Below are 65,551 nucleotides of genomic sequence, written 5' to 3'. Positions count from 1 at the left end.
TATGAAGGTAAAGTGTACTCTACCTTTCTCGATTTTGGCTCAGGAAAACTTAATTTGATAAAGAATTTTTTTTTTTCTAAAAAAATGTAGCTGGAACTGCTTGGGGGAGTTTGTTTGTTTGTTTCCAGCTAAATTTACAGTGAAATGTCAAAGCGAAATCTTCTTCCATGAAGTAAAATCCACAGCTCATCTTGAGGAAAAGATTAAAAATGACAGTGTAAAACTCACTGACAACTTTGACTCAAGACTCAGTAATGATTGACTGTGAAATTTTTCCTCTTCTGATGTTATTGAATCACCAAGGTGTAAGCTGAATGTTTATGAATAAAAGGTTTCACTTCTTTCTCTTGTTAAGATGAACATTAAAAGTACAGGGACGTTTAAATGCACTTGGTGATGGGTGCTGAGCTGGTGCAGTTTAAAACAAGCAACCTGTAGGCTACACATTGCCAAGGGGACTTTTCAGTCTGCTAGTCATTTTGAGTAACCTGACATGAATGTTCTCATCCTGACCTCTCGCACAGGTAAAGAGAAGGAAGTGCTCACAACAGGGTATACCGGTAGGGCTGCATCGAAGCACCCCGTACCTTAGTATGAGGACAAGGTGGTACACAAATTGGTTGTCCTTCTCCTGCAGGGCACCCATAGGGGCCTGCCTGTCTGCCACTGCTTGGCTCCATTGAAATCAAGGGAAGTTTGGCCACCAAGATCAATGCAGCCACAGTTTCAGCCCTCAAAACTTCAGTGCTTGTGGTAGAAAAATGCCTTGCAAGCACAGCTATTGCTCACAGAATGCCTACTGATGATGGTCTGTGAGCAATTCCTCAGAGGGAACAAAACTGATAAACCCAGCAGTGAATCTGTCACTGCAAAACAGAATGAATATTTTCTCTAATATATTGTCTTATTTAGAGTTATTTTCTCACTTCTGATAAAGCATATAGAGTTCCCGCAGTCATTTGGCAGCAATTTTTTATTTTATTCCACTTCTCTATGACACGCTTTGATCAGCCTAAAACATGTTTAAGGGTTACCTTTGTTTAAATATTTTATCCAGCCATTGCAGGCAGCATCCAGACCACTAACTCCTCTGTAAAGACTGCTCAGCTGTATGCCAGCCACCACACTGCACTCAAAACAGGGAACAGTGGAATGTTTTATGTTTTCTACTGAAATCCTTGCTGTATTCTCCTCCCTCTTCTAAAGATGTTGTTTCAGATCAATGAGAGTGATGTTCGTGTGGTGAAGCCCTGCTCCCAAGCTCCAGCACCTACCCGCCTGCATCCCAGTGCTGCCCACATTGGCTCTGGTGCCCAGCACAGCAGCAGCACACCCTGTTCTTTGCTGCTTCCAGAGGTGGCTATTCAGCTAGTGATGTATGAGCTTTGAAATCCTCACACAGCTTGAAATACCGGTTTTTGTCTTTAGAGCTGCACATTTTATTTGCTGTCATCTCAGTTCTTTTAGTTCACTAGAGTACTGCAGTACCATGATTAACTTGCATTTCAGAAAATAAATAAATAAGTAACAAAGGGAAAAAAAAATCTTTACTAAATTAGGAGAGAAGTGGCCCTAGACTGTCTGTATGGGCAGTGGAGAGGCAGACATCTCTCAAGCAAATTTGATTATCAAACCTAAAATCTTTCAGAGTTTGACTAGAAAAGCACTATGAGACTGCTCTCCTAGATTAAATGATGAAAGTCAGGGTAGGCAGTGCTGGGCAGTGGTGAAACAAGTTTTCAAACATTATGCTATCAACCCAGAAAGAAAGGCTGAAAAGATAAACAAAGCACAATTTCTACATCATAATAATAATGATTTTTTTAATATTACTTTTTAAGTTATACCAAGTTTGGCCTAGATTCAGGCTAGAAAAGTCAGCCTTATAAGTTTTTGAGCTTTCTTTCACCCCAGCCCATTATTTTTACTGGTCTGGGCTCCAGCCAAGCTCCCTGTGTTTCAACAATGATGAAGAAGTGTGGGAGCATATGACCACATTTCTACTGGGCTGCCAGAGCACACAGTGCAGGCTTCATGCTCTTCTTGCCAGCTGTAAACATGCAGACAACACTCAATCCATCAAAAATATGGTCAGGACAAAGACACTCTTTAGCAAACATCCAGATGCAGTGTATGGCAGAATTAGCACTTTGCGTAGTACACACAACAGTGCTTTTCATCCCACAGCAGGTGTGCTAAGGTCTGTGTGGTCAAGTCACTGTCTGACATCAGCAACACGCACCAGCTTACCAGTTGGCACACATCAGCAGAGCCCCACAGACTTTAGTACACTGGTATAACTTCCATCTGCAGACAATCATCAGACCAATGCATTGTCTCTGAGTCTGAGAGACATCTGAACACAGTGTATAATATCACCTTGGTTATCCTGTGCACCATATGGGGAAGGAAACCAGAGCTTTGCTGACAAGGTGGGAACGCTGCCTGGTCAGAAGGGTCTGCTGCCCAGTGCCAGGAGCACACCAGAGACCCTTACTTAGAAGGCAGCTGATGAGCAAGGTGTGGGCCTGGAGAGCCGCATGCAGGGTGGGTAAATATCTGGGAGGAAAAGAAAAAAGAAAAAAAAAAAAAACACTTCACTAATGTTCACTTGTGATGTCGTGTTTCATGGAGAATTTTGTCACATGTCATGCTAGAGGAAGCATGTACTTGCAGTTGTAGCTGCCCCTCCAGCAGCCCTGCCTATAATTTTCCCCTACATCATCTGTAAATATATGTAAATGAGGGACTTGGCAGGAGTCCCTCACACAGAAATGCCTGAAACAGGAATTTTTAAAACTTTCATACTGCCTGCAAAAGACAGCCCGAAAGGTTCTCCCAGAACAGAACTCATTTTACAAATATCTCACCACTCCATCAGCTACATGAAAGAAAGGCAGGTGGGAAACATAACACCGGTTTCCAGAAGTCCAAACACAAAGGCTCTGCGTTGTCTCCCTCTGGATATGCAGCTGCACATACCTGCAAGCAGTCTGATCCCACACAGATTAACCTTCAGCCAAATTGTTTCTGCATTTCTGATATGACTGTGCAGTTAGAAAAGCACCAGCAGTCACACCGGTGCTGTTGGATGGCACTCACCTGACACAGAAAACAGCCAGGCTCCCATTCTGCGCACGTTCTGGCTAGATTAGATGGAAAGATACACTGGGGATACCATATACTGAGGGCTGACTTCTCCATTTTTTCTTGGAGCTGGAGCAAGAACACACATAAAACTTTACTTTGTAATAGAAATATAAATAGGGTCGCTGACATTTAAAGTAATAGAGGGTTATTTTATTTGCTTTTTTTTTTTTTTTAAATCATCCTTAGGATAACCTGATAAACTAACTTCTGTAAAGCGATTTGATAAGACATAAAATCCTGGAAATGGCAGGATATTCTTTAGCTGAACAACTACATAAAATAGTAAAAACCTGGTGCATTCTCCAGAAAATAAATAAATAAATAAAGCTGATTTGCTGGGTTTTTTCTTTCATTTTTCTTTTTCCCTTCTCCATACTCACAAAAAAAAAAAAAAAAAGATAAATTCAATTGCTTCTAATTCTCTTTGTATATAGAAATATAAGAACCCTATGAAGAACCCTATGAATAACAGTGGTCTTGTTCTAGTTTCACATACTTACTGTGCCTTCTGAGTTACAGCAGTACGTGTATTTTACTGTGTCTGTTGCATTATTTTGCCCCAAATGTTTAGCAAAGTCTCTTCCCAGGAGTAAGCTTACCTTTTAATTTGTTATTTAATTGCTTTGATTTCAAGAAGTGAGACAGAAACAAAGGCAGAAATGTTGTTTCTTTTTTGTTTTCTTAATAGATATTACATATTATTTTGAGGGAGTCCAAAGACACATATGAAGACCCAAATAACAATTAACTTTTGTGAACTGAAAGCTCTCGGTTTCAGATTCTTTGTCTGAATTTAGCTTTTGCCTCCCTTGGAACAAATGCTGATAATTCATTCCTACAGCTGAAAAAGATATGTATGAATCCAACCTTTGTAGCACGTATTTCTGCTGAGCTCATTAATATGGCTCTGGGACTCTCACATGCACATTTTATCTTCCTGGGTATTTTGATTTTAAAGAAACTATTCACCTGAGAGTGGCTGTATTTTCTTCCCTGTTTACATTCCACGTCTAATGCCTAGATATAGCATCAGTGAAGGAAGATTAAGGACCACTTACACTGTCCTTTAAATCCCAGGTCCTTCAAAAGCAGGAAGACGCCGACATTTTTATTCCCTTGTCACATTTGCTCCCATTTTTAGATGCATAACTCATGGCTGTTTTTTGAGACACTAGTTCAGATATTCTCACACAAGTTTAAAGCCAAATAATTTAAGGTGGGGTTTTTTGGGTGTTTTTTCTTTTTTTTTTTTTTTTTCTGAGCTGCTGCATATTACACTGAATTGAGGTAAAAATCAAACACTCCTCTACAGAGGTCTAATTAAGCTCATTTTAAAATCTACATAATGCAGCAGCTACTGCTCCCATATGGAGAAATGATACTCCCCAGTTGTGTCACTTTATTATAGTTACTGTGTAATAATAGCTTCCTTACATACCATAAGCACAAAAGACTTTATGCATCAGCTAAATCTTTTTATGTCAATGACATAATGTGGGTAGAGTGTTGCTCCATCTGTTCAAGACAAAACATACATACACTGAGTATATCCACATTTATTTGTGTCTATGAAACAACCACTTTCAATTAAGCCCAATACTCAAAAGAACAACAAAATGCAAAGGTAATAGATACTGGAACAACATTCAAAATGCAAAGGTAATAGATACTTTACACGCTGTCTACATTTTGGATTACAAAGGATGTTTTCAGGTCTGAAATTTTGTTTTAAGATGTAAGGAATACCTCAACTTTCAGTTTGGATGCTGATGTCAGAATTCAGCAGGGACTCACTCTGGTGAGATTCAGGAAGCTCTGCTGGATTCAGAGGAACCTTTTTCCATGAGACACCGATAGATCTTTAAATTGGGAGGGGAGGAGGGGGAATTAATGCTAGAAACAATGTTTGAGATCAATTTCTTATAATTATCTTCAGAAAAAATTTATCATCCTAACCCCTACACTTGAGCAATTTAATCCTGCTTTACTAGAAGCATAGAAATTTAAGGATGCTTTGATTGTATAGGAGTTCCATAACCCTCAAACTCATAGATAGAGACTTTTTTTAATTAATTAATTAAATAAATAATAAAGATAAATCTTTGGGAATGCAGATCTGCAAATAAAGAATGAACGATTTGGGTGGCAAAGGATAAGCTGGTTCAGCCTAGAAAAGAGAAGGGGAAGGGGAGAAAATGCTCTTTTCAATTTTCTGATGGTAGATTACAAAGAGGCTGGAGGTGCATGAATGCACAACAAAAAGCAACAGACAGCTGAGACACAGGAAACTCCACTAGATAAATGAGAAAAAACATTTTTAGCACAAGAGTTGTCAAACAATGGAGCAGCTTATCCAGAGGGGCTTGGAATTGCCACCCCTGGATATGCAGAACTCAACTGGGCATAGTCCTGAGCACTCCCTCTGGATCTGGATCTGGTTTTAGACAGCTTCCAGGGGTCCTTACCAAATACTGCTATTCCTTCTTTCTGTGACTCAACATGTTCTGTGATTCACTTAACAATATTTCAATTTGCAAATAAATCCTGTTTTTGGTCCATGTCTGGAGACTGTCACCAGTACCTGCTGACTCCTATACAATAGTCGGTAACCTGATGCTTTCAAGGCATTCTGCAGTAAGACTAAAGATGTGTCCCAAACATAAATACCCTTAACAAGAGAGAACCAAGTTATTCATGGTCTGCTGTTATTGCCATAAAAGCTGTCTCTAGCTGATCCTCTATAACTGAAGGAAGTTTTAGAAATAAAAAACATCATCAGAGTAGTACCAACATGTATAGATCTTCATAGTGAAGGTCATGAAGGGAAATTTCTATGTAATTATTGGCAATGAAAAATATATATTTTTTTTTTTCTTTCTGGAAATTGTTAAGTGCTGGAAAATAAGACTTTCTCAGATAATTTGTGAGCCATCTCAGGAGGTGTTTTCACAAGAGGTTACCTTCCAAAAGGGGAGGTGTTTTTGGAAACATATTTTCCATGGTGTAGTGTGCAGGATAGTTGCATAAACGTATGACCTAAGAATAGATCAGGAAGGACAGACAGGATATGGGAAGAAGGATTTATTAGATATTCTTCTCTGTAGAAACTGGTCTCTCGAAGCTTCAACTGAGCTTCAAGCTAGACTTCTGACTATTGCTTTGCACAAAGTGTTTCTGGTTTGCTGGTGGAGAATCCTGGTTGAAAGTTTTTATTTGTTTGGTGTTTTTTTTTCACTATTTCTTATTGTCATTGTTTGCTGAGTTACATGGTTAACATTCTCCTGAGGTGGTTTTAAGCTTCCGCTAGGCTTTCTTAATCCACGCAGAGCTTGTACGGTGTACGGTGTCCTTTTGGTCAGAGTTTCATAAGTGCTTGTTGGTGTTCACCAGTAAAGGGAGGTTTCACTTCCTCTCCCCAGCTGCTCTTAGCTGAGCAGTCTGCCTGCTCTTTTCCACCAGTTTTGGTGTTCATCAGACTGTTCACTGAAACATTTCAGATCACTGACTGGCAGGAAATGATTATCTACCAAATTTTATTGGCTGTTCATTCGCGTTAGTGAGTAGGCTCACCAGGGGACCACAGGCTCCAGTGGGTAAGCTGCTAGATCCACTCCAGCCATCTTGCGTGTGTCCATCCTTTAAAAAGACTGGTTAACAAATGCTGTCCGCGACTACCCTGGCTTCATGCTTTTTGCCAACACTTACATGTTTGTTGTTTGCACTCACCACTTGTTTTAATACAGGCACTCCGGTTTACTTGATTTAACCATCCTGCTGAGTCTGTTACAAGGCCTTTAGTGATCGCTCCTGTTCAACATTGACAAGGCTGTCAGGAAACATGAACTGATTGGAAGGAGATGCAGGCTGACAGAAGCAATGGTTCGCAGTGCTTTTTGAGCCAGAGTAAACATTTCTCACCTCCTGACTATTCTTTCCTGGCTCAGCAAAAACACCAGTGCAGTATCATTCTGTCAATCTTTTTGCACCCAGCTGTGATATGTCCAGATAAGCTGCTGGTAATAAAATGAAGTGAGCAAGATGAAGACCAGTGGCTGAAGGTATAGACAGGAGATGTTCCGTGTGACCCTAATGATGAAAGACTGACAGACTGCATTTAGGAATATAAGGTGCTCCTTATCCTGAAACACAGTTTTCAACAGGTAACATGTACAGTACATCATTTCATTCATCATCGTTTGGTACAAAACTGTGTGTGAAACACAAAGATTCACTTCTTTAAGTCAATTTTTAAAAACTAAAATTCATAATATCATCCCAGTATTTTCTACTTCAGGGATCACCTTTTTCTTGAAAAGGGGGATCCACTTTGGGGATCAACTTTTTCTTGGGTCCTCCCCAAGCAAGGAAATTTTAATAAGCCATTTCCCAGCAGTGAGATACAACCAGTAGGATTTTCTTATATCACATCTAAGTACAGAACCATCAGCCATTCAGGTTTTGCTGTGTACGACCAGCTTATTCCACACGTTTCCATTGACACAAGCATGGCTATTCCAAATTTACACAGAGTTGAGGTTAACGCCATGCAGTCATCCTGAGGTTGGCTTGTTATCAGCGTTCTCACCACGGAAAGGTTGCCATGGCTATAAGGAAATTTCACAGCTGGAATTGAAATGGAAAGGAGAGAGAGCACTCGTGGCAGAAGCTACTCAAAGCTGCGGTTTCATAGTCATTAATATTGGATCAGCACAACTGTGGGGATTTCAGCAATACAAATTTAATCCAGGTCAGGCATGAATACGAAACTGCTTTTCTGACAAATTAGCTAGAGGATGCAGTGCGGAGTTTCTTCAGGATACAACAGAACAGACGAGAGCTGATCTGGCAGAAAGCCTTTGGGAATATAGATAACTAGCTTTCTGTTGCTCTTGTTGCTTTTCTTTGGGTGCTGGGGCTTTTTTCTTGGCTTCAGAGGGGGCAAGGGGGATGAAGAAAAGAGAAGGAGTGAAAATAAATCTGTATCAGTTTGTGCTATGTCAGCCTTTGTTACTGTGTGTTTCATGTGTTTTTGGCATCCTAAAGCTGGATTTGCTGAAAGATCAACCCAGGACTTCAGAGCACGAAGATCATCTGGTGGAAAAGGGACTGTGCCTTCTGGACATTGAAGAATTCCCTGTGGACCACTTCACAGACCATCATGCAAGGGGAATGACAGCATAAGCATTTATAAAAATGCTGGTCTCCATATTGCCAGATTAGGAATTGCCTGTATCGAGGCCTAATTTTTAAAATGTCCTGTGTTATTGCTGCATCCCATGCCCTGATTCTGCACCCTGTGAGGGAGTAGGCAAAGCTTCATCTACCCTAGGCAGAAACAACTCTAGCCTCCCAATTCTTTGTAAGGAAGATATGCAATTTCCCTTTGCAGTGTGATTCACACAATCACTCACTAAAAGACCATAAAACTTTGTTCCTATATCACACTGTAAACATTGTAAACATAAACAAAGAACAAATTACAAGGAGGCACATTCTGCAACAGTCTTCAGAGCCACAATCCACCTCCACAAACACTATATCCCAAAGACAAAGACAAAGGCAAAGCTGCCCACTTGAGTATCCCAATCAAACATCACACAATTATTGGTCTCTCAAAACTTGTCAGTGTTCTAAGAGGAGGTACAGGCACCGTGCCCCTCACTGGCAGCAAAGGCAGGTAACTGGAAAAGAAGCAAAGGTTTTCCATGCGGGAGAATTTAAGGTTACAAAAATTGTCTTAAATGTAGTCTGATTCAGACAAGTAGAAGTGCTTGGAAAGATGTTTTAAATTCACATCTCCAAGAGACAGTTGTGTAGTCTCTAAACCACAAGCTGGGTCCCTATGTTAAGAGGGAATGAGAAAAAAAAGAAAAAAGAAAAAACAGAAAAGCAGTAGCAGATAACAGAGAAACTCTGATGTCAATGTAAAAAGAGATAAAGATGAAAGAAAATTCTGTGAAGCTTAACATATAATATATGCTTTAGAAAATTCTGCTGGGGATAAGCAGCAGCATCCAGGGTCACAGTGAAAAAAGTATTACTGTTTATTTGGATTTTAGCTTTGTACGCTAATTAAGGCCCTGAATGGTAAAAATTTCCCTTTCCTGGTAAGATAGATTTACATAACTTTAACATACTACCACAGCAATTCTGAAGCACAGACTCTGAATGAAAATGTTTTTTTCCCCTTCTTACACAAATCTATTTTGATTTTACCTTCCAACCCATCGGCCACTATGAATCTGTGTTGCAACCTTGAACATTCACATAAGGAAACCCAAATTTCTTTCCTGATAAAAACTTCATCCACCCATGCATATGAAGGTAGACTGAAGATTCCTTCAAAGTAAACAGGAATTTTGAAGGTAAAAAGGTAAGTCCCTTCAGCAAGTATCTGATGCTTGCCTGCATTACTTCAATGACAGTTTGAAAGAAGTGCACATAGTTACAGAGACTTACCAGTAAAGGAAGAGATTAGCAAAGGATTTTTAAAGTGGATGGTGAATCTGAGTGCCTACACATTATAATTTCATAAACTTCCTGTAAAATATTTAGTTCCAATCATTAGCAGAGACAGACTATCAAACTAAAATAAATCTGTTATGAATATGAGGATTTATTCCAGGACATAAGAATCACAAAACTGCTGGAAACAACATGTTCATTCTGTTTTCCATGTTATAGTTTGTTTGATTTCATCTACCATTGCATTTCCAAGCTTCTGCTGAAACTCTAAGAAGAGATTTTTAAATGTTATCAGAATTAAAAAGGAAAATAAATGTGTGTTCACAAAAGACACAGCTTAGTATTTATCTTGAGGGGTTCTGTAAGGCTTCAGTCAGCAGCTAAAACTATTGTTTTGAACTAGCTTTTTGTATCTGAACAAGAGGTTGAAAAACACCCACAATAAAGACCATCGCACATTAGCAGTTTATCATCCAAAAATGCAGAAAGCTCAACTGGAGAGAGTATGAAAAAATGTCTTTCATAAATGGCTGCCTAAATTTAGTTCTCTAAGCACGTGCAGAAATATCTAATTAACTGCTGTATTTTCAAAGTTGCTGAGCAACAATCAGGTGCTCTTAACTTCTGTGTAAATTATTCAGGCAAGCAATGAAAACCTAACAACTTAATCTCTGCCTGTTCCTCCAAAGGTCTCATTGTGTTTTTTTCTTGTATGTATGTTTTGAGATAGTTTTTGTAGAAACTTAAAAAAATGCAGCAATAAACACCACTAGCTGATTTGTTTTTTGGATTGTACAGAGAACAAAGGAGTCCTGCATACAGAGACTTCATTAATCCAGACCAACCCAGCCAACCAAACCGTGACTTGCAGCTGCCATTGCAAGAATTGTTGTGATCAAAATATTCGCTTTAAAAAGTTTTTCTTCTTTTGCTTCTGGCCCAAATAATGAGTTTTGAAGGAAAAAAAAAAAAAAAAAAACCACATTCTGCTCGACTTCTTTCTAGTATCGATAGAAACAGAATACCCACTCAACAAGTATCTTCACAGATGTATATCTGATTGGATAAATTTCTTGGGCCTTAAAATTAGCTCTTGTGGCTCTTCAGGATCTGAAAATCCCCTGTACCCACTGTCAAGATTTACAACTAGAAAATGTAGTGGTATTACTGTGTAAATTTGCAGCTAAGTCTGCTAACGACAAAAACAGCCCAGGGAAGGATGATATTTTGCTTTAACACAATCTCATAATTTCTGCCTGGCTTGTTTTTTAATTATTATTCACACAGACATTATGGGATATTATTTAACAAGAATGCATTTAAGGACTAATATTCACAAAATTTATACCTCACTTTGCAGAAGACAGTCTTCTTCAGGTGCTCTGTGTCTGACAGCTGGCCAATGCTGATGTGAACATGGAGCAGAACACACACCATGGAAGGAGAACATCACAGCATTAGGCCTGGTACCTTAGACAGGAAACTTCATCAGTTAACTACGACCCCCTTTTAAATGGTTTGCATGCATTTGTCCTTCGCAGCATAAATTCCATTGTACATTCCCAACTATCTAGTCAATGTAAGTATAAGCAACCTAGGAAAAGACATTCATTAAGAAAAAAAAAAAAAGTAAGAAGAAGAAGACAGTAAAAGAACAGTGGAAAATGGAAGATGATTGCAAGTAAAGAGGAAATTCAGCAGAAAACTTCCTACAATTTATTTTTCTAAATGAACACACTTGGGGATTTTTGTTTGGTTTAAAAGAACATTATTTCCTACAGAACTAGTAAAGCCTTTGGGGAGAATGCATTTCTGACGGTGGAACTAGAAACTCAGGGAAAATGAAGAGAAAGGAACCAGAATAATGGAACGGAGAGACCTGCAGCAGTGTCTGTCAATGACTTTACTTATAGTCCATAGAGAAGACCAGAGATTAACTATAATTTTCTCAAGGCTCCATCTTTAGTCTGCAGCCCAATTCTTAGTAAAAACGTTGTGCTTGTAGGTCAGTCTCCTATATTGTTTTCATTTTCTTCTATCTAGATTTCTCAATTTTTTAGAAGTCATTTTCATAAAGTCATTAATAGTAGCACATTTGCCACCAAAGTGCCCACAGGAGATTTACATTTTGCCAGAGCAGAAGGTTACAGTTGGATGGATTTGCAGAAGAAGCTGTGGCTTAAATATGTGTCCTACAATTTCTTTTCCACATGTATACCAGTAATTGAAATGAGTCTGCAAATAACAGTTAGCTAGCAATTAAAAATTACAGAAGTTCCATGTATTGTTCAATTATTTGGTGAGTTCCCAATGCTCAGATACAGTAAAGCAGCCAGCCGTTCAACGCAGCTGTGTAAGCTGAAGCTGGAAAAGCTTTTGGTTATTAGCATCCAAATGGTTATGACAGATCCATTTTGCTTCTGAAATTCTTTTATCCTGCACTGCTCCAATGAGCAGATATTTTATTGATTTATTTATTTATAACCACATAAATAATTTAACTAATAATTGTAAGTCTCCATTTTCCCTTTCTCAGCTTCAAATACAAGTGCTGTGGCTAATTCTCAGAAAATTCATCAGTCCCAGAGAATGTAAATACTATTCTTACTATTATTCCTATTACTTAATCAGATTCTAAACATCTCAAAAAGAAATTAAAAATGAGAGAGCAAATAAAACTTCAAATTAATATAATAGTATAGTTAACACCAAAATTATATTGCTATAGAGGGAAATCTATTTGTACATCACTGACTGCAATCAATTTCTCTAGTATCTCTATTTAGAAAAAGAGAAAGGATTTACACATTAAAAAAATATTCAAGGATGTTCAAAATTCATTAATAATTTTTTCTGTATGTTATTAATCAGACTACACAAAAGAGTGTGAAAAAGTTGAAGTAAACAAAGAAAAAAAAAGGAGAAAAAAAAAAAACATTCTGTTATGGGCTCCCTAGTATGAGAGAGACAAGAAAGAGGCCTGCACAGGGCTACTCGGTTGTTTAGGGGACCAGAACATCTGTCATATGACAACAGGCTGAGAACAGGGCCTGTTTAGCTTGCAGAAGAGAAGACTGAGAGATGTTATAGATGTATATAAATATCTGAAGGGAGGGTGTCAAGAGGATGGGCCCAGTCAGAGGTGCCAGGTGAGAGGACAAGAGGCAACAGGCACATACTGAAATACACAAGTTCCAGCAGAATATGAGAGGGCACTTCTTTACTGTGAGGGTGACAGAGCACTGAACAGGCTGCCCAGGGAGGCTGTGGAGTCTCCTTCACTGAAAATACTCAAAACCCGCATGGATGCGATCATGTGCAATGTGCTCTGGGTGACCAGTCCCTTCCAGCCTCGACCACTCTGTTACTCTGTGATTCTAAAGGTCTCCCTGGAAGCCTAGACAACCCCTTGTGTTGGGCTTACTTGGCAAGGTTTTGATAACAGGGGGACTGCCAGGGTGGCCTCTGTGAGAAGGGTCCAGAACCTACCCCATGTCAGAGCAGAGCCAGCTCCAGCCGGCTCCAAAAGGGACCCAACGCTGGCCAGCACTGAGCTAATAAGCAATGCCGCCTGTGCATCTGTGAAAGCAGATTTAAGAAATGGGGGGAAAAAAAACTGGTGGGCCACAGCAGTTGAGAGAGAGGGGTGAGAGCCAGCCCTGCAGCCCCCAAGGGCAGTGCAGCAGGAGGGCAGGAGGTGCTCCAGGCATGCAGCACAAGTTCCCCTGAGGCCTGTGGAGAGGCCCCTGGTGGAGCAGGCTGTCCCCCTGCACCCATGGGTCCCACACGGAGCAGATCTCCACGCTGCAGCCCGTGGAGGAGCCCCCGGTGGAGCAGGTGGATGTGGCCTGGAGGAGGCTGCGGCCCATGGAGAGCCCCCGCAGGAGCAGGCCCCGGGCCGGAGCTGCAGCCCGTGGAGAGGAGCCCACGCAGGAGCAGGGGGTCTGGGGGGAGCTGCCGCCCGTGGGGGACCCGTGCTGGAGCAGTTTGCTCCTGGGGGATGGATGGACCCCGTGGTACGGAGCCATGTGGGAGCAGTTCTTGAAGAGCTGCTGCCTGTGGGCAGCCCCCGCAGGCTCAGTTCTGGCAGGACAGCATCCCATGGGAGGGACCCCACGTGGAGCAGGGGCAGAGAGATGATAAGACAGCCTTCTGGAGTAGCAACCATTCCTTTCATTTCTAAGTTGCTGCTAGCTATTGGCCTCCCAAGAGATGTCCTGTGCCTGATCCCCACTCTCTTAGCATGCTTGTTCAACCAAGTTGCAACCCACTTAATGATAAATCAAGGTGAAAAAAATTAAAGAAAAAACACACATCAAAACACCAACACAACCCAACAGTATTTGTAATATGTGGGGCAAAGTGCTACAGGCCCTGTTGGGGCAGATGGCCCATGGTGACATCACTGAGCGATGGGCTGTGACCTCGCAGCCCTCGCTGCTTATCTTGGGGCGCCAGCAGAGGCCACGTCAGCCTAGCTCGTGGCTTGACTCCTGCTGAGCGTGTGTGCGAGGCTTGGAGCACCGAGCGAGGATTTGGTAGAGCCGTGCTGTGGGGCCGCCGGCAGCTGTTTCAGTGCCCGTCCCCACAGTCATTGCCTGTGTTTCCCCGGCCCTGCCTGGCTCAGGCAGCCGGGGCCCCGCGGGACGCGCTCGCAGCAGCGCAGGTGAGCTGTGCGGGGACACGTGCCCTGGGGCAGCCCACAGGGGGCACGGGACGGCCCAGCCGTGGGGCTGGGGGATTTCTGCTGAGGTGCCAGGGGGGCATTGCCTCTGCTCACCCTGGCACAATGAGTGACCTTGGCCTCTCTCCCTTGTGCAGATTCAGACAGCCTCTGGCAGCTGCAGCGCCGGGGCAGGGGAGCAGCTTCTTCACCTCAGCTCTCCCCAGCCCACTGTAGAGCCCGGTGGCCATGGATGTGCCATCGGACTGGATCTGCCCAGCCTGTGGGGACAGTTGGGATGATGTCGCCTACATGACCCCCTGTCTCCACCGGCTGTGCTATGGCTGTGCCCTGCGGTGGGCAATGAAGGATCCATCGTGCCCCTTCTGCAGGGAGACAATCAACACCATAAAGTACTCGGTGAGATCAGACGACGATTATCTGGAGTGTGCTGTCCCAGAGCCTGCAGAGCACTTGGCTGAGGACCAGCAGGATGAGCAGGAGGCTGTGGAGCCAGTGCCCAGGGCTCCTGACCTCAGCTTCCCACCCGACGTCTGGGCAGCCTTCTTCCGCGAGCACCCAGAAAACGTCGAGCCCCTGCTTGCGTGGCTGCAGCAGGAGCTGGAGACCATCTCTGGCTCCGAGTGGTGGGAGGTGGCTGCGGGCCTGAGCACGGTGATCGGCTACCTGTGCGTCTACGGTCTCGACGAGGAGGGCTTGGTGCGGGCGCTGCAGCCTTGCCTCAAAAACCAGACGCTGCCTTTCGTGGTGCGGCTCATCACTGCTGCTGTGGAGCTGTGCAGCACAGAGATCCGCCGGCAGCGTGACCGCCAGGACGCCCACGCTGCAGGGAGCCAGGAGGACAGCCCCGCGGTCGCCCACAGCCACGCCACCTCTCCAGGGGGGACTCGTGCCCCTGCCACCACAGAAGAGGAGGAGGCACCTGAGGAGCCAGGGCAGGCGGCAGCAGGTCCCTCTGCCCAGGGCAGGGACTGCTTGCCTGGGGGGCGCCGGCGCGCCCCGAAGAGGAGGGCCAGCAGCAGCCTGCAGGACTCTCCCCAGCCCCGCAAGAGGCCGCCCCGACGGCGGCACTAGGCGGGCACCCCACGCCTGGCAGCATAACTTCTGAAAATAAAGAAATGTTATTGAAAGAATCTCTCCCTTATTGACAGTGCAGACATTGCTGCTGTCCATGCCCATGTTGGTTTCACAGAATGACAGAATCACAGATTTGTAGGGATTGTAAGGGACCTCAAGATGTCATCGGGTCCAAACCCCCTGCCAAAGCAAGTTCCATATAGCAGGTTGCACAGCTAGGCGTCGAGATGGGTCTTGAATATCTCCAGAGAAGGAGACTCCACAACCTCCCTGGGCAGCCTGCTCCAGTGCTCCGTCACCTTCACTGTGAAGAAATTCTTTCACATGTTGGTGCGGAACTTCCTGTGCTCCATTTTGTGGCCATTGCCCCTTGTCCTGTCCCCACCAACCACTCAAAAGAGGTTGGCCATATCCCATTGTCTCCCACACTTCATGTATTTATAAACATTGATAAGATCCCCCCTCAGTCTTCTTTTCTCAAGGCTGAACAGGCCTAGGTCTCTCAGCCTTTCCTCATAGGGGAGATGCTCCAGGCCGCATATCATCTCTGTGGCCCTCCACTGGAGTTTTTCCAGGTGATCCCTGTCTTTTTTGTAGTGGGGAGCCCAGAACTGGACGCAGTACTCCAGGTGAGGCCTGACCAGGGCAGAGTAGAGGGGGAGGATCACCTCCCTTGACCTGCTGGCCACTCTCCTTTTAATGAACACCAGGATCCCATTGGCCTTCTTGGCAACCAGGAGCTGCAGCCCATGGAGAGGAGCCCACGCATGAGCAGGGAGTCTGGGGGTAGCTGCTGCCCATGGGGGACCCGTGCTGGAGCAGTTTGCTCCTGGGTATGTATCCTGTGATATGGAGCCATGTGGGAGCAGTTCTTGAAGAGCTGCAGCCTGTGGGCAGCCCCCTCAGGATCAGTTTGGAAAAGACAGCATCCTATGGGACGGAGTCCAAGTGCAGCAGGGGCAGAGAGTGACTGTGAAGGAGCAGTGGATACGAAGCGTCATGGGCTGACCACAGCCCTTATTCCCCGTTATTCTGTACTGCCTTGGGAAGCGTGGATGGTGAGAAGAAGTTGGATGGGGGGAAGGTGTTTGTACTTTGTTTTTAGTTTCTCACTGCACTAGCTTGCTAGTAATAGGTAATAAATTATATTATTCTCCCTATGCTGAGTCTGGTTTGCCCATGACAATAATTGTTGAGTGATCTCCCTGTCCTTATCTCAACCTTTGAGCCCTTTCCATTGTATTTTCTCCCCCTTTCCCCTTGAGGTGGGGGAGTGAGAGAGCGGTTGTGGTGGAGCTCAGCTGCCCAGCTGGGTAAAACTATCACACCCATTTACAAGATTATTGTGTTTTCAGCAAGTGCTAGTAACCGGCATGAAACCATTTCCATTTTCTTTAACTCCACATGTTCAGAACTCCCCGATGAAACATCAACTTTCTTTGGGGAATTTTCCCCAGCTTGGCCTTCCCCCCAAAACAAATCTTTAAAAATACACAGACATACAGGATACTGTGGAGTAGCTCTCATTTTAAGAGGCTATGGAAAAATTCACTTATCAATTCAGAACTTATGAATCTATAAACACAAGATTTCAAACAAGGTTCTTGAACATTATAAATGCCATGCTGTTTTATGTCCAAAGCGAGGACAAACTTTCACAATCACATAGAATCATGTGTCATGGGAGTGGCAGGCCCCCAAAATACAACTTTTTGTGACAAGTAAGTCTTGTGCTAACAACTGATATGGCAACTAAAGTCATAACAACTGGCAATGGCTAGGAACCATTAATTGTAGAAATTAAGAAACTGTGGATTCATGCTTTATACTCAAGCTTTAGAGCTAAAAGTATCCTTCTCTTATAAAAACACTGAGAATCACAGAATTCAACATATATCAAAATCCTTGTTCATGTGAACCACAGTTGTACGATTTCCCAATCTGGTCATCTGCCTAAAATGCAAGGAAATATCAAGCAGCAAAAAGAAAAGAATATAACTGAAAATAAACTGTTAATAAATAAATAAAAAAGAAACATAAAATTCAGAACAGTAGAGTACATGGAGATTTCTCCCCTTATGAGAAGAACCGAGTCAAGATACCATTGGAGCAAAGAAATGTAAAACAGTGTGTTACATGAGGAAAAATGAAGAGTGTTTACAGCTGCTGTGACTCAAACTGCCGCAGTCACTCTGGACACCAACAGAGGCAGAGCAAGCATTAGATAAGCCAAAAGACCCAGCCAAAAGACTGGGTAGAAAGTGTGGTGACAAGAGGAATCCTCATGCTGAGCTTAAGCAGTATCAGATAAAGGAGAAGATAAGTATAAGCAAGCAGAAAATTCAATGAGTCAATGGAAGAAGAGATAAATAGAGTTACACTGGAAATACCAATTGAAGTGAACATGACTACGATAGGAAAGCACAGTGTTGTCGGAAGAGTGAAACTGCACGTGTTAACAGCAGAAGAGAAATGTACTGATCAAAAGCAGTGGAGGAAAATTGTTTACAAATGGATACAACCAAAAAACCTCTCGGCATCAGATTCTGGGGAAATAAGAGACTACCAGTCCAATTAACATAAGGATAACCTAAAGGGGAAGAACAGGGAAGAAATCAGAAGTACAGACTGCAAATGAACCACTGAAAACAGAAAAGACATAGGAAGCAATAAATCAACAGCAGGTATAGCAAAAAACAGTTTCTGTACTACCTTGTTAGCCTTTAAAGAGCTGCCCAGAGAAGAAAGGGAAGAGAAATCCCTCCCAGCTGCTATCAGCTTTGGATCATTATCAGAATATTCCAACAGGGACTGTGCAGCTACTGCAAACACTGCAAAGGTGTCTCTGTCTTGTGGGGGAAAAGTCTTCTGTAATGCAATACTATACAGAATGGCGAACAAGGTAAATGAGAGAGGAAAAGTCTAGACTGAGGACACAGAGATGATAGGTAGGCCAGTTATTCACACCAAAAAGCACTTCAGAACTGCAGAATACAGCTGTGTCTTCTCATTCTCAAGTGTAATGACCTCCAAAATGCATCTGACAACCTTCCACAAATCTCCTTTTTGGAAAATTAAATATTGCAAAAACAGAAAATCACCAAAGTTAAACATTGCAATTATTGTATGGATCACACCTATTGCGTATATTTGCAATGCACAAGAAAGCAACCGCAGGAAGTTTAAAACTGTAATGTGTATAACATAAAAAGGCATATGAAAAGTACCTTTCTAACTTCTCTGAAAGGCTTTTACCAGGCCTCAGAATGTCTTTCCCTACTTTCTGTATAATGAACATGCTAAAACACCAGCAAAAAAATTTCTTAAGCAGCACAGAACTACGGCAGAAGGGTGCAAATGAGAAGTTGCTCCCAGTTTTCCTAAGTCATTATAGGTTCAATTGTCCATCTTACACCCAATTTGTCACAACAGTCATTCCTACCCTGCAAACTAAACTAGTATTTTGTTAGTGTGTAATTACCTTCTTTACCAGCAAGGGAAAGAAAAAGAAAATAAACGAATAAATAAATATCATATAAAGTGATTATGCAAAGTTTGGATATTGTGTGAATTAAGGTTAATAGTAAAACTCTAAAGATTCATCCGTTATATGACCATGACCTTTAACAACTTCTACCAGGGTGTTCTGGTTTAACCTGGCAGGAAGCTAAGCACCACACAGCTGTTTACTCACTACCCCCTGCCACCCTACAGTGGGATGGGGAAGAGAATCAGGAAAAAAAGGTAAAACTTGCGGGTTGAGATAAGTCAGTTTAATAGGACAGAAAAGGAAGGGAAAATATTAATACTCAAAATGATCAAAGACTATACAAAACAAGTGACGTACAATGAAATTGCTCACCACCTGCCAACTGACACCTAGCCACATCCCAAGCAGCATCAACCCAGCCCTGGCCAACTTCCCCAGCCTTTATTTGTGACCATGACACCACATGGTACAGGACATCCCTGTGGTCCATTTGGGTCAGCTGTCCTGGCTGTGTCCCCTCCCAGCTCCTGGTGCACCCCCAGCCTCCTCACTGGTGGGGCAGCACGAGAAGCAGTAAAGTCCTTGGTTCTGTGTGAGCACTGCTCTGCAAAAACTAAAACATTGGTGCATTATCAACGTTATTCTCATCCTAAATCCAAAACATAGCACCATACCATCTACTAGGAAGAAAATTAACTCTGTCCCAGCCAAAACCAGAACACAGGCTCTATTAGGATTATGATGAGCCTTAAAGATGAATAGGCTGCAACATATAGAAAACTGGTAAGTTTTATTCCACTAATATCCAGTTGAAAAACATTTAGTGGATTTTTACATTTTCGAAAGACAGAGAATGACAAAAGAAGACAAGTAAATTATTTTGGCTGAAAGCTGTGTTGTTGATGACATCTGGGCCAGAGCTAAATTACCAAAGAATTCCCACCAGCGTCCAAACTGTTTACATTACCCTTTATTTGTATTCATTATTAAGGGAAAGTGGTAAATAAAAACTGATGTAAAACAACCTGGTGCCATCTTGTCAAGAACATGGGCATCTGTCCTGAGTTTGCCAAGTCGATGCTGTTAAAAGGTCTTAGAAACCGATGTCCTCTCTTCCTTATGTAATTATAATAACTACATGAGTAATTTCTTCCTGATCAGGGAAAACTCTCATCTAGACACAATAGGGTGCTCACAATGTGTATTACAGTGACTTGGACCAGAAATGAACACTGAATCCTTTTCAAGAAAGGAAGCTTTAATATCAATGAGCCATAAGTCAAGAACTGAAGCAAAGATATATGAAATAGCTTTCCCCCAGTTGACTCAAGTAGGCATGACACAATAAGGAGCCACATCCATCTCCTTCAAGTACAAAACTAACAGCCTAACTTTTGACTCCCCAAGTTTTCCCTTTGTCTGAGGCACCTGCCAGGAAATTGCTGGCTACTGCCAGTTGTTCTGCTGTTCTCTGCAACCCTGACATCTGCGTCAAAAACTTAATTAAGGCCAGCTCAATTCACAGAGACCACATAAATGGCCAATGGCTGCCAATAGTTCTCTGCCAGTACCAAAGAGGGATAGATTTGAAACAATGTTGGACAATGGCAAGTCCCTATATTAGGTTAGTAGTTTCCTTAATTGGCTATTACTTTCACCAAAGTATCACAATTTTCAACACTGCTGCACATCTATCCCTAACTGCATTACTCCTTCATGTAAACATACCTAGAAACTTATTTTGTCCAGTATTCAAAAGCATTAAAACACTTTGAAAGACCATAGATAGGAACATTTCTAATTAGCAGCATGCTTTGCATACACTCATATATTTAAATAAGGTGCAGCAAATTGTAGATGGATTAAAGCTCAGGATAATTTTTCCCACTTTGTATTCATTTGGTACAGTAGCTATTCTGGTTTAATTATCCTTTCTGGTGTTCTTAATTTGAATCTGACAGGGCTGTGAATTTTTGCCTCTGTAAGTGCATGAATTTTGTCTATGATAATCCTTTGTTTTGTTCCTAAAACTGGGAGGTTGAATTAATATTTATTAGAAAGTAACTGTAACAAATGGCACAAAGTATTTTGGGATGATTATTTAATGCACAGTTTCATATATGCTAGAAGTTGTAGCCAATAGCTGGTCCTTTGTTTTCAATTTCCAGAGACTTTGGAATAAAAAAGCAAAGTTCCACAAAAGTAGTAACATTCACTTTGCCTATTGCAAGATCTTAATTAGAATGTGCAATCCAGTCAGCATGGGGCCTGTTGAAAGACATACAACAACAGTAAACTTTGAGGGAAGCTCAGAAGGGACTGTGCTGTTATCTGTCAGGGTAAAAAGAGCAAATGTACCATAATGTCTGGGTTTTGTTATTATTACTAATGTTATTCATATTGGTTCTTATGATAAATATACCATCTTTTCAAAGGCAGTGAATTTTCTTGGAACTTCATGCGTTATATGAATTAAGATTCAGCAGGGGATTCCTAGCTTAGATAAAAAGGAGTGGGGGAAAAAAAAAAAGCAAAAAAAAAAAAAGCAAAGTGGCTTTATTCTGTAGTAACACACACGCACATGAAAATCAGTTTCATGACTTGTTTTTATTTTCCTAAAAAACACTTGCCAGGCATCATAACAGAAAGAAAATAAAAACAGTAGCAGCCCAAGGCTTTTCTTTCAAGACAGAAAGCCAGAACTCAAAACAGCTGCAGTTTATAGCCCTTTTTTCTTTATTATTTTATAAGAAACTGATGCTTGAATTAACATTTTTAGTGTTTAGCTGGAAAACACAGCCGTGCACAGTGATCAGAGCCAAGAAAGCTTTGACTGGGCACAAGCATCCTTGGTGTTATTTTGGTGCATATCAGGGAGAAATGAGCTAGGAATGCCATCTGCTGGAGGAAGGGTTTGCCAGGCCAAGGAGCAATGCCTCACAGCAGCATTGGTCTGGGTCCCAAACATCCCAGGCAGCAAGATCTTACCTGTCCTAACAATTTTTCCCATGACTTACCAGAAGGCAATAGTGGGACCGTGCTCATTTTGAGGGTAGAGGTTCATTCCCCTTCATGATCCTGCTTTGTCTTTGAGTCCAGTACTGCCCAATAAAGGTACAACATCTCTGCTGCCATATGATGGGAATGGAACTGGAGTAACAGAAGGGAAAAGAAAAATATACGGAAGTTAAATATATTTCATTGATTGTGGTTAGGAGACAAAAACAAGAACAGCTCCTCACTTCATGACAGCAACTTTCTGGTGATGTAGGTCAGCTATCACACCCACGCATTTAACCCTGCCAACCAGACTGTCTGGATTTACTCAATTACAGTTTGTCCAGGATGTGATGGGTTGTGAAGGTTGCCAGTAAAGCCTAATCTGGTAAAGGCCACACTAAGACTTGTTTTCTTTAGAAGCTGAACCACAGTGGCTGGAAATTTCCAAGAGTTATGAACTAGTTTGATCTACTCAGCTAAGGTCCTTCTAACTCAGCACAGAAATCATGCCTTTACAGAGAAAGAAATTCAAACAATCATGGCTAGGACAAACAGCCTTGTACAGTATTGACACAAGGCAGCAGGTGTAAGCTACACAAGCTGTTTAATTGATTTCAGCTATCTAGTTAGCACTCTATGACAAATCCCACCCTAGCGATCTTTCTCCCTTTCAAATCAACTGGACAGTCTGGGAGCCAACTGTAAGACAAAAAATATCGTTTGATTACTGTAAGAGCCGCTGTGAATCAATTGTTAGCGACTAAATGTCTTGGTTAATTTCACCCTTGGAAAGGTGCTTTGCTGCCTCAGAGGATGAGGATAAGGGTCTCATGAGCCAATGCCCCATGAGGTAGTTGCATTAGTGGGAATTTCAGGTTGCTGTTGATCCTAACCACCATAGTCCTAGGCCAGTAGATCTGGGGATTGATCCATTCTGTAGCAATAAATCCATACTCATTCGGTGAGGTGAAAGAGAGATGGAATCCAAGCACTCTGCTGCGTTAAGAAAGATTCAGGCCTAAAGCCCATCCCTGAACTTGGCAGACCTGAAGCTTGATAATTATTCTCTTACCACTGCATGGGAGCTCACCCTCACTTCGTGCTTGCCTGTATTTCACCTCTCCCCTCCCAAGCCCTCCAAGTTCCTCCCCAAAACTCCAGTCTTGATTATTTAAGTCTTCCCTAAGAACTAAGGACCGAAGCAACATTATTCAGCTAAAAAGTTGCTGAAATATTCCTCTTTACCTGTTTGTAGCTAAAGACAAGATGCTAACTATCACAGAACAGTGAAGCTTCAGCAATTCCAGCATAGGTCCAGTAGCTCCTGTGCAGAGCTTTCAACACAACATCAAAGGACTCTGGAGGTCTGAGCACAAAATGAGAGAAGAGAGGAAGGACTGATCTGTACCGTTCAGCCATTTTCTTCAGAGCAGCAGAGGGGCCAAACCTCCTCCCAATGCACTGTGGTGATTACCTGCTCAGGAGGGGTTCCCAAGAGCTGTTTAGATACCACTGAAGCCTCCAAGTACAGGTGAAATTTAGCCTCTGTTAAATTAAATGTGGAAAAATAGTGGGCTACAACAGCTCTACCGATCAAGAAAAAAAGAAAGAAACACACACAAATGTACCAAAACAAAAAACAACAAGCTCTAATGGATTAAGAAAATGGATGAAAAATTAGAGAAAAGAAGTGACTATCTGTTCTGGGAATATGGAGCAGTATATTAATCTTACCTTTACTAAGCACAGACAACTTGTTCAGCCTACAAACTAGCCTCAGGTTTGGTCTGATGATTGATGCAGCTCTGCTGCTAGCCCAATCAACCATCCAACACCTGCCCCTCAGCTCCCACTTGGGGTAGACTGAGCTTTTTCTCCAGATATTGTTATTTGGCAAGGCTGTCTGCCTGTGTTTATGTTCCCAAAGATAAAGGTAGGACTGTTGAAGTTACTGGGGGGGTTGTGTCTTTTTTTTTTTTTTTTTGGCAGGGAGTGTTGGCCATTCATATTTAGTGGGGGAGTAGGGGGAGGAACAAAACTTATGCTCTTTTACATATTTAAGACAGCTACAAACAGAGGAGCTGCCTAATGCTGGTAGCAGATCACAGCTAGGTTATGCAGAGGTTAAAGTATTTCACTGGTTGTAGGTAGACTGTCCAAGCTCTGAGTTTTGTGGCATATGTATTTTAGCTAAGAAAATCTATGAAGAAGCTACAGTAACAAATCCAGTACTTGAAGGCATGGTTTACTGTCTTCTGAACAAGCATTTAGGATAAAGGACAAAAATGTTATCTACTTCTGCTGCATTGAAGAAAAAAATATTTTGTATATGATTTTGTAATTACAGGGAAATACAAAGCAAATCTGTACGCAATTTGCAAGTGATCTCCATCCTGGTAGAAGCAAATAACTGAGAGGTCTCAAATAATAACTAGCTCCTTATGGTACCAATACTTGCATTATGAATTTGAAAAATTATAGAAGGGACTGAAATCACACTATGCACATAATGCTGTTCATTAAGAGTAGTTCTTGTTATGCAGAGTCCACACTTTTATTACGTCTGTCTGTACAGCTGAGTGAAAAACAGACACATTGTTGAAGAATGTCAAGTGTTTTTCTTAGAAATATTTCAAAATGTGAGCATTTTTTTTTAGTCTTCTTCAAAAAATCTGATTTTTTTTGATGCAGAGATAGGGAAAAGACATCCAAAATTTTACAGAGCTTTATTATAACATTTCTGATTGGATTCATGATGACTTTATACTGTACATATAATCTAGTCGTGAATGTTCTCCATTAGCCACTGGTTATTAGCTGATCTAAAGACAGCAAATGAAGTTAGTAAGTCTCTAATTAACCACCGTGACACTTTGAATTAGTACATACATATTAGCACCTAACATACACATATATTCGCTTTTCACTCTTTGTACCAACTGCCTATTTTATTATTAGCTCTCTAATGCACTGTGGATCTCAATTTAGTTCTTTCTGCTACATTCCCCACAAGAGATGTGCATAAACACAAAGTTTAAATTCTTGTTTCTCCATTTAGTCATCTACCAGTGAGATATTTCTGATAGCCTGCCATGAACTTTGTCAGAGAATTGGCACAACATTTGTCTGTAAAACTTTGCAATGAGATATGGTTGAGTTACATGAAGTTTTTTATAATGACTGTGAGAATCTAAGGTGTCTAAAAACTGTTTCTCTCTTTCTGTGATTAGCTGGCCTGTAAGACCAAATTCAACTACATAATTGTAAAACTGGACTAACTCTGGACAACTGGACCAAATTTTAAATGAAATTTCCTAGCAAGGCTTGTTCCTCCTATTTTGGGATTTCAGGTACAAGGTGCTACCAAACAGATGGCAAATCTAAACCTGCACTGAATAATGAGTTGAAGTCAAAAGTTAAAGGCTGCATATGAAAAGGAGAGGAAAAAAAACACTCAGGATGAAAAAGAGACATGAAAAAAACCTCATGTTGACACGGCAAGTTGACAGTTTCATCTTTCAGACCATAAACATGTTTACCTGTGCTGCTTGTCATTTTGATCTCTTTGAACCAAAACATCTCTGAGTTATCAGCCAATACAATATACCTCACAGCTCCTCTCTTTTCCTGGCCTTTACGGATTTAATGGGGTTGTGCAAAATCCAAGTACCAAAGGTAAAGCAGCATGTAAGTATGAGTTCACATGTTCTTAGCTGAGACTGCCAAGCTATTGATAGGTCAGTCTTCTGACCAAGATTACTTTACAAAGGTGTGTTTTATCTAACTATATTTAAAACATAAAAAGAACCCATAAGGCAAAAGCTACCATTCAATTTATCATTGTATATATATTTATTTTTTAATTTCAATGAAAGTAATATTAAATATTATTAGATTTCCAATGCATCAGGTTGGGTGTCCTAACACTATAATCCCATGAACATGTGGTAGGAAGGAAATTATGGGAAGCCAGCCTATATCAAGCACAGCTCTACTTCTTATCCATGTAATTCCCCTAAACTTCTCTTCCTCATCATTGTGTCACACTCCATTCTCTTTCTAAACCACAATTTATAATTCATTGAGATAATTTTCATTTGTTAAAAACAAAGCAAAATAAACCTTTTTTAGAAGCAGGAGAAAAAAAAAAAAGACTGAAACATTTAATACAGGTCATACAAGTTTTGTATTTGTGGAATAATTTCAACTCAGAGTGAGCATATCTGAGACTGTAAGGATCATAAGGAAACATGTAAAGGCAGAGCAGGTCACATTCTGGCTAAAACAAACAAGGAAAGCCAGGTGAAGTCAGCACAGCTACTTCAATACCCACCAGCTTAGTTTCTCTCTCCAACCACTACTTTGAAAGTCCTTAGGGCAATCATCATTATAGCAGGTGATACAAGAGTCCCCAGAATAATAAAGCATCTGATCTTGAAAGAAATACTGCAAAATGTTGCCTGAGGAACAAGAAGTGGCTGGGGTTTGGTTTGTGTGTTGCCTTGCATGACAGCTAACTTTCATTCCCAAATGCATCATTAACTGAAGTTCGCTTGTGGCAGAAAAAAAAAACATCTTCATTTTAAGAGCAGTACAACTCTCTTTATACGTGAGACGAAGGCTTGGTCTTCCTTTGCCAAGCATTAGGTTGTGCTTGTTCCTGACCAAGGTAGGCAGACAGGTACCATAGTGAATCTGGCACTCATCAGAAGATGTGTATCCCTGTGAGATACATCTGATCCACAGAGTAACACAAGTTTGGCTCCCAGGGGCTGCTGAAAGATGACATCCTTTCCAACATACCATTAGCCAAGGCTTCACATTCTACCACTGGATCAGAGACTTCAGGCATAACTGATGCCAACTGATTAAGATGTTTATTGATTAATGAGCGCACCATGAGGAAATTGGTAGAGGAGCAAAAGAATAAATGATCTCAGCAATCATAACAATTATATAATAATGCAGACTGTTATGCTTGACTATAAAGCTGCTAATTACAGCTTTTAAGTCTAATGAATCACATATGTGAGCACTACTGAATTACAATGCTGTAAGTATGGAGGTATGAATCTGTTTCCCTCCACGCTGCATCTGGATGCTATGTCCATAGAGTGGAGCGGTCCTTCTGGCTTCCTGGTGGGCTGGAGTACACAAGTCAGCACCTCTGCTGGCAAGCACACTCTTGCCTGTAAAGGATCCAATTTGTCTTTTTTTTTTTTTCCTAATGCATTTTAAAATTTCACACTCATGTTTTTGCCATCCTTGCACCCTTGTTCTCCCTCCAAGCTTCTCTCAACAGCACACCCCTATTTGCATTTTCCTTTTTGCTCCCAGTTTGACTACCCTACCTAAATTTGCTATTTCTAGTACCATTTCCTAGCTGGTTGTGGCCATGAGTGGCCTTATTAACAGGATTACTTCAATAAGAGTGGCATTGTGCACTGAAGTTCCCCTATCATTATCCAGTCCAAGTTGGATTAGTTTCCCTTGTTTGATTAATAAACTATCCCTTTACTTGAGCCTCAATTCCCCTGCCAATCTCCCTTTATGCACAAGCAGATTGTCACCCCACATGCCCAAGGTTTGTGTACCAGGGTGCTAAAGTAACTCATTTGTCACACTTCTGCTGTGCACCACTGCAGAGCCCCAGCAGGGCCTTGGCTGTGGTGGGGTCACAGGTACCATGGGACCTCCTCTATCCACAGAGCTGCTTGGACTCGGTCTTCTGCAAGAGCAATACCCACCCGTGGCCCTTGAAAGAAGCAGTGGTCTTCTGAGTATATTTCTGTCACTGTAAACAAGAATTTTTATTTTTTTTTTAATTCCCCAATTCAAATGTGATTGCAAATTTGTATGAGCACAGCCATGCCCATAACTCAGACCTCCACAGCCTTCCCCTCCAAGCAAAGGTCAGGGACAATTCAGGCCATGAAAGCTCTCTTCATAGCCTGAAGATGTTTCTCAGTTTGCTCCCTCTTCATGTAACAGGGTTTTTCTGCTTTCCCTCAAATGAGGTCACTGAATCAGTCTTCCTTCTGCCACCTGTCTCATTTTTGTCCTCCATCAGTAGTGAACCAACAAGTTATTTTTTATAGGTTTCCTTTTCTCTTAAATTTGGACGGTAAAGGTTTTCTTTAGTTGCTTGTGTTTGTTTGTTGTTTGTTTGTTTGTTTGTTTGTTTGTTGTTGTGGTGGTGGTTTTTCTCCTGAATTTATCTTTCCTAAGCACGCAGGCTTCATTTTTAAAATAAGATTTTAAAGTGCTCATTTTCCGAAGGCATCAGTAAATAAAACTGTATTATTTCATGGTCTGGTTTACTGAGATTGAGTTTTGCAGTTGGAAAATCTCTTATTCCTATGTGCTTTCTGAATTACACTTAAAAAAGGCTATTAAAGTTATTTGATAACCGTATAGAAGAAACAGATTATTTCCTTTTTTTGAAAAAGCACCTTCTGGCACAGTTTTTCTTTAAATTCAAGATAATTGCTTGGTGGACAGAGCAAAACAATATAATTAAAGTGATACCCTTTTTTGTTCAATCTCTTTGCTTAGTGCTAGAGGAAAACATTCAGGTTGGAAACATGCATTATATATTACACATGCTACCACACCAGGTTTCCTCTTCTCTTCTGCTGTAGGCAGCTAGTTCACCCATGCAATCTCTGGCAAAATTCTGGGGGTGTGTTTGTTAATTTTTCTGTAGAAATAGGATACAGTGCAGCTTTTGTCTTGCAGAAATGAGTTCCCTTCCCTTTCTTCCACCATCCCAAATAACGCAGAAACATTTTCTGTCACCATACCAGAGCAGAGCCTTTGTACTCATACCGCAAAGCACACAGTACTCGTGTCCCAGTAGGCATCTCTGCTCAAGATGGAAATGTTTCTGAAGGCGCTGGCTGTACCTAAACTAGGGAATGCACGAGTGTTTCCCAGAGACCAAGTCCAGAAGCATGCCCTACCTGTGTGCCAGATGTGAGGTGGAAACATATTGCTGCTCTATGCTATCTGTTCCTATGAAAAAGGGTACTCAAGCTGCATGGGAGCCAGGACATGCTTTAACAAGACTTTGATCTGAGTCAATGGCTAAACAAGACCTGAAGGTGCATTACAACATGTCCTGAGAATTTATTACAAACTCTGATTTTGTGTGTCCTATCATCTAGGATCATGTTAGGATGTCAGTACAACCATAGCTACCTAAATTTACTCCTACAGCACAATTCCCCCCAGGGGCATAAGTGATTTTACTTTAATGTGCCAGGCTTTGTTAAAATACAAAGTAGGAAATTTCACCTTTTAAGGCAAGACAGAACAATTGGGACGGAGTGTAGAAATACAAAGCGTCCACACACAATTCTTCTCCTGCCATCACTGTCTATGCAAGCAGATCCTTGCTTCTGCAGTAGATTCATTGAAGGTTTGAGCTGGAGCACAGCGCCCACCTCCCCTGCTCCTTGGGGGAAATTTCTTTTCTTGGTCAATACCTCTCTACTCCCCAGTCTGTCTATAACTACCTTCTTGTCTACCACAGCCTGTAACCCTTGGAAATTCCGCTTGCATGGACAGGCTCAATTTGTCTCCTCAGGGAGACATTGTCTCCTTTCCCTGGCAATGGCCTTTTCCATACATTTTTCCTAGAGGAACATAGTGTATAGCTAAGGCTGAAGAAAAAAAAAAAAAAAAAAAAGGATTACTAGAAGCCCCACTGCTTCTGTATCCATGGTCTGCAAGGCTACTGAGACTGTGTGTTAAACTGACTTAAACCTACCTCAAATGGTGATTGCTTGCTGCTCAGCAGCAGTGTGCAGTCATGTAACCAATACCAAGAGATGCATGTGAACTTCTTGGCCTTTGTTGTTTCTTTATTCCTGTATGTTTATTTATTTATTTATGTATTTATTTATATTTATATATATATTCAGAATTTGGTTCTTAGCTCAATTATGTTTGTGGAAAGCCAGGCTTCAGCAAGCAATAACACAGAGGTTGTGCAGGGTTCTGTTCTCCTGTTCTTGCCACACTGCATGAGGTGCAGCGATAGTTTGCACTGACTCGTGTACACTGGCAGCAATGCCAGCAGTCATACCCTTTGCTTTCCCCTCTGCTGCCTGTATATTCTCATCCTCCTCCTGGTTTCTCAGTTTGGCCCACAGGTAAGATGCTTACAGAATATAAACCATCCAACACAATAAATCCTTCTACAGTAAGAGTTAACAGGCAGAACAACAGCACCAACTTAATCACACTTGAGCAGGTATAGGACTGCAGGAAGCACCAAGAAGCCAAACAGCCAAGCCTTTGTTCAGTCCTCCCTCACCTGTCTCTCTTCAGTCCTCATCTTTCCTGTTATCATTGTTATCTTTATTTCCTGCCCGACTAAAGAAAGGACTTTCTTTTTATTCTTTCAAGTTTTTCTACTCTTTGGCAGCAGTCTGGGACAATCATTTCAAAAATGGATGAGCAGTCACTTCTACCATCAAAATAGCCAATGTAAGCTAATCTCACACAAGGAGTTTGGCAGTGTACTGCTAACAAAGAAACAGTAAAAAAATCTATGTAAGGATTGAAGCAGCACAACTGAAAAGGTTTTCTGGCTAGCAGGCTCTAGCAATGTTTGCTGTCTACAGGTTACAGTTTCCCGCAACAGAAGATGACATGAGAAATGATGGCTATCAATTTCTTCTGTAATAAGCAATACATTTCATTTTTGCTTATCAAAAGCACACCCACTCTGTTTTGCAAGAATTACCAAAGAGATTTTGATATTTTATCTCAGTAGGTGGAAGTACAAACATGTCATTTCACACAATATGAACTCAGGAGGACTAACCAAGCTAATGATATTCTTTGCAAGCTTCACACAGCTGGAGAGGATGGACTAGATTTTTCTCCACTATATGTATATGTGCTGAACATAAGAGTATTTGGTAAGGAAGGAGTGAGCTCAGCAGAGTTCACCTTAGGCCTTTATTCAATTGCATAAAGTTATAACTCCAGCATGAGATGGAGCAGCCAAGAAACAGGCTTGACATGCCACTGCTCAGACAGGATCCTCTTTTCAGGAAAGCTACTACGTGCAAGCATGCATTGTGCTCTGTCATTTCCAAAAGGACTTCCTAAAAAAACAGATGCTCAACAGTCCCTTCTTAAAGGTAGGAGTGATACTTGCTGTCTTCCAAGCTTTTGGAACCTCTCCTCACTACCATGACATTTCAAAGATAATTGAGAGTGGCCTCACAATGACACCAGCCAGCTCTCTCCCCAAATTTCACTGTGCTCCCCAAAGCTGAACTCATTTAACACAATAATAAAAATATTTGTTAGTGTTCTCATCATGTTTAGGCTCACTGTCACTAGGTCAGAATCTTTTATCTCATCCTGACTTCCATCTCTATACAAACTCCTGTCTGGAGAGGTGTCTCAGTGGGACCCAGCAGTGCAACAGAAAGTTGGTTCCATGGAGGAACAATTCCACGGTGGAAGGACAGGAAAGATTTTACTTATTTTATATACTGGGGAGTTAATAATCCACTTTTAGATATCCCCATGACTTAAGTCAAAAGTCAAAGCCAGAGATTAGAACAAATAAATATATGGTTTCTGGTCTAATGCAGTTAAGATATGAGAGGTAAAACAGATATGAAATCAATGGATGAGAAAAATACCCTTCAAGGGTTTATTAAAGAGTTTAGAATATACTGGGAAAGCCACCAGATGAGAAGTGAGGAGAAGAACCGTGATTCATCTCTTTAACATAAGTAAGAGCAAGAATAACTCTCTTACAAACACTGAAGTGAAAGAGAATTTGCTGATCTTTTCTCAGATTTGCCACCAAATATATATATATATATTCTCTGAAAAGCAATAAACGTAGAATTTTAAAGCTTAGAAAGTTTTTTTTAGATTTTTGTTTGTTTGTTTGTTTTTGCCAGAGCCATAACCAAACAGATAAGCCTGAGAAGGATGCACATAACATCCAATATTCTGTTCACAGGAACAGCTATCATTCCTTTGCCTTTAGCGAAGCTATTTGAATCCATAATAGCTGCAAATCTACACCATATTTTTGGACTGTCATTTGTGCTTATTTATGGCCTGAATTTGATTCACTTAGTAGTTCCCACTGTAGAACTGAGTACTGGATGTGCAGGGACAGTGTAGTCTCATCACCACAGCAGACCTCAGCCAGATGGGGACACAACTTCTCAAGGTGTACCCTGACACCTGTTCAGCTCTCCAGTGGAGCTGTAATTATTTGTCAGTCAGGAATTCAAAAGAACTGAAGTTATAATGAACAAAAAGCTAGCACTGTACTTCCAACCTCGAAGCTGCCTGTAAAACGTTATCCTTATTAAAATATTTTCTATAGCCATTGTAATACATTGCAACTGTCTTTAGAAGAAAGTGATCTCAGATAACACAAACACAAAATACCACGATCTGAAGGTGTAATAGCACCTGTAATAGCACCACTTAGAAGAAGAACAATTGTATAGAATGACATTATATTTCCCTCTGATGGTTGCTTTCCTCTTCAGACAATATATACCTCCTGCATGCTAAGTATGAATAGAGGAGCTATTGAGAAAAATAAAGGTAGGTGCCATGAATTGTTAATACTTGCTTTTGTTCACCCGGCATGAATAAATCTAATCACTAAAAGTTTGAGAAAAGGCCCTGGAGAGTTTGTGTTGGCTAGTCCAGCACATACTTTCTTGGAAATATGTATATGTATATATATGTATATTCTTTTGCTTTTGGATGAAGTCTATACAATAATAAATATACAGCTCCTTGTGTACTTACGAACTTTCTTGCACCAATATGTAATATTTAGTGGGAGTCTATATTGATTAGAAAGAGTGTCTGTGCTGATTAGAGCACAACAAATGTGAAAACATTAAGAGTTACACTTTACGTATGAAGACTGCATTACTCTGGTTACACTAAAAATAATCACAGAATCACAGAATCATTTAGGTTGGAAGAGACCTCCAAGATCACCAAGTCCAACCTCTGACCTAACACTAACAAGTCCTCCACTAAACCATATCACTAAGCTCTAAATCTAAACGTCTTTTAAAGACCTCCAGGTATGGTGACTCAACCACTTCCCTGGGCAGCCTGCTCCAAGGCCTAACAACCCTTTCAGTAAAGAAGTTCTTCCTAATATCCAACCTAAACCTCCCCTGGCACAACTTTTGCCCATTCCCCCTCGTCCTATCACCAGGCACGTGGGAGAACAGACCAACCCCCACCTTGCTACAGCCTCCTTTAAGGTACCTGTAGAGAGTGATAAGGTCGCCCCTGAGTCTCCTCTTCTCCAGGCTAAACAACCCCAGCTCCCTCAGCCGCTCCTTGTAAGACTTGTTCTCCAGACCCCTCACCAGCTTCGTTGCCTAACAATGTTCTCCAGTGAGAGAGGAAACAAAAACTGCACTGTTTTAATATTTTTGAAACCCCAATATTGGAAGTTCTCCCCAGCCAAGAAAACTTCCTGGTATCACGAATGAGTTTTAGGGCACAGTTGAAAAAAAAAAGTGATTTGCAATTAGTTGCAAAATATGTTTGAATTCACAGGCACAGCACAAAGAAAAAACAAAACAAAACAAAACAAAAAAAAAAAGCTCAATTCTTGAAAGTCCAAGTGGTGCACTAAATGCATTAGTGTGCTAGGACATAAAAAACAACCTGACAGATCCAGCCTTAGTGGATCTAAGGGTAACCAGCTGATGTGATCTTTTTGGACTTCAGTAAAACTTTTGACAGTTTCCCATAGGATCTTACTGGACAAAATGTCTAGCATACAGCTAAACAAAAACATCATACGATGGGTGAGCAATTGGCTGATGGGCAGGGCTCAAAAGGTTGTGGTAAATGGGCCCACACCAGGCTGGTGGATGGTCACTAGTGGCTCCATTTTAGGGCCAGTCCTCTTCAATGTTTTTATAAACGATTTGGATTTTATACAATTTTATAAATGATGTAGGACTAGAAGGTGTTTTGAGCAAATTTGCCAACGACACTAAACTTGGAGTAGTTGTGGACTCTGTTGAGGGTGGAAAGGCCTTGCAGAGAGATCTGGACAGATTGGAGAGCTGGGCAATCACAAACCTCACTATGAAGTTTAACAAGAGCAAGGGCTGGGTCTTGCACCTGGGACTGGGCAACCCTGGCTATACGTACAGACTGGGCGATGAGACACTGGAGAGCAGCCCCGCAGAGAGGGATCTGAGGGTTGTGGTTGACAGCAAGTTGAATATGAGCCAGCAGTGTGCCCTGGCAGCCAGGAGGGCCAACCGTGTCCTGGGGTGCATCAAGCACGGCATCGCTAGTCAGTCAAGGGAAGTGATTGTCCCGCTCTACTCTGCGCTGGTGCGGCCTCACCTCGAGTACTGTGTGCAGTTCTGGGCACCACAGTACAAGAAGGACATTAAACTGGTGAAGAGTGTCCAGAGGAGGGCGATGAAGATGATGAAGGGACTAAAAGGGAAGACGTATGAGGAAAGGCTGAGGGCACTTGGCCTGTTCAGCCAGGAAAAGAGGAGGCTGAGGAGAGACCTTATCGCAGTCTACAACTTCCTCTCAAGGGGGAGTGGAGGTGCAGGTGCCAATCTATTCTCCCTAATCATCAGTGACAGGACCCGCGGGAATGGTGTCATGCTGAGGCAGGCAAGGTTTAGGCTAGACATCAGGTAGCGGTTCTTCACCGAGAGGGTGGTCGCACACTGGAACAGGCTCCCCAGGGAAGTAGGCACTGCACCAAGCCTGTCGGAGTTTAAGAAGCGTTTGGACTGTGCACTTAGTCACATGGTCTAAACTTTTGGGTAGACCTGTGTGGTGCCAGGAGTTAGACTTGATGATCCTTATGGGTCCCTTCCAACTCGGGATATTCTATGATGCTATGATTCTGTTCATTTTAGGCTTCCTCTGTCCTTTTCTTCTGGGACAAAAAGTAAACTCATGGATGGAGGTGACATTCAGGTACTTAAACCTTCAGCTCCTCTTCAGTAGAGGTGTTTTGGAAATGTTTGGCAATCTTTTCTTAGGAAATGAAGACATAAAACACATTTTGTCTAAGGAACTTTTTCCTAGAAATACGGTGTTTTGATTGAACACCTGCAAGGAGGATGTTTTCAGTGCAGAACAGAATTTGTAACTAAAGTGAGATCAAATGAGCCATTAGCTTTCTTCATGATATATGCCCAACACAAACTAAGAGTAAAGTAAACATCTGCATCTCATTTGCTAAAGGTCTGGTCTCTTATCCTTTGAATCTCCTTGGTTAATCATCAAGAGAGATTCAAAAAGGAAAAAATAAACTTGGAAGGTTTTGATGTGCTTCCAGTATAAAGCTGGGAAAAAGTCTCTTTGGATGGGAAGGTGCAGATCTTGTGAGAAGTTCTGCCCCTCCCAAACAACTCTAATCAGGAGAAAGCACTGAAGTATAAAATTGTCAAGCATAAATACAATCTAGTGTGCTCCTTTTCCAATATGTACTTATCCCACTGAGATATTTTTTTTCTGGTTCCATATGTGTGCCCCAATTTCCTGACCCTTCTGCTGCCCAGACCACTAGTCCCTCTCATCACTTACCAGAGGAGTAGGGACTGTGTAACACATCTTTCTGTCTCTCGTGCTCTCTGCAGACATAAAGCCTCCCAGCTTTACAATCTGATCTCTCAGTCTCCTGTGGGGCTAGATTTGTCATTATGGGAGACAGTGGAGAAAGGAGATTTTAGCATTTGCATTCAGCCTTTGAAGGTCTCAACACAATGCATAAATAACAGATAAATTAATTAATATTGGTGAAGGTTTCAGATAGTGTGGTGATAAATGCTTTCAGAAAAGCTCATTCATTAGGTTGTATTCAGAGCCATTAATCCAACTTTGGAGAATAAAGTCTGTCTTGAAAGACAAACAGGAAACAACACACATTTGCACTTGAGTGGGATGGAGAGACAAAACCTTATATTTTTCTTCAAAAATGAAGTTAAATTTTTATGCTTTAAATTCATCTTCAAAAAAAGTGAAATACTGAAACATTTTATATTTTATTGTTCAAGTATTTTGAATATATTTGGTACAAAAAATGTTTTATTATCACCACCAGGCTAAAGTGGGTTAGGAAAAAGTGGGGTAAGCTCTGCTTCCAGTAGAATATTGTCAGCAATTTCTGGTTAACTGATAATGTACTGTTTAGGATATTAGATAGAATGCTGGTCAGATTCATTGCATTTAAGGTCTCGGGATAACATAATTCATTTGGGTTCATTTGGGGGATGTAGAAAATATGTAAAATAGAGTTTAAAGATTTACGGTGAAATTTTCTCCATGCTCTCAACTGCTGACTGTAGAGTGAAAAGTCTGACAGCTCCGTGCAATCTGGGGAGAAAATAGTAACTTTTGAAATATATGGTCAAGTTGTACTTAGGAGGTAAAGATTAACCATGTATAGAAGCTATAAATCAGTGTAGGGACTTACATTTCTGAAGAAAGAACAGTTCTGGGCATAATTAATGACCAAGTGAGTAATATGACAAAAATGATTACATGTCTAGATTTAGATATTTGTGAAATTTGTATTCTTCTGTGTTACCCTGTGCTTACACTGACTCAATTTTTAGAAGTACAAAAAAAAATCATTTACAGCCGGTATAAGAGAAATTATGGTACAATAATACAAATGTATTTATACATGCTATTAGAATATGAATATGACTCCTCAGAGAAATGTAGGTTGTACAAAGTTACACTAAAAGCATTAAGGTTTGACTTAAAACATCGTCAAGGAAATTTCTGAATAAAACCAACATAGTTTTACAGAGCCACAGCATACTCTCAGTTCTGCTGAAGGTGGCATAAGTTATAAGAATTCACAATCAGGGAATCATTATTTGAGTGCTTTATCCAAACACAACAAAGTCTACCTTTTCAACACAAAAAACAGATTTCCTTGAATGGTCAGAGAACTGGATAATGAGCTATTCTGTTTGTTTGTTTGTTTGTTTGTTTTTCATGGAGAACTTAGGAGTAAAAACAAAGTTACAGACATAACTTTAATAGCAACCTGACTGTGTATGACTTCACAAAACAGGAGTGCATCTTGATATGATGCACTACAGGAGTATTTGTCTTGTATTGTTTTTTCTCATAGATCACAACTTACTCCCAGGTAATACTTTGCTTTCTAGGTATCCCCATGGAGCTCACTGAAACAAGGGTAAGACAATTCTCAAGAAGGTTGGAATGGAGATGGTGTTTTGATCCTCATGTTTTACCTCTTTTCAGGAAAAGCAACACACAATAAAACATGCTTTAAGAAAAAAACGCTTTTTCATTTCATGTGCTGTTATTGATCTAATTCAAAATAAACTGTGAGCTAATTTGCTCCAAAAGTTTCTCTCATCTCCTGAAAAGTGAATTCCTAGCCACTAAAAAAAAAAAAAAGTAGCAATTAGGAAAAGACCAGTTGAGTACAGGATGAACATTTTGGGGAATATATGGTCAGTTCCCAGTAATTATCTGTCTGGATCCTTTCCAATGAAAATGAGGTTATAAGATGCCTTTCTTCCTGGCTTGCAGAAATGCAAGCATATTAGGAGCTTATACCTTGCCACCAGATTGGTGAGAGGCTCCTTACCTCTTCCTATCTTCCCAGATTCTTCTCAAATAATGATTTTATGTGCAGAATCTCATTCTAGACATTCACGTTAGCTCTGGGAACAAGTGACCGATGAGAATGAAAAAGATTAGCCCTTGACAAAAAGGCACAGTAAACTCTCAAAATTCCTATTTGCCTCCAATTTCATAAACACGGAGATTAAAGAAAGGTACCTGCTGTACGTAAGTGAGATATATTTCCCAAGGGATGATGATAAAACAGAGAACCTGCTTGAACACACAATCATCAAATTAGGACGCTGGAAATGAACACTGGCAAGTGTTTGTCAGGGGCTGTCCATTCCGTGCTCGTGGGCAAAAGACTGAGCTGCCTTTCTTTCAGGCTCTGCTTTTCTCTTTTCTGTTCTCCTGGTGAAAATTGCAGTAGTCTGGGAAACACGAGGTTTCTGCTTTTTTTATCATTCCCTCGGAGGGAACAGAGTTACTCAGACCTGAGAGAGTGCACAGGGTGCGGGGGACAAAGAGGGGAGGAGGAACTGCATGAGAGAGATGTGGTCCTGTGGAAGAGAGGTCCTGCTGCAAAATCTGACAGAGATGAATCCTGTGGGTCACTCACATATGCCTGTCATTTCACTCTTTGGTTTGCATCAGCCATACAAAACTAAAAAATATTAGGTGGTAGAACATAAAATTTGTCTCTATGAAACAGAGAACACAGTGAGGGATAGGGGATCAAAAACTCTCCAATCATTATGTATTGTGCTTTCTTTTTGCTTCCATCATCTCTGTCCAAGCCCTCACTGGCTGCATTCACAGGGTGCACTTTGTTCACATCTGAAAACATACCAACAAAATGTGGGGCTTTATATATCATCATCCTCACTTTCTTGTTCCAAACTGAGCACTCCACTTGACCCAAACTGCTTCTTCCTACCTCCTACATTCACTGCAACTGCTGAGCTTAATGCTTTTCATCTCTTGAGTTCGTTTTATTTTATTATGCATTTCAGTCTAAGATTTTTTTGGTTAAGGGAATTCTTTTTGCTTTTGTTTTTTATTACTATTGGTTTTTGCTTCAAGGCAAGTAGGAGAACAGCCTTTCCTGGAAGCTTCCATGCTTGCAGTAAGAAACAGCTGCAACTCCAATGCTACAGGCAGACACGGCAGGCTCTTGCATCCCAGGGATGATTCGTGGACATTGCTGCAGAGCCAGTGCAGCCAGATGTAAGAATAAATTCTGACTTCTCAGGCCTCCTTCCAGGTCTTTGTCAGAGTGATCCACATTTCAGACCACTGAGAAACCACTGACTGTTTTCACAATTTCCACAACATTCATGAGAGCAAAAGCTGGTGCAAAAGTGTTAGAGAGAGAAACTGAATGTATCAAATATCTAAAACTGCCAACAGTTGATCTAAAATAAATACACTGGTTTAAGAGGGAAAATAAATTCATTACATAAAATTAGTTCAGTTAAAAAAAAAAAAAATCTGACCAGCTCTACTGTAACCATGGGAATAATTATATCAATAAAGATGTTCAAAATTGAGACTAATATGCGAAGGATGAAACCTAGTACAAAGACAGAGATAAAACAATGAACATAAGTAGCAGTGTTCTCTGCCCAAAATATACAAAGATTAAAGACCATTCTGAGCTAACTGATTTTATGAAATTTCACATGGACATTCAGGAAGATGCATTATAGGGTAGACAATTAATACCTTATGGGAGATCCATTGCCTTTAATAGGGTCCAGGGTTAAAAAGCAGCCAAATACCTGCAGTCAAGCAGAGAGCTCTGCTTCAGATTTACCTAAGATTTAAGATTAAGATTAAAAATTAAGAGACCTTTTTTTTGCAATAGCAGCTCCAGCTTGTGGCAGCATCTACACAAACGGACAGATATACGTTGCATGAAGTGGTGCCATTCCCAGCCCTGAGCCAACCCCAGGGCACATGTCTTCTCTGTACCTGAAGGCAACCTGGTGAAGGACCATCATCCTCTGTCTGCCAGATTCTCTTGAAAAAGGAAACTCGAGTGCATGGGGAGGGAGGAAGACATAACATCCTGCAGCTGGCTCCCAGGTCTGGGCAGCTGGAGGTAAACATTAATGGCCCTCCATAAAGTACATCTGCATATTGTGTAAATAAAAGAGCAGCAATGGACCAAGGTCTCCCTAGTGACATGAGTCTAGACTTCTAAACCTGTTTAAATATTTAAATTCCCTTGAGAATGGTATTCTAATTTATTTTTGAAAACAGTGCTTTGTTGTCCAAGAAATTGCAAACACCAAAAATCGAATTCATAGTCGAGGCACATTCCTTCTTGCACACTTTTATTGCGCATATTAAAGCTAGAAACCACTCTGTCATCTCTCCTTCACGTTAACTGAGCCCTTTGTCTATTTCAACCATTTATTCTCACATTATGTTGTGGGAAAATTATAATTCTGCTTCCCCAGCCCCTCTCTCTAATTTATTTAGAATTGACCAGTGAGTTTAAAAAATTATCAGCCAGAGGTGCATATATATATATATATATATATATGCACATTCTTTTACAAATGCTGGGTGATCACATAACCTTCATTTCTTCAGGAAACCAATCTAAATATATTTTTACAAACTGTGAAGATTTCAGGAATGCAAGGCTACCTATGGACAATGTGTTTTGTCCATACCATATTCAATCACATGAATTTTAATTGATTTTAAATCTAAATGAATTTCTGACACCTTGAGAATTGGGGGACGTTTATTTAAAAGGAAACAGATGGCCAGTTTTTATCTAGCAGTTGCATTCCTCTTCTCCTTTAACCTGAAAAGCCCACTTATAAGAGAGAGGGTGGGCAGATCCCGTTCCTTATTTTAGCTCCTGTTCCTCCTGTGTTCTTGACAGAGGAAGAGAAATAAGCATATTCGGAGGAACAGCTGCAAGACGCTGCTGTGGAAAATGGCTGGTTATCTGTTGCTGCAAGCAGATTCCATTATTTGATTAAAAAGCAACTGGTTATTCTTCATCCCTATGACTGACTGTGCTCTGCAGAAATCTTTTTGGCCAGACTCGGTAAGAGAGGGAATGGAATGCAATCTCATTGTAGAAACAAGACTGGGAAGCATTTACAAATGCTACTGTTCTTTTTTTTTTGCAGAGAGTATCTTTGCATTTCTTATTCTACTGCTTGGTAACTGAATTTGCTTACACTTACATCTTTTAATCATAAACACTTATGCACAATGCTGTGGGGGAGGGCAAAGGAGCTGGGGGCACAGGGGCTTTAATATGAGGATTTCTTAGGCATTGCATCTGAGCGAACAAAGGGATGATACCTTGATTTGCTAGTGATCAATCACACTCCAGGCAGCCAGCACACAAATCAGAACTGATAATGTCCCTCCGTGGCATATTGTTCTCTGCGGCAAAATAGAACTCATTTTTAAATTCTGCTCTGCTTTTCATCTGTCAGAGGACAAAATCAGAGGCTCAAGAAAGAGCAGAGCCCAAGTAATTCTTACAGCTGAGCAGACATCAATACTTATAGACCTACTCAGGGTTTACAAACACTGCACAGTAGGGTGTCTCAAAACAGGACTGGCTAAGGATCGAAACAGATTATGAGACATAATTGGTCAGGAACACCAATGTTTCTGGCAATACAGAGTTACTCACAACACTGATCGTTACATACACCGAAGGTTGCAGAGGGCAGCTTGGAAATAAAGAGAGACAAAAACAAAGTGTCAGGTGGCAGCATGGATAACAGCCTCCCTTACCACGTCACAAACACTTGCTGGATAGTTTTTCTGGACAGATGCACACTCCTGTACACGTAGTCTTTTTTTGCATCAGTTATCTCTCATCCCAGTGTGTCCGCCCAGGCTTTGGTATCCAGCCTACACAGGTTTTCTCCTGATATCTAATCTAAATCTACCTTTTTTTTTAACTTTAAAATCATTACTCTTTGTCCTATCACTATAGTCCCTGATAAACAGTCCCTCTCCTGCTTTCTTGTAGGCTCCCTTTAGGTACTGGAAGGCCGCTTATAAGGTCTCCCTGGAGCCTTCTCTTCTCTGGTCTGAACAACCCCAACTCCCTCAGCCTGTCTTCGCAGGAGAGGTGGGGTCTCACAAGGGCAGAGCAGAGGGGGAGAATCACCTCCCTCCACCTGCTGGCCACACTGCTTTTGATACAGCCCAGGATACAGTTGGCTTTCTGGGCTGCAAGCACACACTGCTGGTTCATGTTCACCAACCAACACGTCCAAGTCCTTCTCCCCAGGGCTGCTCTAAATCCAGCCTGTATTCATGCTTGGGATTGCCTTGATTTGGGTGCAGGACCTTGCACATGGCCTTGTTGAACTCCATGCGGTTCACACAGGCCCATCTCTCAGGCCTGTTCAGGTCCCCATGGATGGCATCCCTCCCCTCCTGTGTGTCAACTGCACCACACAGCTTGGTGTCATCAGCAAACCTACTGAGGGTGCACTCAATCTCACCATCCATGTCACTGACAAAGACATTAAACAGCTCTGGTCCCAGTACTGACCCCTGAGGAACACCACTTGTTACTGATCTCCAGCTGGACATTGAGCCACTGACCGCAAGTCTTAGAGTGCAACAGTCCAGCCAATTCCTTACCCACCAGGTGATCCATCTGTCAAATCCATGTTTCTCCAATCTAGAGACAAGGATATCATGCAGGACAGTGTCAAATGCTTTACACAAGTCCAGGTAGATGACATCAGTTGCTCTTCCCCTATCCACCAATGCTGTAACCCTGTCATGGAAGGCCACCATATTTGTCAGGCATGATCTGCCCTTAGTGAAACCATGTTGGCTGTCACCAACCACCTCCTTATTTTCCATCAGCCTCAGCATAGTTTCTGGGAGGATCTGCTCCATGATCATGCCAGATACAGAGATGAGATTGATGTCTGCTTTATCTTCTTCTACAGCTAGGCTTTTAACATCTTTTCCCAACTGAGTTCACAAAACAGTGCAGGTATAAGGAGAGGTGCCCATCCTCTCCTGAATTTCTTTCAGGAGAGGGGTCACTGTAAACACCAAATACAGAAATAGGACTTAAGCAAAATAGCATGGAATTCAGTTTATCTGAAGAAAGCTGATTGGAGTTCATGGGTTAAATGATAAAAGCTTAAGTGCCAGAAAAGATGTGGACTCCATGTATGCTACTTCACATTGTATTATTTGTAAGACACACACAAGAATATGTAACATCAGCATTCATGTTCCAAATCTACTGCTTCTGGAAAACCTCCTGTAGTAGTTCTGCTCATTCAATAGTCAATTACAGTCTATCCTCAACCTTAACATCTTGGTGGTAAATTAGAGGTACTAAACTCACAAAAGTGAGAGCAGTTCATCTCCTCAACACTCTCGGTTAACTGGGGATGAATATACTGCTGTATCCATCTGTGCAGCCCAAATCCATGAAATTTGTATTATTTTCTATATTTTTTAAGTTTTTTGAGCTCATCTTGTCAGCATAAACTGGGTCCAAAACTCTTTCATGGTAAGAGTCCTATGATTCAGTACCTTCTTCGGACTCGTATGTCCATTTAAATTAAGGGCCAAAAATGAAGTAAGGAATATAAGCTCATCTGCAGTCTTCCCATGCCTGGACACATCTTCAGGTACTCAGAACTGAGGGCTGAGAGGGAAAATATGTGGTCAGATTAGCCTTATTTAAAATGAGAGTAATCATTGTATAGATTGCATTTTTATGTCTAGAAGCTCATTTCTTTAAGGGTCATAACACCATTTGACTAATAGAAGATAGACTATAATGTTAAAAGTAGCTACTGTAACTGAAGCGACAGAATATTTTATTGGAACAGATGTTCTTTGAATGAGCCGGGAATAAGGAAAGCAGTCACTGTTTTGATGCTGTTTAAAGGGCAAGAGTGATGCCAATCATAATTACCATCTGCTATAGTACATAAAGTATCCATATGCTCTTTAGATGGCCCCAAAGTTGATTTGAGCTAGCATATTGAGATATCTCCTTCGAGGACAAGACAGCTCTACATCCCCTTATTAGCTCCTGACTGACAAGAGCCCTGAGAGCAGTTAACACAAATGTCTCAAAATCCTGGCTCAAGTAGTCACTGATTAAATTCAGAGTAGACCAACCTTTACCATTCTCCTTTCTTAGATACCCTGCCACAAAAGCATTTACCATCTGAAGTTTAACTATGCCAGGCAGCTATTCAAATACATAAATCCAACCTACAGCTCCTTGTTCCTATACAGGGACTGTAACGTTTCTCATGGCTTTGCAAATGCCACGTTAGAGACAATACTCTCATCAGGGCATCAGGTCAGGAACCAACTCCATAGTTAACCTATGCCCACCTTCCAACTGAAATGTGTTTCTGCTTTGAGCTGAGCACATTTAAAGCAATATTTCACAAAGTAAAAAGACAGCCTTCTCTCACATCTATCTAACATGTAGTGGAAAAAAATATCTTTTAGCCTTGCATATCCATTATCCTCTTTCTGCTTTGCAGCTAGATTGTACATAAAGTTCATGATCTTTCCAACATAATTTGATGGCAACTGGATTAACAAATATTTATCATGAATGCAAAGAATTAAGAACAAAGTACAATGATTTCTAGAAGTTAACACATTTCACATAACCAGATTTAAACACACCATCACTGATTATCTCTGGTAATATTTTGGCTGTTGTGTTTCTGAGAGTGAGTGGAAAGGAAAACTTGTATATTATTTTTAATTCATATTTATATTATTAAAATATATTTTTCCTTGTTTCCATCTTTTCTCACAAGGCTGTAACTAAATTGTGGAGTTTTTTTTTTCCATTTCTGAGCTGTTTCCACTTGGACTCAACTTCTTCAGTGACCATACCTGAATGGCCAGCATACAATAAGATCAGTAGAGTCCTCCTGCAGCTATTTATCTTCACTGTGTCCAAAATAGAGGACAGAAGGTCTTTGGATTCAGTGGCTCCTTTGTAGTTTCCTTGGAACAGACACATTTCTTTAGTTTTCAGGGATCATCTCTGAAGTAGATTGTCTTCATGGCTGCCTTGGGGAGATAAACATCTTCATGGGTTTCTTTCTTCTCCCTTAGTCTGTTATAAGAGTCTATTACAGCTCCCTTCCATATTGTTTTTTTAAATCAGCTATCTCCCTCTTGGGCATGAGAGTGATCATATTATGATGTTGGGGGACCTTTTGCTGTGAAACAGCTTCCTTTGAGTCAGGGATAAAAGACCAAGCCAACAAGTAAGCTATTTCCCTCAACAGCATCTATAAATAGCAGCAGAGCTACCAGATAACCTTCCATGTTCTGCTCCAGTAGCAAAATGCACATTACTGACACAAATCTTGTAATATAAACATGCAGAAAAATGTGTGTACTAATAGAGACTGTGAGGTAGGAACCCTTACAGATATAACAGTTCTATAAACACAATTACTCTCCTTCAGAAGAGGATGAGGGAGAAAATTAATCTCAGGTGACAGATTGTTTGTCACGTTACCTAATACTGGAGGGCATTCAGCTACAACAGTGATCCAGTGATGAACCTGCTAAAGAAATATTACAGATAGTGTGGTGTTGTATATATGCTTTTAATTTAAATAAAAAATAAAAATAAAAAATCAAAGAGGAATAAGATCAGATCCTGTTACAAACCTTGGAGTGTGTCATTCATTTTTATGGTCATTATAGTTTAAGCACACTCCATTTTGTTTTATTTTATTGTATTGTATTATTCCGCAAGTAAGAAATTGTACATTTAGGTAAGTGTGGGATATTTTACAGAAGCCTATTTTATGTTAACATAGATACCCATTATTAGGAAATTGCCCATCACTAGGTTTTATCTGCAATATGGTTCACCAAAAGCTTAATTAACTTTCTTTGCTCTGCTGAAATATTACATGATATTGTTCCTAATACCGAATGCAGTCTTCTATCTAGAGCAAAATTAGGAACTGGAAAGTAGTAAGAAGGTAGTAATAAGGTAGTAAGATATATTGATGATATATATTATCGTTCATTATCATTCTAAAAGCAGCATAAAGGCCATAGGGAATTGTAAGGTTCATATAATTTCATTCTAATTATTCTAATTTACTGTAATTAACACACTAAAAAAAAAATCCAGTGAGAGAAAGCAATAACATGCTTTCAATACCAATAAGAGAACAACAGTCTTGCATTTATATGGTATTATTAACCAGAACCCTGTGAGAGGGGCAAAATGCACAGAAGACTTTCTGATATTAAAAGTGTTTTTTATATATTTGTGTAAGTGTTTATAGAGGAAGAAGTTTTAAAATATATTTGTTTCTGCATTCTGTGTCCTTTAAGTTCTTTCAAGGTCATCACCTGCATTAAAGCCAGTGAGACAAAAGCCTAGATGAGATCTCAAGGGCCCTGTCTGCCTATAAAGTCTCTTACCAGCAGAGGATATGCAGCAGACCAAGCTGGTTCACCATTATTTTCAGATATGCAGTTTGGAGTCTGCCCTGACCTTTGCTTCAGACAGTTAAGATATATGAATAAATCTGTAAAGTCATATACTAGCCAGCTCTGTTGTATACCCAGTTACTCTTGTAGTCTCTGATTTTCTACAGATTATATTTGTGTATGGAGTTGAGCAATTTTTTGCACACATGATGCATGGTAGGTCAGTACCACATAGCTCTTGTGTTTACTTGGTAACTAATCACTCGAAACTGTGCTAACATACTCCCAAAGCTATTGTTGATGCATAGGTAAAGCCTTAGCTGTTAGATGGAATCAGAGAAAGCAAGGGAAAAAAAAAAAAAAAAAACTTATTTTTGATTCAAAAAGGACAGCGAAATGCCCATCTCTGTGCTAAAACCACTTCATATCGACTGCAACTGTAGTTCAAGCTGCAGGACAGGTGCTTGACCTTCCTACCTCAAATCAACAACCAAGATATTACAGAGGAGCTGGGAAAGGTCAGGAAGCATCAGTTTCTTGTCTTTGAGAGCAGAGGTGCACACAAGTGACTCAAGGCAAGGGACAGGAGAGGAAAGCACCAGGATCATGTGCTCATCACTCACCACTTCAAAACTGCTGCCTGAATTTCTCTGTCAAAAATAGCTGGAGCGTTTCTGAATCCTACTCTATCGAGTCCCTTCTGTTACTGAACAAAATCCTCGGTATTTTTCCCCCACTTTGGCTAAATTGTTTCCACCACATATGTCTCAGATGTTATACAGCAGGTAGTATGATTTTCTATATGCCTCCAAAGTGCTTTATGATCCTCAATTGAAAAGCATTAAGTGCAAAATATTATTGAATATAGTAAAGAAATTAATATTTGAAATACGGCTGCAAAATCTTTTAGGATATATGTGATAAGGAAAAGAGATTGTCATTGTCTTGACAGGCCATGATTCCTTTTTTATGTATAATCACAGGTTTAGACACAGAGTTTCACTTTTACGAATGTCAGAGAATGACAGAATAAGAGAAAAAGATCTTAAAGAACAGGTCAAAAAGAGCCAGCAATCTGATGTCTCAGCAGCAGAATGGCAGAAACAAACAAAAACAGTGAATTTAGAAAGTTTCTTATCACTTACAAATGTTTCTGAAAATATGTCTGACAAGATACAGGGTTCAGATTACAAAATATTTTCCATTCTGTGACCAGGACAGTTTTGGCTCCTTAAATGTTATCTGTAATAACTAAACATGTCTGTGTCTATATCTGTGTATATACATATCTGTGCTACATTTGTAGCACGGGGAAATTGCTGATATATTGGTAGGAAAGAAATCCAGTTTTAGCCAGTTAGGGTCTAAAATCAACTTCTTCTGTAGGGCTTAGAATATGTCCACCACAAGCAGAAACAAGATTTCAGGTTGGAAGTACTACTAGAGACTCTTCTGTGCCTTGGACAGATGGATAAACCTCTCCAAATCAAAACTTTCCTTCTTTGCATAGTTTTCCTCTACATTTACTTCTCAGCCCTGTTCACAACATAAGCACAGTTTACAGCCAGCAGTAAGCATAGTGGGAATCTCTATTTCACAGACGATGTCTAAGCACTGTGACAATGCAGATGAAATCAATATCATCATGCACTTACTATGTTTTACAAGAGTTTCCAGTTTTCAGTGACAGTGTGAGAATATAGCATGCTTTGTGGTGGTGGCATACAACAGGATGTAACCTTTCACACTAGGGAGGGACGTTCATGGAGTTTTGCTTCGTGGAATGGCAGACTGAGACAGTTTGGGAACAGCTGCTGGAAGTCATGCAGCCCAGCCCTTTGTGGATGACTGGAAGAGATCTGCTCCACAAAGCACAGCCTCCTACTACTGAAAACAGGTATGTTATTCACCCCTTCTCTAGACCAGATGCCTATTAATTGCTGTGTCCAATATGACCCTGACAACCTTCTCATTTATTCCAGTGAGGTTCTTAATTCTCAAGTCCTCAGATCTCTTGTAAATCTATTTTTAAAAATAAATAAATAAATAAATAAATAAGAACCTAATGTACAGGCTGCTAAGACAAATGGCAAGAGGTGCGTAAATGGGTTCATACCTTAGAGTACTGCAGGCACACACAACGCCAGATTTATATATCTTGAAGTATAAGCTTAATTAGTACATAGTCAGAATCATGGAATCACAGAATCATTTAGGTTGGAAAAGTCCAATCATCAATATAACACAAACACATAATGCAAGTCCACAACTAAACCACATCCCTAATTGCCACATCCACACGTCAATTAAATACCTCCAGGGATGACAACTCCACCACCTCCCTGTTAGCCTGTTCCAATGCCTAACCACCCTTTCCATGAAGAAATTCTTCCTAATCCTAAACCTCCACGGCTGCCACCTGAGTCAGTTTTCTCATGTCCTGGCACTTGTCACACGAGAAAAGAGACAAACACCCTCCTTGCTGCAACCTCCTTTCAGGCAGTTTTAGCCCTCTCATCCACCTCTTCTCCAGACTAAACAACCCCAATTCCCTCAGCAGCTCTTCACGTCTTGTTTTTTAGTCCCTTCGTCAGTTTAATAGTTCTTTTCTGAATGTGTTCCAGCAGCTCAATATCTTTCTTGTAGTGAGGGGGGCCAAACCTGAACACAGCTGTGGTCTCACTAGTGTCAAGTAGAGAGGGATAATCATTTCCCCAGTTCTTTAAGTTTAGACAACATTTCATAAAACAATCCTGGTAGGAGTTACTGTAGGGTTATAAGAAAGCACAGAAAAAGACTGAATTGACCAAAAGCATTAAAAAAAATGCTATTTACAATGTAAATTTATTTATTAAGAATTTATATTTCCCATTATAAACAGACCTTAAAAAGCAGAAAATAAATAGCTTACAATTTTTTATTCCCCTTGAGGAAAAATGTACTTCAGAGGTACTCTTCTCCTTCATCCACAAATTTATAAAACAGTGCAATGCAAAGTATGGTATAGTCAAATCTAGTTCAAGTGGAATACTCCCCTTCTTCTTACCTCACCTATCCTCTGTTCTCACAGCCTTTCTACCCACACACATCTGTTTTGTCAGCACCTACTTCAAGAGGAAAGAAGAGTTGTATTAAGATGAATCAAATGTGTACATTCCTGTCCAAGTTAGATTAAAACAAAGGCCAACGAGATTCCAAAGTCCCTCCTATTCCTCTTGGAAGAAAGGTCTTGGAGGCTGAGCAAGATCAATAAAGGGGTTCAATAAAGGGGTGTTCAAACTAGCTCGGAAGGATGTCTGACACAATTAGAGCCCACATCCTAAAGCCTGCACACTCAGTTCCCAGCTGCCAGCTTGCAGTAGGTTGTACACCAGATGTTGCGTAGTTGACCTTCATCTGTCCGGCAAGACTAATGCATTACTTCATTATGCATGCATTGACTACCTTATCCCACCTGTGATCTTGAATCCTGTATGCTTACCTTGAACTTCTTCAAGATGCTTTACCCGTTTGAACTTGCTCAACATGACATGCCTCCTGAATCATTTAAACCCCTCTTCTGGGACCCAGTTTTTGCTTGAATACTACACAGATAGAAAAACGTGTCCATTAAATTTAGCAGCTATCAGCAAGACAGAAAAAAAGAATTGCAAAAAGATAGGTAAGCAGGAAAGAAAAAGTGATATAATGAGAGGTCTGTATCTTTCCTCTGACAGGGTTTATGCCCTGTAATTACAGGAGGATTCTCTCTCTCTCTCTCTCTGCTCTATCCCCTTTTTAATATCAGGGAGCTCATATTTCACATGTGAAAGAAATGAAAAAGATTTAATTAAATAGCAACATATCCTAGCAGAAAATATACTCCGACACACTGATCTCTTATCTTTAGTCAAACCAAATGGACTTTTGGGGGGGAAATTGTTTACAAACTATAATCCATCAAGCAAAGCTTATAGGGTTTAGCACCACAGACCTGCATGCAACAGCTCATCACAAAACAGCAAACACCACAAAGCATGCTTTGAAGAGCGAATAAGACACAAAAACAGGCTGTAGCTCACCAAGTCTGTGGCAATGCATTTTAAGAAGCTGAAGTCAATCTATGTGAGGTTGTTCAAATGTTTGGAAAAATAGCTGCAATTTTTTTACACATTCTAAATTACTTTTCTTCCTGTTAACTTGCTCCTGCTACACCCAGGGTCTGATATTAGGGGACAAAGGGAGAGGTTACTGCATGCTCCTGCTAATTCCAGATTAAACCCAAAGGATTAGCTACTGCTCTTCTTAAGGAAAATTGAATGCATTAACTCTTTATGTTATATTTCAAAGTGTCAAATACAGACATTTTTTTGTTTGAGACAATCACTGTCTAAAAGTAATATTTCAAGAGGGGTTAGGACAAAGCACCTACACCCCTAACCTTTTACTTACCTCACATAAAGACAAGGTGATGAACAGATGTGTTTACAAACACACATGCACTCACGGAGAAAAGAGGTATACAGTGCTTGGGGTGTTTTCTCATTTCTCTGTATTTGCTCCCTCTATGTTTGACAATTGCTTTTGGCACTACTAATTATCAGGTGCCTTCAGGAAAAGTCATCTGCGGTAAAGACTGATGGGCTGAAAAGCAGCCTGGACGCTGGCAAGACCAAGGTCAGAATTCCCACCTGCCTACAGTGCCACAGTGATTCCCCTAGGTTCTACACTGAACTGTGCATCCTGATTTGCTTAATTTTGGGGTCTTCAGCAGTGTTGTCAGCATGCTGATCCCTGACTGCTATCAAAGATTAATTATGGAAGCTGGTTTCTACCTTAACATTTTGCATATGTAGGACAAACCGTGTACGCTTTTTATTTCCAGCTTAAATTAAGAAGCCTATTACTCTTACATGTACTACAATGCTAAGATTCAACAGAATATTGAATTTCTGATCTTACCACATTTGATCAGATGATGTTGAAAGATTTGAATTAAAATACTGAATTAAAATCTTTCTCTCTGTAAAGCAGGAATGCAAACTAATTGAAATATTTGAAAAACTCATGTTGAACTTATATCTCTGAAGAATTTCTAGGTGAGACCTTTTTATATTATTTTTGTGTTTATTTGGGATGAGAGCTTTATTTTTAATACTGGCATTACTTTTATTTTTGTGGATTATAAAAACTAAGATAAAATATTTTGTTTCTAGTTGCATAAACTTCAATGAAAAGTAAATTAAATGCTATTTTTTGAAAATTATTTACCAAAAATATTTTTCTGTTAATGGAATATCTAAATATATGGACAGCTCTAAATTCTAATACAGAATGTATTGCTGTGGTTCTAAAGGCTTACAAATGCTCTTTTCAATATGTATGTGAAATATACTCTAATTCATACTGAATTTTGTTATAACATGAAGCAATTTGAACTAAGATTGATAACGGTAGGAGTTGTACAATTGCATAAGAGAGAATTCCTGAAACTAATTACTCAAGTTCTCACCAGCTCAGACAAAGGAAATATTAATCTACTTTTACAGGGGGGAAATCAGCACACTGGTTTAAAGGACTTGACTGGAATAATAATAGTTCAGTTCTTCAGTGACAAATACAACACAGTATTACCTTGGCCCACAGAAAGTTTTATAGTACTCCGCAGTATCTTAGTGAAACTCAGCATTTCATTTCAATGTCTTTGACAAAATTATGCAGCTCAATAAAAAAAAATAGCCAGCTTAGGTACATGGAAAGAAAATATGCTTTATGTACTTCGCAGTTATCAGTGAAAGGAGGAGACAATACAGAAAAAGCTGAAAAAGTTGGAAAAGTACCAAGTGCTTTCTTAATGCCCAGAGTTTCCAGAGCCTTTTTCTCACACAGAGCTTTGAAAACAAAATTAAACAAAAATAGAAATATTCCAGAAGGGTGGGTCATTGTTTTGCCTTTTTTCACAGAGAAAACTGCTAGTAATATGCATAGCCAGTTTTTCACAAAACAGCAGAACTAAGGTTGAAGACTGGCTGAAAAGTATGCCTGGTATTGTTTCAAAGACAAACACATAAAACTGCAGTAGGACTGAGTGAATGACACCCACAGCATAATACATAGTCTGGAAGGGTTCAGGACTCTGCTGTGCTGTTTTCCAGCCCCCCAATACTGACAGCCTTCAAGAAGACAGAATCAAGGCATATTCATAGACCTCAGAGGTTTCAGAGCAGAGGAAAAAAGTCCTAAATATTTCCATAAATATTTTTTTGTTGCTAACCACATTGGCCAAGAGAGGACCTGTCACTGAAGAGGCTGGGCAAAGAAAACGGAGACAGACACAAGGGACTCATTGCATTATTGTTATATTACTCTACAATTATGAATCATCCAGCACAGAAAATGAAATCTACTTTTCAGATTACAACATTATATTCATAATATGTTTTTACAAGGTGAAGCAACTATAAATAAGTCTGTCCAGATTAATGATGATCACTGCTCCCTCACAGTATCTAGCAGTCATCTTACCGCAAGCTCAAGCACAATAAGGAGGACAGTGCAGATAAAGCCATTTTTAGATGCCCCAAACTCCAGAAGATATTTTGTTTGCTTGTTTTTGCACACACCAGAATGAAAGTTGGGTTATTTTTGTACAGGATAGCAATATCAGACACCCAAGTATCCTGCTGTTTGAACATTCATGAACACTTGCAAAGAGAAAGTGTGGATTGTTTTGCTTTTGCTACCAATTAAAGCAAAACTCCCCAGATTAAATTAGCAGTTATATACCAAAGGACAGATTCTTTAATTATTGATATATCATTTTAAAAAGCTCCTGCAAACTCTGAGGTTTTAAATTGGGCATATATACACTTCTACTCCCTCAAGTACTCCCCGCCTGCTGGAATAATGAAAGTCGATTTAGCATAAATGAAAATCAGGCACCCCAAAACTCCTTATAATAGTTGGATTGAAGCCTTCTCAGGAAAGCCAGTCTGATGCAGAATATGACAGTTCACAATCTGTCACTCCTTTCCTCTGCATCTCTTTGGAATTCAAGTCCAGTCTCTGAGAACTTGGCCTTCCACATATCAACACTGTACTGAAGAAAGCTAAATGCAAGGGGCCATGGAACAGAAAGCCAAAGAAAACCAAAACATATGACTGAGATAATGTAGAAAGCCATTTTGACTTCCAAAAATTTCCTTCCTGTTGAACAAATTTCAGCCTAAGGAAACGTACCTCACCATTAATTTGTTTCAAGCTTTCATGCCCAGAAATTAGAACTAAATTAAGATGCAAGCTTTCGTTGACTGTGCGCCAGCCATCTCTTCCTTCAAGAAAACTTTATTATTTTTGTACAAAACAGGGACAGAAAACTCCCATGCACCTAACATTACAATGGCCTCACACAGCCTTGCCTTTCCACAGGCATATAGCCCCTTCACTGGTTTGCAGTCTACTTCCAGAATGTAATTACTTATGTGCACTTTTTTTAAATTTGATTTATTAACTGTAGGCTAATGTCTTCTGGATGCCAGAAGAATTTCATGCATGCTACTCTCTAAACAAAGCCTGTATTAGCTTCCTGAAGGAAAAATACATATATATATGTTTCCAACTGAAAGTATTTAACATGCAAAACTCATTATTTTCTCCTCTTTCACTTTGTGTATGAAGTTAACTGATAAGCTTCAACACAGTGTGCATGTTCCATACTCCACACTCATCTGTATTCTTCCTACATTTTTTTGCATGAATTAGAGTGAGCAGGATGTCCTGTATTTATTAATAATAGGCAAATACTTGTGAACATTGCTCTTTTGTCAGCATTTATATAAGCCAGACCATTTAGTTTGGCAAATGCCCCAAATCTACTTTCATATAGTAATAATCCTATTTCTGTGCATATAACTTATATTCTAAGCCACCTGTTTTGAATGACTTTGCTTATGCTAGAATAAACAAACAATTTATGTTGTGTTTTTTTATTTCAATTAGTACTATTAATGGCTTATGCTATTTTTTTAGAACAAAGATAAATGCTTCCATGTCTTATCAAGATTCATACTTAGTAGTTCCCCTTCCTAACTTTTAAAAGCTGAAATTTGCATAAGAATAGTTCTGAAGTAATGCTTCACAGAGTACCAGTGGAAAAGTGGTTGTGTTTCTTAATACCTAGGCCTAACTAGAAGTGTTGAACAGGAATATGTAAGTACAAAATTGGATTTAAATGGCCTTTTTGCTACATCCAGAAAAATTGACATCTTTGTGACATTTTAGATGGGTTTTTAACAATATTATTCTCAAAATAGCTGGAAGTTTCTTCTGGGTAAAAACATGGGTTTTAGGAAAATCCTACATTGAAAGATGTCTTTCATTAAATACTTAAATAAATGGTAGTTTGAGCTATTATGACAATAAACTCTATTCCTTATCTTTTCATTGTTGAAAACAAACAAACAAACAAACAAAAAAAATCCACATAAACTTATTTTGGCTGGTTAATTATCTGTACCACTTGAGACAGTCCAAAAACCCCCAAAAAGTTCTAATTTTCATTCCTAGTTTGAACTTCTTCCAGTTACTAGACTCAATTTTGTTTTTGTCTGAGAGAGTGAGGAGTCGTCAAGTATAAGCAATCATCGCCTTTCAGAAGTACTTTTGTATTGATGATACTTATCCAGCCCCCACTATCCAAGATATACATAAGCATGCTCAAAGTCACAAAGATAAATGTGAAAAAGCAAAGAATGATAAAATGATATTGGCTTCTGTGAGAACACCTTAACATCTGGATTATTCTTCATCTGTTGAGGTCACAATTTTGCCACCTATTCAAATGATCCCAAATGGCAAAATAAAAAGAGCTTTAGCAGTTTCTCATTGGATTATCTTTTACACTGACTTTTCCAAGGATACAGTGCCAGACTGGAGCTTATTGCACTTCTCCTGTGTTAGATGGACACAAACAGATAGCACACCTCTCCAAATAAACAAACAAACAAACAAACAAATTGGGGTATTTTGTATAAGATAATGTTTATGTGGTGAACTGAAGCTCTCAAATACATTGATCATTCACTGTCTTCACTGTCCAGACATTGAGAAGAGGCTATTGCAAGCATCCATGTGATGGTATCATCAGCAGGATTGAACAAGATGTGCTGGAACTGGAACTAGAACTGTAGTTCTAGACAGTTATCATGACCCAGTTCACTTATGAGTCCTATGCAACTGCTCCAGAATATGCATGATCTTTTTCTATTGGTTATCTATGGCTGCTAAAGAAGAGTGTCTTATTGGTCTTCTTCTGCATAAGAAAAGCAGTTCCTACTGAGTATATAAAATCTGATTATGGCTTGTTCAGAGCCTTCTTCCACTGCAGGAATAACCTGGGGTCATCCCTGCTGTAGACTACTACAGATTTCCCATGCAGGAGGTTAATTAATGCATCTCAGCACAAGAAAAGTGCCTATCGGTGAGCCTCTGCACAGCAGGGCTCCCTACAAGGGGGTATCCAGGAGTGCTTGGATTCCTCCTCACAAGCTCCTTTACCAAATGGTCAGTTGCTCTACTGTGAAGGTGGCTGTGAGTTCAACCACTGCCTCAGGTTGACCCATCATCTCAAACCAACCCATTGTGTGATTTATGCAGAGACAAGGCTACGAGGACTAACTGCATGGGGCAGGAACACAGGCAGGTACCCAGCTATACCACAGCTGCAACTAAATCAAATCTGCACTGCATCCATATACCACAGTTACAGCTTCAATCCCACAGATGCTGTTCCCCCTGACAAAATCCTTGAGGATTATTCCAAAAGATGCTTTCCTTTTCACCTTGTAACAACAGTTGTCATGGATTTCTAAAAAGAAAAATGAAAAAAAAAATCACACTCACCTTAGTGTGATCTGCAAACTTCCTGAGGGTGTCCTCAATCCCACTGTCTATGTCATTAATAAAGATATTGTATGGGGTTTCCGTGGCAAGATTTTGGTAGCAGGGAGCTGCAGAGATGGCTTCTGTCCACCTCTGGGTTCTGGAAGGGTCCAAAAGCTGCCCCATGTCAGAAAACAGCCAGCTCCAGCTGCTCCAAAAGGGACGCGATACTGGTTGCGCCTCTGGGAGAGCAGAGTTAAGGAAGGGAAAGAAGTGCTGGGCAACAGCAGCTGGGAGAGAGGGGTGAGAGCCAGCCCTGCAGCCCCCAAGGGCAGTGCAGCAGGAGGGCAGGAGGTGCTCCAGGCACGCAGCAGCAGTTCCCCTGCGGCCTGTGGAGAGGCCCCTGGTGGAGCAGGCTGTCCCCCTGCAGCCCATGGGTCCCACACGGAGCAGATCTCCACGCTGCAGCCCGTGGAGGAGCCCCCGGTGGAGCAGGTGGATGTGGCCTGGAGGAGGCTGCGGCCCATGGAGAGCCCCCGCAGGAGCAGGCCCCGGGCCGGAGCTGCAGCCCGTGGAGAGGAGCCCACGCAGGAGCAGGGGGTCTGGGGGGAGCTGCCGCCCGTGGGGGACCCGTGCTGGAGCAGTTTGCTCCTGGGGGATGGATGGACCCCGTGGTATGGAGCCATGTGGGAGCAGTTCTTGAAGAGCTGCTGCCTGTGGGCAGCCCCCGCAGGCTCAGTTCGGGAAGGACGGCATCCCGTGGGAGGGACCCCACGGGGAGCAGGGGCAGAGAGGGACCCTGGCGGAGCGGAGACAAAGCGTCATGGGCTGACCACAGCCCCCATTCCCTGTTCCCCTGAACCACTCAGGGGGAGGAGGTAGGAAAGGGTGTATGGGGGGAAAGGCGTTTTTAGTTTGTTTTTAGTTTCTCACCCTTATAGCCTGTTAGGTAATATATTAATTAGTAATAGGTAATAAGTTATATTAATTTTCCTATACTGAGTCTGTTTTGCCTGTGACAATAACTGGTGAGTGATCTCCCTGTCCTTATCTCAATACTGGTTTTCTGCCCCTAACACTTGATTTCTTACGCAGGGGGATGCAGAGTTGTTCTTGTGCTCTAAGAAAAACATTCTTAAAGGGTTGCCAGCTCTGTTCAGCTCCTTTGTCCGTAAGGATAGCGTTCCAGGGGATCTTATCCACTAGGTCTTTAAACAGCTGAAAGTTTGCTCTTTGGAAGTTCAGAGTCATGACTTTGCTCCTTGCCAAGCCATGTTCCCTGAGATCACAAACTCCACCAGGATCTTTTTCCTCATTCTCTGCTATCTGTCTGCCTAGGAGTTGTACAGTCAATATGAGTCTGTTGCAAACAGTCCAAAGCTAATACATCTCCTCTAGCTTTAGGTATTTACAATATTGACATGTACATTTTCCTGGATTGTCTTCCTTTACAAGTAATGAAGAGAAGTGGACAGTTCCACGGCATTAGACATCTTGTCTATTTCTGGTATATTTTTAGCATGTGATGAATCTTCACTGAATGGGCCATGTGTCACCAGTAAGACACACAGTACAACTTGCATCTCTGCTGCAGAGGACTGCATGCAGCCATTTGATATTTGGCAAGATAAATTCAATCCTTTGAAGGCAAGAATGTCCTCAAAGCCATTCAACATTTGCCCAGTGAAAGTGAAAGAGACATTAAATACACATATGTACATTAAGGGGGGGGGGGGGGGGGGGGAGGAATCTGAGGTCCTCTGAAATTTTGTTCATATAAAAGCTCAGGCTATCCAGGTTGATTTGAGCCTGTAGAGTTTTCTGCTTTGTTGGTAATACTAAGCTTGTTTATTTGGTTGAAATTTTCTCTCATGCTTCATTCACTGTTGCTGGCATCTAAATCCAGCATATTGCAGAGCAATATGTTCTACATATTGCAATACAATTGTACTTAGGGGTTATGCCAAGAAAAGGCTTTCCCATCAACCATGTTACCAACTATCTGTTTGCTCCCTTTCCAGAGCCCCCAGCACAGTGCAATTCTAGTAGCAAAGGGTTCTCTAGGTATGGCCACAATCTGCAGCAGTCAGATCTTCCCATTCTTCACGAGTCTCTATCTTCTCGGCTGAGAGGTTGTAAAATTATTCAAAAGCACCTCAGGTTTGCAGTCAAGGGAAGTAATTACTTATTTATTTATGACTGCATCACAAAAAGACTGCTGGCACAAGTAACCATTTCTAGCAGGAAGGGGAAAAGGGTTGCTCTGAGGAAAGTCTAGACTATGACCTACCCACTGCCAGCAACCCCACCTTCAGCTAACATCCACCAAGGAGTAATGGTAATGCCCTTCTTTTGTATTTTTATTTTCTCAGCTCACCTGTGGAATTTTCAAGCTTTCTGAACTGATATTTATTTGGTGAGAAGGGCATTACAAGAAGTGTGAACAATCTTCTTTCATGCAACCAGATGCAGACCATGGTGTTATGCTGTTTCAAACCTTGCTGAACCTTGGCTCCCTTTCTTAAAAGGCATAATGCAAAAGAAATAAAAAGAAATAGACAAAATAAATAAATAAAAATAAAAATAAAAAAGCAGGAAAGTATCTGAAGTAGGAGAAAGACAAAATATAAGGTGCTAAACTGAGAGCAGCTGATTAGAAGCTGTTACGAACACTAAGTCTTAGAGTTTGTTAGTAAAATAAAGTTACTTCTCTGAACTAAATTACTCTGATGGAAAAGCACGTAAGAGTGATTTCAAAAAAAAGAGAGACAGAGAGACAGAACCAGTAGTAATTCTTAAGTTTCCCTGGTGGATACTGTGTACTACCCTGGTTAATTTCAGATGGGTATAGCACAAAGCAGCAGAAGGACTGTCTTTTACCCCACCCACTCTGACACTTTCCACACTGTATTTTCTCTATTTTTTAAGCACTCATAAAGCAACCAGCCTATCCGTGGACTCAGATATTGATCCAGTCTCAGTGGTGCTGAGACATCAATTTACTAATCAGTATGTGCTACACTTTATATTACCTTTCACTTTATATTACCTTTTCCTTCTATGCAGCAAAAATAGCTCGAGGATTTCAGAAGCAGTACAGCAGGTGATGTTGTTATGTATGATGGCAGAATGAATCTCTCCCTCCTAGGTGTTTAACAGCAGTCATTTTCCCAAGCATTTTATTACGAGCAAGTTTTGGGATGTGTTGAGTGTAGGGGAACAAGGGTCCAATCAAAACTGCTTGTCAGACCTCTGCAGACCACAAAGTCTCAGAGAGAAAGCTTGGAAAATTCATCAATGGATGGGCACACCTCGCTGCTCACCTGGCCTTCGGCTTCCTGCAAAGCCACCAAAGCATTCCTCTTCAGATGGGCTGTGCAGGATTACCCGTTTAGGTTTCTGCACTGGAGCTGTGGTGGGAAGAAAGATAGCAGCCAGGCAGCACGAGGAAAGAGAAAGCAAGGTCTTGTAATGACACCACTTGCATGAGACTTTGCAGTTCAAGCTGCAGTCAAGCTCTCAAAAGATTCTGCCATGCTATTGAGGAAGTCAACGTGGCCCAGACTGCCCTCCTTCCTGTGCAAAACCAGGCTGTGGAACTTTACTTCCTGAGCCTGCCTCAGATAATCCAAAAGCAAAATCATTTTGGGCTAGTCTAGAACTCTCTTCTTCCTCTCCCTCTTCCCCTTTTTCTCTATCCTAATTTGAAGCACATAGTGACTGAAATTAGGTAGAGATAGAAAGATATATGTATTCCAAGTATATTTTGTCTCAATGTTTTCTGAAAGCAGTATTAACATACTAATTTCAAAAAAGAAACACAGATTGTTTTTCTTCCCCCTTTTTCTCTATCTACCATCACTGAAACCATCCAAAGTTCAGAAACTCTTTCAGAAACTCAGAAGTGCACTCCTGTGATAAGTGCCCCAAATTGTCAGTTGGCTTTCACTGTTTCCTGTTTCTCCTGAGAGTTGATAAGGAACAAAAGGAGAGAAAGTGTAGGTAAGGCACTCGATATTTCAGAGGTAGAAGACCTTCCATTGAACAGAAAGGAAGTGATGCTGGGCCCATGGGTATATGACAAATGAAGGAATAAAACTAAAGCCAAAATGTTTATTACTCCTGTCATTGGCAGGTTAGCAGATGAAGCGTGAATTTGTTTTCCTCATTAATAAATCTCATTGCACCATGTGCTGAGGAAGCATGTCAAAACCTAATGTACATCAGTTAAAGATTGTCTGCATCATACTCACTACAAACTGGCATAGATTTCCTGTAAGGATACAATACTCCAAATAATTGTCTTCACCAGCTGTACCTTGGAAGAGCAGTGTAGTTATGCCCAGCAAAATACAGGCAATGGTCAGTCATTTAAGATGAGAACAGAAAGGACAGAAGAGCAAAATGAAGAGTGTTGCTTACCACAGTGTCAACCTCTGCATAGGGAGGATAATGGTGAGTTTTCATTCTACGCGTTCTAAGAGCAGACAAGACAGGGACCTACAGCCAGCCCTATTCAGAATTTCAGCAGCTTCATAAAAACAGCTCAGCTCAATAAGTAATTTGTCTATTAGTTTCATATACTAATTTTGTAAATGAATGGTAAAGGATCATATCCTGGAGAAGCATAACCCAGCTCCAAATGTTCATTCACTTCCCCAGCAAGTGGTTATGACCTAAGTGCAGGACCCAGCATTTAGCCTTGCTGGATGCCATACAACTGGGTGCAACCCATCAGTCCAGCTTATCCATATCACTCTGCAGAGTCGTCATACCCTCAAGCATATCAACACTCCTACCCAACTTGGTGCCATCTGCAAATTCACTGAGGGTGCACTCAATCCTTTCATCAGTATAACTGACAGAGATATTAGACAAAACTGGCCCCAGTACTGAGCCCTGGGGAGCATCATTTGTGACTGGCCTCCAACCAGAATTAACTCCATTCACAAAGACACTTTGGGACTGGCTATCCAGACAGTTTTCTTTCCAGGAAGCAGTTCTGGGCTTTCTTAAGGTTTGTGCAGCAGATTTGTATCCAATCTTTGATGAATGGTATTAAAAAGATGCAAAACATTAAATCAAATTTAATTTAATTTAATTTAATTTAATTTAATTTAATTAAAAAAAAAAAGATATTGTAACTAGGCCAGGTTAAACAGTGGTGATGACTTGCATACCACAGGGTAGGATTTCTCTGTCTATCGTTTGCTTATCAGCTAGCACCAGTATTATTCAACTGCATTCAGAAGATCTTTAAAGGTCAAAGGAGAGTAATAGAAATACAGCAAAAGACAACAAGCGTCCACATGGAAGATTTCTGACAAAAACAGTCAGTCACAGCTGATGCTTTCACAACCTTTTTTTATTGCTCTAATATACACGCGCAAGAAAAGAAGACTCACTTGGCACTACTGAAGCCAAGAGCAATGAGATTCAGGAGAGGCCCCCCATGTTTAGCATGCTGTTCTGTATCTGTGAAACGCTCAGAAACAATAGGGGTTTCCATTGACTTTGTAGAGAGCTTTGAAAGGTGCTTTCTTCTCCCTCTCCTTTTTCTTCCCTCTCCATTGACATGATATGCAAAAAGTTTCTTCAAAGCCTCGGTCGGCCGTCAAGCTTTTTCTTAGCTATTTGGCACTAGAGATACAGATGCAGCAGATAGTACTGCAAAAATATAAAGAAGATAAAGAAGTTGTGTTCAAATTTATAAAAAAGCAACCATAAAATAAACAAAATAAAATAAATTAAAATAAATTAAAATAAAATAAAATAAAATAAAATAAAATAAAATAAAATAAAATACCTTTATAATAGGAAAGAAGTGAAAAAGAAGGAATAAAGAATAACCTTTTTTCTGAATCTTGCTGTTTTGGATTCATTCTACCTATATCTCTCATTTCTGCTTTAGTAGGGCATACAAAGGTGTATCAAGAGGAGTGAATTGCTAAATTGCTGTCACATACCAGCTGATCATCTGCAATGTTAAAAGATGCCTTTTGCTATCTACCATTTAAACATGAATCTTTTAGAAGGCTTAAGTATACTATTTACCATAATAAATGTAAGAAGCAGTACGTGATAATGAGAAAATGAGATATTTGCTGGAACATTCCATAAGCAAATTTTAAAAACAAAGAACTGGGGTGCCAAGTAGCCAAAACCCAGCATTAATTTTTTACCTTTTTTGCAAATATGATCATACAATATTATGCAATACACATATAAAGACAATTTTAGTTACGGAAGTTATACAATCTGTACTATACATTGTATATTCTGTTTTATCTGTCCTCTTACATAATTTGTTATTATTCTATTGATCAAGTTAATAAAAGAGGTATCCAATACCATGACTGGGTACTTTTGCATTTGGAGTTATGTGTATGAAATAATTCCTATTAGGAGGTACCTGCACACTTGTTCAAAATCATGGACAATGGAAGAGTTAACCAAGACTCCTGTCATAGAAGGCTTTTCTTCTAGTAGTGTTTGTCTGAAAAGGAACAGTCTTTGCTTTACATACAGTACTAACCACTTTTGTACTTGATTCTGTGTCTATGTGACAAGCAATTGCATATGCTTCCTGCATTTATATTTCACTGTAGCGCAGGAATTTGCCATATCACATCAACATTGTTTCACCTGTTATGTACTCACAGTATTGCATGATTAAACTGATGGTTAAATTGTCATTTAGTTTCTTTGTGGTGCATTTTTTAAGTTCTTGTAATTTCCCACTCATTTCTTGGATTCGCTAATTACCCTAATAGCATTCATTCCCTCCCTAGTTGAGGACAGAGCTTATTTGTGAGAAATATACTCCGAGTTCAAACCTGGTTAGTTACTGCTACTGTATACCTGTAGAATCACACATGAGAATACATCAGTTATGATCCCCTTAAGTTTTTAGCTGCAAATCCAACGCTAAATAGCGAGGCTTTACCCTCAACACGTATTGCTAATATTCACCTCCAGCTAGACTTGAATGAGGGTGATGTATACCAAGTGCTTTCTGTTGTGGGAGAAAATAGACATTCTCCCCTAAACCATGATCAAATGCTTGCAAAATACCGATGCAGTAATTAAGATACCTATTACTAAGCTTTGTAGGCAAGATTTTGCATTTAGCTCGTGCAAAATGCTGCTATACAAACTGTAGAACTTTTAGTTTAAAAATAGACTATACAGCTTAGATATAGTTTCTAAACATTAAACAAGAAAGCTATGGTGCAAAGTAGAACCTCCATGACACAGGAAGGAGGAAAAGCTCCTATGTTTTCCAGAACCGATGTGATGCCACCCCCTCTTTCATCTGTCCTGACAGTCCATAACCATCTATATGTAAAAGGCTCCTGGATTATGCATACAGGCACAGGGCCTACAAATCCAATTGCCTGACAAACATCCTGCTCAGTGTCAGATTACTGCATAGAATACAAGAGGCATTACATCTTCATTCAAAGACATCGAAAAATGGTAAAAGAGTGGCCACCGTGGGAAGAAGATTTTCCATATCTCTCTCACTTCAATTCTGTAGGGTATACTTTCCCTTTGCCTGCAGCTGCCTGATGCCAGCACCCAGAATTACACACAGTCATGGGTGACAAAAGACAAGCCTACTTCATTTCTAGGTCTGGAAAGCTATTAAAATGTATTGGTGGGAAATAACAGGAGCAAATACCCTTAGATGTTTCCTACAACCCCTTGTCAGAATCACTTATTTCTGTAATTAAGGCAAAAGAATAAAAGCTGGAACCCTGTCCATTGATTTGTTAGACTGAATGACTGACTAAAATGAAAAAAGGTATTTAATGAACTACAAGCTAGACAGTGACAGTGAGGAATATTTTTTTTTAATGACATGCATTTCTTTTCCTACCTTTGGTAATGTTTCTTCCAAATTCAGAGCTTTGACTGTCATGGCTGGAGTTCAGTCCTGACAGATAACTTTGTTACTGCAACCCTCTCACTGTGAATTACTTCAGTTTAGGGGGTGGAAGTAATGTAGAAAGCTGTCTCTTCCCACTCAGACAGCTGCCTACATGGTGGCAAAATATTTCCTATACCAAAGGAACCAGAGCGCTCAATACACTGCTTGCAGCATTTCTTAATAGGAACGCCATCACCATGAGAGCCCCTGGAATCAATGCAGTCTTCTTGTGGTTAGGGAGATCGTGGTTATTGTTTCATATCTCAGGTGTCTTTCTCAGTCCCAAATAGCAGCTATATCACAACTCGTAGATATTGACCAAAGGAGGTAATTTTTCCTAGAGAGTACTGGGTGTGCTGTTGCTTCTCCCTGTTTCCAATCTATGAAACAGAAATTGCACATTTATTGTGCAATTTGTTGCAGACTAGCAACAAAACTTTAACTCAACAACCTTTGGCAATGAGCTCTACCATGGGACTTGACTTTGTCTGAAAAGCTAATCCAGGAGCTAGTGACTTTTTTTTTTTTTTTACTCTACTTCCTTAGACACAAATCAGATTAATGTGCATCTGTCATCTGTCTTTGAGGCAGGTCATCAGCCAAATTCATTTTCCAGAAAGTTTTATGATATCTAGACAGAACCATTCACAAAGCAAGCCATTGCACCAGGGACTCCTTCATTAACAGTAATTATGCAAACCAGTGTGCCACATAAGAGACTGAGATTATCAAGTGGGTAGCCTGCAATGCAGGAGAGAGTTCGTTAATTTCTGAAAACTGATTAGCATTCTGCTTCTGGCTTAGGAAGCATAGTAGATTTACCTAGTCATCCTTGCCTTAATTATTATTTTGCCTGTTTTCATAACTCAAATAATCAAATTAGGCCTGCTTTTTTTTTTTCCTAGGAACAGATCTCCCTACCTTTTTGTAAATAATTCCAGCACATGCTATTACTCAGTTTCTCTTTTTTAATTACTCATGTCCAATTGAATTATTCAATACTATCCACTGTATGTAAGAACTAATCAAGCTAGATTTCTGAGACAGACAGGCACACTTGCCCTTTCTTTGTAATAGGTAGCAGTTTCATAAATACATAGATGTGGGAGCACAGTCTTCATTCTGCTGGGTTTACATGGCAAGGTATTGGTAGCAGGGGGCTGCAGGGGTGGCTTCTGTGAGCAGAGTCCAGCAGCTGCCCCATGTCAGAGCACAGCCAGCTCCAGCTGCTCCAAAAGGGACCCGCCTCTAGCCATCACTGCGCTAATAAGCAATGTTTTTTGCACATCTGTGAGAGCAGATTAAAGAAAGAGGTGGAAAAAATGCTGGGCAACAGCAGCTGGGAGAGGAGTAAGAGCCACCCCTGCAGCCCCCAAGGGCAGTGCAGCAGGAGGGCAGGAGGTGCTCCAGGCACGCAGCAGCAGTTCCCCTGCGGCCTGTGGAGAGGCCCCTGGTGGAGCAGGCTGTCCCCCTGCAGCCCATGGGTCCCACACGGAGCAGATCTCCACGCTGCAGCCCCCCCGTGGAGGAGCCCCCGGTGGAGCAGGTGGATGTGGCCTGGAGGAGGCTGCGGCCCATGGAGAGCCCCCGCAGGAGCAGGCCCCGGGCCGGAGCTGCAGCCCGTGGAGAGGAGCCCACGCAGGAGCAGGGGGTCTGGGGGGAGCTGCCGCCCGTGGGGGACCCGTGCTGGAGCAGTTTGCTCCTGCGGGATGGATGGACCCCGTGGTACGGAGCAGTTCTTGAAGAGCTGCTGCCTGTGGGCAGCCCCCGCAGGATCAGTTTGGGAAGAACAGTAGGCAGG

General features: G+C 40.7%; 1 long non-coding RNA gene across 2 annotated transcripts; it reads right to left on the bottom strand.

Annotated features, from left to right (window-relative positions):
- Positions 1-20,331: 20,331 nt before the first annotated feature.
- LOC308185224 lies at positions 20,332-24,357 on the bottom strand. Of its 2 annotated transcripts, XR_013943210.1 has the most exons (5): positions 23,601-24,357; positions 23,341-23,411; positions 23,112-23,232; positions 21,884-22,016; positions 20,332-21,134 (listed from the first exon to the last, which is right to left on the bottom strand). It is a non-coding gene; the product is annotated as an uncharacterized lncRNA (long non-coding RNA). The 2 variants fall into 2 exon arrangements; XR_013943209.1 differs by having other exon boundaries at positions 23,341-24,357.
- Positions 24,358-65,551: the final 41,194 nt, after the last annotated feature.

This window comes from Anser brachyrhynchus, assembly GCF_964034855.1.
Source record: "Anser brachyrhynchus genome assembly, chromosome: Z".
NCBI classification, from domain to species: Eukaryota; Metazoa; Chordata; class Aves; order Anseriformes; family Anatidae; genus Anser; species Anser brachyrhynchus.
The sequence above is the reverse complement of the archived record's forward strand: the minus strand, read 5'-3'. Positions and strand labels throughout refer to the sequence as shown.